This window comes from Phragmites australis, chromosome 11 (genome assembly GCF_958298935.1).
Source record: "Phragmites australis chromosome 11, lpPhrAust1.1, whole genome shotgun sequence".
Classification (NCBI taxonomy): domain Eukaryota; kingdom Viridiplantae; phylum Streptophyta; class Magnoliopsida; order Poales; family Poaceae; genus Phragmites; species Phragmites australis.
This window is the reverse complement of record NC_084931.1, coordinates 19,916,449-19,987,509: the sequence shown is the minus strand read 5'-3', so window position 1 is coordinate 19,987,509 and position 71,061 is coordinate 19,916,449. Positions and strand designations below refer to the sequence as shown.

The following is a 71,061-nucleotide window of genomic DNA, read 5'->3' as shown; positions in this document are numbered from 1 at the left end:
CGACTGGTGACCAACACTTAGGCGCAAACCTAGTGTTGGGGGAAAATAGACCAGCTTGAGAATAATGGTTGAAGATTACTATCCAGGTCCCTCTGGAGCCTTAATCTGTGGACCCTCAGCTAAGGGCTCAACCTCTGAAGTCATTAGGCCCCTTCACGGTACCTCTTTGTACATGCAAAGTCTTTCCTTGGCTTGACCGGCCCGGCCTCCCGAAGACCCAACCTCCCAAAGCTTGGGCTCCCGAAGCCCGGCCTCCTGAGACCTCGGTCTCCCGAAGCCTCGGACCCCCGAAGACTTGTCTCCTGAGGCCCCGGCCTTCCGGAGTCCTACCTCCCGAAGCCTCCACCTCCCAGAGCCATGCCTCCCAAGGCCCTTGTCTTCGGCTGCTCGGGCTGGCTTCCCAGAGGCTACAGGGTGAGTCAGTAGGCCTTAGGAAAGATCTGTCGGAAGGGGAGCACCGGTCATGCTTTGCCTGCAAGGAAGTGATCGCCATTAAATGCCTAGGCTTATGGATGTCGCTCTGACACTCCGGTGTAATGGAGGCTATCCTGACATCCCTGATAGTGCGGTGTCGGGCCGCAATTAGCGACCGGCTCACCGCCTTCATGGGGCAAGCACCACGATAGTTACTACGGTAGATATTTGTCTCCAAGATAGGGTAGAAAGTAGTTATCCAGGATAAGACCCAGTAATTCAGTCAGGTCCCAGATATTTGTACATTATGATAATTTGAACACCAGCTATGCATGACCCTATAAATAGGGGGCTATGGTCGCCTGGGAGAGTAGAAGACAGGCAAGACAGTGAAAAAGACACAGAGATGAAAACACACCAAGTCACACTGTGATACTCCTTCCAGAGCGATCTATTTTTCCTACCATCAATACATTCGTGGTGTTCCTTCCTCTCAAATTTCGTCTCCAAGCTTGAGTCTCCTCCTTAGAAGAAACTCTCATCGTACTTGTTGGGGCAAGACGAACTCTTGCTCCAACAACGCGCCGTCCGTGGGGACTCGAACACAGAAGTGCTAAGAGAGGTAAGAATCCACCAGGAAAACCACCAAAGGGCTAGCTAAAACCACCATACCCACCGTTGCAAGTATGCAACCATATGAGTGGCTATCTTAGCCATACGCACCGTATGCATGCTCTAGCCCGCTGCCGTGTGGGATGGCGTTCCTCCGACCTTGGCCAACCCAGAACCTTGGGTCGGTACAGGAACTCCAGACGGCGTGGACGCCTTCCAGCCTCCACACAACGAAGACCTCACCGCCTCAAGAAAGGATGCGACCGAAGCCACAGCCAAGCAAGCCGCCTTCCAATGGTTCTAGGTGGTCCAACCCGGGAGTGTTCCCACCTGGGCTTGGTCCCCAGGTATCCCCTTCGATCACACCTGGGATACCCCGAGTGAGCCAACATCTTTGGAAATTCTGTCCACCCAACGCCCTCCTTGGGCCCCTCAGACGAAAGAGGGTTCCAAGGAGACAGAGGGCTCTGAGGTGTACGGACCCCGCCAGCGCCTCCGATGCCGCCCTCGCAACGCCAACCACGCGCAGAGAACCCTAAGCCCACCTCATCTGGGGAGGCATACTCAGAACCACTTCGGCTCCAAAAGCCGGTTCACCGGGCAGCCTCGATGGTCTCCCAAAGGGGAAGGAGACCCTAGGGAAACCACAGGCTCCGGGACACACCGCCTTCGGCAGCGACCCCAACAACAACTCCAAGCTCCGATGCCCCCGGAGGCACACGGGCACGGCCACAACACCGACGACTACCAGACCCTCATGACCTTCTGGGAGGAATACCTCAGAAGGCAAGAAGAATACCTGGCCGCAGAAGGAGCCGACGAAGGACGACGTAGGGTTCGGAGGCCCGGTGCAACCTCCCGGGCAAATCCCTGACTCCTCAACCCTGCACCGTCACTACCGACCCTACTACCAACGGTACCATATCCAGCAACAAGAACTGAGTTGAGGACACGTCGTCGCTAGGCTTCGGACGGAGTACCTCCGGAGCCGGGCAGCGGCTAAGGGTCGAGGTGGTCGAGGACCGCCTCTCTCGACTAGTCTTCGACTACGCCTCCAACATGCCTTCGCCAGGCCCCCGACGGATTACGTCCGGGGCTGGGCAACGGCTAAGGGCTGAGGGGTTCAAGCACCACCTCTCCCGGCCTAGCCACATGCTTCGAGGCCTCCAAGCCACACAATAGAAGCCTTATTCCTACAAAGGTACGCCCACTGTTAACTATCAGTAGTTTACCTAGTGATCCATCTTTCATACGGCAAGGTTAGAGTATGTTGGAGGCCTCCAACCTTATTGTTAGAAGTCTTTTGCAATAGATAGCCGCTAGGTAGAAGCAGTAGAACTTAAGTTACATCCTCATTTAGCATGAATAGTTATATAACCTAGTTGTGTTTATACTACAACTAGCTTCTTATTGCCAATAGTAGACTACAAAACTTAGCTAGTATAACCATGCAAAATCCCTACACTCCCGGAGACGCATCGTGCCTAGGTCGCTTGGGGGGTGGGTCTGCCCAGGTTTCCTGGAAGATATTGTGTGGCCTCGGAAGTATAGTTGCCACGTATCAAGGGATTTCCTTGATAGACCGTGTTGCGACGCCACCCGTAGGACATCTTCTGGTGGCGTGACAAGCCCAAGAACCGCAGACGTAGCATGCCTACGTCACCTAGAAGGCAAGACTGCCTAAATTTCCTGGAAGGCATTGCATAGTCTCGGTAGACAGTGAGGCCCACACACCGCGGGTGCCACTTATGCCTAGGTCACATGGAAGGAAGATTATGCCTAGGGTGCCCTGGAAGGCATTTGCATAGCCTCGGGTGTCGAAGCCACGCCCTGGAGGATGTCCTCGATGGCAGAGTTGTGGTGCTCCGAGGAATACTGTCGCAAGGAATCCTCGTTGCACGACATGCCTACACACCACGGGCGTAGCATGCCTAGGTCACCTAGAAGGCAAGACTGCCTAGGTTTCCTGGAAGGTATTGTGTAGTCTCGATAGTGTGTAGATCCCGGTTATCAAGGGACTTCCTCGTTAATGTAGTTGCGGTGCCCCCAGGGAATTTCTTGGAGGCGTGACAAGCCACGCACCAATAAGCATTGCTTGCCTAAACCCAAGGTCACCTGAAAAGGTTTCCTGGAGGATAGGCTTTGCCCTGGTAGGAAGTGGAGCCCACACACCGCTGGCATAGCATGCCTAGGTCACATGGAAGGCAAGACTGCCTAGATTTTCTGGAAGGTATTGTGTAGCCTCGATTGTGTGTGGACGCCGCATATCAGGGGACTGCCCTGATGTGAGGATGCGGTGCTCTGAGGAATGCTGTCGCAAAGAATCCTCTCTACACGACATGCTTATATACCACAGACGCAGCATGCCTAGGTCACCACTAAGGCATCAAGCCTAGGTTTCCTGGAAAGTATTGCATAGCTTCGATCATATAAATGCCACGCGTCAAGGCACACCCTTGGTGGACAGTGTTGCGGTGCACACGGGCGTTTCCTCGGGAGAACGACAAGCCTATACACCGCGGGCGTAGCATACCTAGGTCACCTAGAAGACAAGACTGCCTAGGATTCCTGGAAGGTATTGCGTAGCTTCGATAGTGTGTAGGGCCTTCGGCATTAATACATGCCAAGGGGTCTTACAAAACCTCTGGCAAAAACGGAGAACCTTACAAAACCTCCGACAAAAACGAAGAATCTTAAAAAACCTCCAGCAAAAACGGAAAGTCTTACAAAACCTCCGGTAAAAACGAAAAACCTTACAAAACCTCCAGCAAGAACGGAGAGTCTTACAAAACCTCCGGCAAAAATGGAGAGTCTTACAAAACCTTCGGCAAAAACGGAGACTCTTACAAAACCTCCGGCAAAAATGGAGAGTCTTACAAAACCTTCGGCAAAAACGGAGACTCTTACAAAACCTCCGGCAAAAACGAAGAACCTTACAAAACCTCCAACAAAAACGGAGTCTTACAAAACCTCCGGTAAAAACGGAGAGTCTTACAAAACCTCCGATACAAACGCAGAACCTTACAAAACCTCCGACAAAAACAGAGAGTCTTACAAAACCTCTGGCAAAAATAGAGAGTTTTACCAAATCTCCGCACAACGGAGAGTTTTACCAAACCTCCACACAACAGAGAGCCTTACTAAACCTCCGGTAAAAGCGGAGAGCTTTACCAAACCTCCACCAAAACGGAGAGACTTCCAAAAACCCCCGCAACAGGGATGTTTTCCGAAAACTCCGCCGGGCGGAAAGATTCTAAAAGGACATAATGGGAAGAGTATCCCGACATCTTGAAGGCAAATGCCTCCGTGAAGAAGGGATACAAAACCCGTTGGCCTCCAAACGGCACAGCACACAGATCAAAGGGGTATAAAATCCCCCTCCGTACAGGGAAGGGTTTGACCCGCGTGACTCAAACACGTATGATAAAAGGTAAAATCATTACCCTACCATCTCCTTTAAAAACACATTTCATACATCATTTTATGAGTGTTATACTAACATTTAATAAAAGCCCACGCTGCGTGGCACGAGAAACATAGTGGAACCCTCGACTGTCCATTGCAGAGGTCGCAAATTCATTACAACGAGCCGGGCAATGGCTAAGGGCCGAGGGGGTCGCAGACCACCTCTCCCGCCTAGCCTTCGGCTTCACCTCCGACACACCGTCACCAGGCTCCGAACGGAGTACCTCCGGAGCTGGGCAGTGGCTAAGTGCTGAGGGGGTCGCAGACCACCTCTCCCGCCTATCCTTCGGCTTCACCTCTGATACACCGTCGCTAGGCTCCGGACGGAGTATGAGCCGGGCAGCGGCTAAGGGTCGAGGGGGGTCGTGTACCACCTCTACCGCCTAGCCTTCGGCTTAGCCTCCGACACGCCGTCGCCAGGCTCCGGACGGAGTACCTCCGGAGCTGGGCAGTGGCTAAGGGCCGAGGGGGTCGCGGACCACCTCTCCTGCCTTGCCTTTGGCTTCGCCTCTGACATGCCATCGCCAGGATCCGAATGGAATATCTTCGGAGCCGGGCCCCATCGCCAGGATCTAGACAGAGTACCTCCGGAGCCGGGCAGCAACTAAGGGCTGAAGGGGTCACGAACCACCTCTCCCGTCTAGGCTTGGCTTCGCCTTCGACACGCCGTTGCCAGGCTCTTGACGAAGTACCTCTAGAGCCGAGCAGCGGCTAAGGGTCGAGGGGGTTGCGGACTACCTCTCCCGCCTAGCTTTCAGCTTCGCCTCCGACATGACGTCACCAGGCTCCGGACGGAGTACCTCCGAAGCCGGGCAGCGGTTAATGGCCGAGGGGGTCGCGGACCACCTCTCCCGCCTAGCCTTCGGCTTTGCCTTTGACACACCATCGCCTTCGACCCGGGTAGTCGCTAAGGAACCCGAAGGGTCAAGGACCACCTCCGGAGCTTGTCTCCAAAGGTTCCAGATGGACTTCGCTGAGTCGGAAATCTGGAACAAATTGGGAAGAAGGCCCTACCAGTGCCAAGCCCGAGGAGTATGCAATAACCAGGAACAATGAGGTCGCCACTGGTTCACCCGGCTCTCCTTATTTACCCTACGTATCTACCATCACCAGATTCCCAAGGCCATCTATCCCCTAGAAGGAATGAAACCGGTGATGATCTATGTGAAGGCTCGATACCTCGATCATCAGAAAAAACTAGCCAGCCATCGCCTACAAAGGGGACAAAGAAGCTTGGCTTGAAGGCACGAAGGCACACACACACATACAGAAGCGACAGTACAGAAATTGCCATGAAGAAGATAGACCCCGACGGAGCAAAACAGGGTGAGAAAGAGTACAAGGTGACTAAGTCATGCCATGAGCCCACAGCAAGGCCATGGTCGACCGTGAGACATGGATGCCTCACGACTTCACCAAGTACTCCATCCCGAAGACCGCCTTCACCTCCTACAGGTCCCGGCAGGGGCCACGCATGGGACGGTGTATGCGCCTCATCTGCGGCCTGTCGCTGGGGAAGCTGATACAGTAGCCGGCTCCCGAGCTGTTGGAGGACAAAGAAGAGTCCAAGGAGGTCACGGGCGGGGCCTTCTCCCTCGCCTTCCCGGCCTCCTCCTTCACTGTCGCCTCCGCAGACGCCTACTCGCTCTCCCCCCGCAGGAGATCCCAGTCAATCTCCTCATCGTCATCGGAGATATCGATGATCTCAACAAGCAGGGCCTCCCCAGCCAAAGGTCAGGCCGGAGAGGCAGGCAGCCGCCTCCCCTGCAGATGTGGAAGCGGCGTGGCCACCGGCGCCTTTGCCGACGACTGAAACAGTCTGGCTCCCAAAGAAGCCGTCGAGATCATCGACATCTCCGAAGAGGATAAGGAGGAAGATGACGCCATACTCAAGTCAAGGTTAACTACTCGCTCGTAGGGCTGTGGAGAATCCAGCCAGAGGACCCCAGCTTTATTCCTGGGCGAAGCAGCCACGTAAGCCCGGAAGATGAAGCGGAACCAACACCGTGGCATCCCACATTGAATGCTTGAGGGGACTGTGGCCATGCCCCGGTCGTTCCGCCAGCACGTGGCAGCGTTCCACGACGACAGCCTCGTTTTCTCGCACGGACGTCCCGTCACATTAATAACCCAGACTCCTTTCGGTGCATGACAGGGGTGTGGGCACAAGACCCTACACGACACCCCGCATTGTCCAGTCAGAATGCGGCAGTGGTACGTCTCATCCTGCCAGGCAAACGCGTAGGGTCCTCCAATCCTACACGTAACCTCCACTCTAGCGACCTCAAAAGGCAGGAAGAACCATACCGAAGGAATCTGGATGACCTGTATCGGTCTCGACACGGACCCCAGAGTACACCACATTCATCGACGCCCCTCCGACCCGGGGTCCCGACACCGCGCATACCAGCTCCAACAAGCTCCGGAGAAGATCACCACCACCAATATGCCATCAGCCTTGGGCCTCGACATCGACGCCCATGATTCCCAACGAAATACTTCTTAAAGGACAGGGAATTGCCATTAGACATCCTTGATACTATACTAGACTAGGGTTAGTTTTCCTCTAAATCCTCTCCCCCCTCCAAAACATCGGGGCCTGAGAATGAGGAGGTACTATTGGGGGAAAAATAAACTAGCCTGAGGATAATGATAGAAGATTACTATCCAGGTCCCTCCGTAGCCTTGATCTCCAGACCCTTAGCTAAGGGCTCAACCTCCGAAGTCATCAGGCCCCTTCGCGGTACCTCTTCGTACCTGTGAAGCCTTCCCTTGGCTTGACCGACCTGGCCTCCCAAAGGCCCAGCCTCCCAAAGCCTGGCATCCCGAAGCCCGGCCTCCCGAAGCCTCGAACTCCCAAAACCTTGGTCTCCTGAGGCCCCGGTATTCTGGAGTCTTGCCTCCCAAAGCCTCCACCTCCCGGAGCCATGCCTCCAGAGGCCCCTGTCTTCGGCTTCTCGGGCTGGCTTCCTGGAGGCTACAGGGTGACTCAGTAGGTCTTAGGAAAGATCTGCCGGAAGGGGAGCACCGGTCATGCTTTGCCTGTAAGTAAGTGACCGGCATTAAACGCCTAGGCTGATGGACGTCACTCTGACACTCTAGCGTAATGGAGGCTATCCTGACACCCCTAACAATGCGGCGCTGGGCCGCAATTGGCGGCCGACTCATCGCCTTCAGGGGGCAGGCACCACGATTGTTACTATGGTAGATATTTATCTCCCAAATAGGGTAGAAAGTAGTTATCCAGGAACAGTAATTCGGTCAGGTCCCAGATATTTGTACATTATGATAACTTGTACGCCAAGCTATGCATGACCCTATAAATAGGGGGCCATGGTCGCCTGGGAGAGAAGAAGATAGGCAAGACAGCAAAAAAGACACAAAGGTGAAAACACACCAAGTCACGATGTGATACTCCTCCCAGAGCGATCTATTTTTTCTACCATCAATACATTCGTAGTGTTTCTTCCTCTCAAACTTCGTCTCCAAACTTGAGTCTCCTCCTTAGAAGAAACTATCGCCGTACTTGCTGGGGCAAGATGAACTCTTGCTCCAACACCTAGCCTAGCTAGCAATCAGGGAATTAATACGGATTAGTCGAGTTTAAGCGGCATGCAATACTTAAAAAACTATTTTTAGAGGTGGGTCATAACTCATTTGCATAGCTGTTTAGCCAACCCGCCTGCGATCGAAGGCCAGTGGAAATAGATGATTTCTACATACGCAAAAGAGACCGCCTGTGGAAAACTATTATCACAGGCGGTTTCTTAAGTAAACCGCCTGTGATAATAGGTTTCCACAGGTGGCCTCTTTTGCAACCGCCTGTATATAGGTATATTTCCATAATCGGACGACATAAGGACCCGCCTGTGGTATGTATTTCATTCAAAAAATAATAAAGAGCTTATATTTATTCTCTCCAGATTTCAACATATTTTTAAGATAGATTCCAACATCACAGATTTTAACAGCATTTGAATCAACACAAGTCTAATATTTAACACAAATACAAAATTATTTACAAGTACAATATTTTTACATCACAAGTCAATTTACATCACAAGCCAAATATTCAACACAAGTATTCTTTCATCTCCCACTCACAAAGCCTCGGATGGCTAGCTAATTTGCCTCTGAGATCGAAGAATCTACCACTCTTGTGGATGACTTCATGCATGATGAACCGGCACATATCACGTTGGACATTTTGGATATCTTAGTCTTTGAGAGAGATGTGGGTAGGTTCAATCATCCGTGCCTGAAATAAAAACATAACTCAAAGAGCTAAAACACTACTAACAACGGAAACAGAACCAAATAAGAATATACAAGAACAATAACGACTTACGTCCTCGGGGTTCGTTGTGTACCTCCTGTTACCCTATGAAACTGGCAAACATAATATCCACAAAGAACGGTGTCGAAACCTTGCTTGTGGCACTTCAAATAAAAACGTAACGTATTTGTTAGTTCAATAAAACTCTTCATCATGAATAGTGAGATACAAATATTAGAGGTGTGTAATTACCGAAAAATGTGTACGACCGCCATCGCATTTGACTTGGCCGCATTGTGTATCTCACCTTTCGTTACGTACCACTTGTAGGCCCTATTCGAATGCCAATAAGTAATTATCAATTAATAAATGATTTATAATAATTTTATGTATGGTGATTTTCTTTACCTCTGTATAACATCGATGAGATCTTGGTACGATTTTTTGGGGAAAATCGGCTGAGTCAAGAACTATGAGTCTGCTCGACTTTGGCATCAGCATTATACAAATAAAGTGATCGCTACATGAATCTTTATGTTAGGTTCTTGATCAACCAATTAAATTGAACAATTACGTTAGGTTCTGGACGTATCACACATACTTAAAGTTGTAGGGAGTCATGATGTAGTCCTTGTCTTGCATTTCTAGTATAGCCCTTCCTACGTAGGTTGACATGTCAAGTCTGAATGATTTGGTCATTTCTCTTATGACCCTTGCTTTCTCCTTGTTACTCTTCCCCTTAATCCAGGGGTCATCTGTCCTCAACTTCACGACCAAGTTGGATTGAGAAATTCGTTGCGGATCAATGAATCCGACCGGTACATTCAACTTTTTCGCATCGTTAAATTGCATTCTACAGAACAAGTCACTAGTCATCAGCTTCCATACCATATATTGGTAGATACATGAACATAGGGATAGATTGTATACACTTACAGACACCACACGCTTATGAGATTGATGTCTAGTTTCTCTGGCGGAACAAAGCGTGCATGTCCTTAAAATCCAGCATGAGATATGAGTCTCCGTTTAGAAAAACGTCAGCAGGGACAAAAATAGTGATTACGGAGAACCCCGCGCGACATACCCTCATGTACCATTCGTGGAATCTCCTCATCTCCCATGGACCTTCTTGGAGTTGAAACAATGGCATAAATGGCTTGCCATTCTCATATTTCTTAGGAACATCCAGTGTAGGCAAGAAATCCAACTGACGTGTACTTAATGTTTTGCCGGTCTCTTTCGCGAGATTGCCCTTCACTGGAGATTCCGGAGCGGATGATGCCTTTGCTTTGGAGGACAGAAGCTACCTCTTCACCGGAGATGTTAAAGTCTTTTCATATGGGGTAACCATGATAGGGACTCTCTGATGCTCAGGTGAAGGGTTCAGAGGCGCAGACGCTGGAGGTGGAGATGCCGGAGTCACAGACGCTAGAGGCGGAGGTGCCGGAGTCGCAGACGGTGAAGCAGGATGCAAAGATGACTGAGGTGGAGATAATGGGCGCGAGGGCGAATGTGCATGAGGTGGAGATAATGGGCGCGGAGGCAAAGGTGCCTGAGGCAGAGAGACTTGGCTCTAGGGCAGAGGTGCCTGAGGTGGAGAGGCTTGGCTCTAGGGTGGAGGTGCCTGAGGCAGAGATGCTGGGCGCGGAGAGGCTTGGCTCTGGGGTGGAGGTGCCGGAGGCAGAGATTCCGGGCGCAGGGGCGGCAGTGATGTTGGGGATTGTGACTTCTGATGGTTGAAGATGATATCCCGTCTGGGCCACAGAATGAAGTTGCCAACAGCCTCATCGAGAATCTCGATACCCTCAGGTGTGCTGATGTCTAGCTTGTACTTCATGAAAAGTGGTTGTACTGAGTCCACTTGTACCTTGGCGTAACCGATCGGAATATATTGATTGTGAAACGCACGGCCTGGAATGGCCTGGCCTGTGGCAGCCTCAACAGTGAAGTCTCTCTTGCCGACCGAAACATGTAGCATGCAAGGGATAGCCTTTGTGATATCATGCACAGGATATCTCAAGTTATCGGCCTGCGTGGACCCGACGCTGCTCCGAAAACTTGGGATGGTTGGTTGCTCTATCATCAATAATGATGCCCTTTCCTTCTCCTTTTCATTCCATATTTTCATAAACTGGACCTTAATCTATTCTTGTATCTCTTCTTTAGGGTCTTCTAATATCTTTTATAGGTCTTGTACTGGCCCATGGCGTTTGGGAACCCATGCTTACATCCCACTTTTGATCTGATGCCTCGAGTGCGACCCGGGTGTTTCTTGTTCCCCATAGCCTTGGTAAGCATGTTATTCTCCATGTCGGGCTCTAGAGACCCTTCGTTAGCAATCTCTTGAATGGTCTGGGTGACTTCCATGGTCTCAGGGCTTTTGAAGGCTAAGTCCCCAAACTCGGTTCGTTCTGACTGAGCGTAGACCCAGTTCCTGCTTCGCTCATCACAATTTTCCAAAGGGTTGGGTTTCCCAGCCCGGGCAGCCTCTTCTTCTTGCCTCCTCCATTCAGAAATTTTGGGGGTGTACCCGGACGAGCCCAGGTGATGGTGGTATTTGTTCTTCTTCGCAAGGTGCTTAAAAGATTCATCCAGTTTGATGGCCTCAGGTGTGGTCTTCTGCATAACAAACTCCACCCATAGGTCTGGTATAATCTTTCCGTATTTATTAAAGGGTACCAAGTTCTTCTTCATGAAGTCCTTATTCAGCTCACTCTTCCAACCCCGGAAGCTCTTTCCCATAGTTTTCAATTCATTCTGTTTGGCGGCTTCCTCTGTTACCGAGGGGAATCCTATGGTTCTCTGCAATATTTCCCATAGGAACTCCATTGTCTCTTCCGGCAGTAACCACCAATCAGTTATAGTGATTGGGACGTACTCCTTGACAAGAAATCCGTAACTGTTGTAGAATTTAGCACAAGCCTCACAAGGTGCAACAGGCTCCCCTTCAACACCGACATGTGTTATTGTATAAGTGCCGGACGGCAACTTGTTTCTGCTTCGCTCGCCCCGTATTCGTTTCAACATACCCCCAGAGGGACCCGAAGTTTTGGGCATTGAGGGAGAGGAAGGTTGTGGCGCAGATGATCGATGTGACGATCTTTGCACCCTCACTCTCTAGAGAGAAAAAAAAAGGAAAGTTGACATAAACAAAAAATATTCCTCCATTTAAGAAGTATAAAATGTATTGACTCAACTAAATACCTCTTCGACGAGATCGTACTCGTGGTCACTTTCCCGACGTCGGCTCTCCCGATCGCATGGAACATGGCTCAGGCTATGATACAAGCCCGAGCTTTCGCTACTGTCGGAGGAGGATGGCTGGTGAGCGCTTGGACTCCTATCCGACCACCTGCTTGCATCCGCCCCATCTTGTGCTAGGGTGCCCTCTATTACGAGCAGCCTCTGTACCGGGGAGGCCTCTATTGCGAGCATCCTCTGTGCTTCTGGTTTCTTCGGGGGGTTTGAGCTCCTATCCAACATCCTACTTGCTTGTAGTTTCTTAGGGGTTACTGTCATCTTCTGCCATATGATACTTAATTGACCGCTAGATTATTGTTGCCTAGAAAAAAATAACAAATATGCAATGGGCCGTGTGCAGTCGCCCACCTTGCAATCCAGCATAAACCCATTCATTCAAACATCAGATCAGGCAATCCAGCATAAACCCATTCATACATGCATAGCGGACTTCATTCAAGAGATCATACAAATGTCACAAAGTCATTCAACTATCAAAGTCACAAACTCACTAAGTACGATAAAATATGATGGCTGGGATGCACTAAAGCTTGCGTGCGTGTTCCTTACGTGGCATACTGGCACGTGAAAATGAGCTAAGCAGGGAACTTTCAGTTTTTTTTCCTTCGGGTATTTCTTATTTTTTATTAGACGGGAGCAGCGGGAGGGTAGGATGACGCAAGCAAAAACTCCCGCTTTGTATTAGTAGAGATTTGCAATGGATCGAGATGTGCTATAGTCAACCAACTATTGAGTAATTTATTGTACCATACCATGGAATTAGAAACTACAAAACTTTAATTTTATGAATTAATAACAACTGGCAAGTACTTAAACACATATCCTGGTGAAATTTATATTTGTACAGATCTCTGAGAAATAATCCAGCTAAGATTCCTTGTCGGAAAGCAAAATGATCAGTGAAATATATATCATTGCACTTTGGTCAATGGTAATACATACATATATCTGCGATGTTTATGCTCCACCACTTCCCTAGCTAGCCGTCGTATGTTCTGCTAGGCTGCAACATGTGCTGACCGGCTATAGAAGTAGATGTTGAACTAGACTTTTGTCTTGCAACATATAGTTGATCCAGTGAAATGCAAAATATACATTTTGCTAGACAGAAGTTTGGGAACCATTAATTATTGAGATGCATACAACAAACAATTCATCTAGAAGTCTTACGAACATTTTTCTTTGCCACTGCAAAATTGTCCGATCCGGTACCTAACCAGTCATTGCAAAAAGTTGTCTAAACTCCAATATTAATACTGATCCGCCATAGCAAAATGTCATCTAATGTGTATGCCACATTATCCTACCCGTGGAAGTTGGCAGATCAGGGAGAGGCCATGTGTTGATCATTGGATGAACCTCAACTATCCTGTCTATCCAGCTGTATGTCCCTGTACCTGGGTATACATAAACCTCTCTAGGGTTGACCAAAAGATTTCCTATCTGGAGTTCTGGACTAAGAATGTGCAATGCATCCACATGGTTTGCTGATGCAAGTCAACCCTACAAAGCAACTGGCAGTTTATTTCCAAGCTTCTCATTGGTCTTCCCCCATGGCCCCATCTACACATCAAGCTGATTATCCTTTTTTGAAGAAAAATCTAGATTCTGTTACTTTTATATATGCTGTGCATCATCAGCTCATGCATGTGCTCTCTCCTCGTTGACTATCTCAGATTGTCACTTTCTTCATAGAAAATAACTGCATGACATTTTTTTTCATTGCAACATATAAATTCACAAAGCATTGCAAAGCACATACATGTATGAAACATCACAAATTCGGCCTGAGGGGTATGGCTACTCACCACTGTGGACGGCATCGGGGCGACGGTCGACGGCGTCGAGGCGGCAAGATCCGCGGTCGGCACGACGGTGGATGGTGTCGGGGCGGCGGTGGTTGATGTCTGGGCGACGATTGACGGCGCGGTCCTCCTCGGTGGCTCGGGTGGTGGTGCCTCGGACTCCTTGGCGGCGGCGGTGGCTCGTCCTCAGTAGCGGTGGCTCCTCCTCGGCACGGTCCTCCTCCATGGGGGGATGGGGCGCGGGGTGGCCCCACCTTGTCGGGGGCGGCGGCGTTGTGGGGTGGCACTCCTCGTCGGGGAGGGAGAGCGGGTGGCGGGCGACAGACGGAGGGAGAGGGTGCGGTTAACTTGGGCAGCCTAACGACGCGGGCAAACTTCGTCAATTGGCTAGGGTTTTCGGGGCCTCGCGCGAAAATATATATAGAAATCATTTCCACATGCGGTTTACCTAAGGAACCGCTTGTGAAAATAATTTCCACAGGCGGTTGCTTATGTCAACCGCCTATGGAAATTCTACCTGTGGAAATTCATTTTCAGAGGCGGTTCCATAGGAAAACCGCCTGTGGAAAAGCATTTCCACATGCGGTTTCTTAGGTTAATCACCTGTGGAAACGTATCAATGCCTATTTTTTCCTAAAACCGGCATTGATTATTTTTAAAAAAATATTCTTCTATTATATATTAAGCTTCTTAAATTAAAGCATATACATGCCCTAAATATAAATTAAAGCATATTATTACTCCATACATGCCCTCGATATTTATTAAAGCATATTCTTACATCATGCATACAAATCCTTGATACAATTTGCATAACATGGTACTATTTATCTTGAACTGTTTTCCCTATACCATCAAGACGCATGTAGGTCATCACAGATCTATCGAGGGTTGCTTCTACAAGTTTGATTTTTTCGGAATCTCCGAAAGGCGGCACGTTGTCGAACTGATTGTATTCTTCCTCATCCTCCACATTCTCAACTCCGATAATTCTTTGATTTCTGGCAACAACTACATGCTTCTTTTCATTCGCGGGGTCGATTATATAGTAAACCTGTGCGACATGATCAACGAGTACCCACGGGTCATCTTTATGGCCTACAATGCTGAGGTCGATAGTTGTGAACCCGTAGTTGTCCACCGCCACGCCATTTGGGTGTTTGACCCATTTGCACCAAAAGACAGGGATCTGCAGATTCACTCCATAGTCGAGTTCCCAGATTTCATCTATGAACCTATAGTTGGTGATCTTTTGCCCTGTTGTGTCATAGGCTTCTATCCGAACGCCGTTGTTTTGGGTCGTGCTCTTCTTGTCCTTTGCTTTAGTATAAAATGTGTAGCTATTAATGTCATATGCTTGCCAAAACGTAACTAAACTTGATGGGCCATAAGCCAACATTTTCATATTTTTTTTATCTACAGATTCACCATCTGGAAGGAACCACGTGGTGAAGCGACGCTTGTGCTCTTTCAAGATCTAATCATATGAGTGGCCATGATTTTCTATGTGAAGCTCATTCAGGTGTTGCTCAACGTATGGCCAACCTATCTGGAGCTGCTGCAAGATGGTAAAATGTGCTTCTTCCACTGCTTTGTAATCATGATCGATGAATTTTTGCTTTCCTTTGGTCCCTCTCCCAGACAACCTCCCCTCATGTTGAGAGATAGGTACACCAATCGGTTTAGCATTTTTTATGTAATCGATGAATACACAATGACTTCCTCGGTACTGTAGCCCTCGATCATGAAACCCTCTAGGTGAGTACGATTCCGTACATAGCCCTTGAGAATGCCCATATACCTGAGAATGCCCATATACCGCTCAAACGCATACATCTGATGTAAGAATACAGGGCATAGTGCAATTATCTTATTCACAATGTGAACCAAGAGGTGTATCATGACATCGAAAAAGGATGGAGGGAGGCACATCTCAAGTTGGCACAGAGCCTCTACCAAGTAACTATATAGAGCACCCAGTTTTTCAGCATCGATCACCTTCTGAGCAATTGCGTTAAAGAAGTGACACAACCGTATGATGACCACCTTTATGTATCCTGGCTTGATACCCCTGATTGCAATAGGGAGCATCTGCGTCATCATCACATGACAATCGTGAGACTTCATACCGATTAGCTTTGAATCTTTCATCGAGACTAGTTTCTTGATGTTGGATGAGTAACCAGTCAAGACTCTCACCCCACGTAAGCACTTACACAGTGCCTTTTTCTCCTTAGGTGTCAGAGAGTAGCTAGTCGGGGGAAGATAATGTTTCCCACTTGGTCTGTCTTCAGGGTATAGCTTTGGCCTGATTCCAAAATGCACCAAGTCCTTACGTGACTTGATTCCATCCTTTGCCTTGCTCGTTATGTCTAGTAAGAGGCCAAGGATGCTATCACACATATTCTTCTCAACATGCATGACATCGATGTTGTGACGAACGTCCAAGTCCTTCCAGTAGGGCAAATACTTAAAGAAAATCGGCATCTTCTTCCACAGTATGCCGATCGACTTCTCACTTTTCTTCCTCTTTTTACCCTTCGATGGCTTCCCAAAAACAACCTTGATGCCCCTGACCATTTCAAACACTAGTGCCCCGCTGTGAGGTTTTGGGCTAGTACCTTGCTCAACCATGTTGTCAAAATGTTTCTTCATCTTGCGGCATCTGTGAGTTCTGAGTAAGAATCGTCGGTGTCGTGTGTACACTATCTTCTGTGAGTACGGAAGGTACACAGACGCGGTTTCATTCAAGCACACAATACATCCTTGCTTTCCTTTAACCTGTCCCGATAGGGAAAAGAAGGCGGGATAATCACTGATGGTAACAAAAATTATGGCTTTCAACGTGAAGTACTATCATCAGAACTCATCCCACACCCGGACCTCATCGTTCCACAGTTTCGCCATATCTTCCATCAGTGGTTCCAGAAATACATCTATATCATTGCTAGGTTGTTTCAGTCCTTGGATAAGAATGGACAACATAAGATACTTACGTTTCATGCATAGCCATAGAAGAAGGTTGTAGATGGCCAGAATCAGTGGCCAAGTGCCATTTGAGGTGCTCATGTCACCGAAAGGATTCATTACATCGGTACTCAACGTAAATCTTACATTCCTTGGTTCTTCAGCGAAACCTGGATACATGGCATCAAACTTTCTCCATTGGGTAGAATCGACGGGGTGTCGAAACTTAGTTCCATTCTTCTTACGCTTATCGAAATGCCAACGCATCAGCTCAAAGTCTCTAGGGTTCAAGTACAAACACTGCAAGCGGGAGATCACTGGCAGGTACCACATCACCATGGTAGGACTTTTTCTCTTCTTCTCCGCGTCAGAAGAAGTGTCTTCTTCGTCACGACCAACAGTACTCTTCTTCTTCTTCATGTTGACGGAAGCATCTTCGTCCTCACAATCATCATTCCTCTTGTACCGACTCGCATTGCACACTGAGCATCTATCCAAGGCTTCGTACTCTTTACGGTAAATGATACAGTGGTTCGGACATGCGTATATTTTTTGCACATCCAATGACAACGGACATATAAGCTTCTTCGCCTGATAAGTGGTGGTGAGGAAGGAGTTATGCTTCAGAAGCATGTTTGCCAAGAGGCTCAACAGATCCAAGAAACTCTTGTCGAACCATCCATTGCTACCCTTCAACCTTAGAAGTTCAAGCACCGAATGCAACACCGTAAACTCCTTATCACAGCCCTTCGATTCCTCATACAAAAGTTCCTTCGATGCCTTCTATAACGCCTCGAAATTATCTAAACCTCTCGTGTCCCTTAAAACATATGATTCTGCGTGACGCAATATTTCCTCCAGATCGAAATCGGCATCATCATCCACCATAACATCAGTGTCGCCTTCGACTCCCTCATTATCACCATCCACTTGATCATCATCGATATCATCGTTTGGTTCGCTTGTATGTTGTTCACCGTGATTGTACCAGCATGTGTAATCCTCGATAAAACCTCTCAAGATCAAGTGTGATTTGATTATACTTGATTTGACGCATAATTTCTAGTTCTTGCAGTCAAAACATGGACAATATATTTCTTTTATCTTTTTAGTCAAAGCGTCTTTCTCAACGGCTTCAATAAAAGCAGAAAGTCCTTTGATGTATATTTCTCTATGTCCTTTGATGTATGCTCTGTCCATCTTTAACTTCAACCACATAATTAGATTCATAAATTAATTAATTAATAATAAGATCAATTTTAAAAAAGATTTTTTAAAAAAATATAGAAAAAATTGAGCATGTTATAATTATAATATGTCTACGTATTGAATCTACATTGGCGCAAATTTATGGCTCAAAATAATATGGATTCATTACTTTCTCTCCCTCTACATCTAGATAAAAAAAAAATCCCTATTCATGATGAAACCTCCTCTGGCTTAAAAAACATCAAATTGAAGCTACAATTTTAAAATATGATACTAGAGTCATGTGAATCTACACAAGGGAATCAACATTTTCATAAATTTTAGCTAATTTAAGGATCTAAATGGTTAGAAATATAAGCACTCTATAACATTTTCAAACCCTAAGTAAGCCATAAACCTAAATCTATACTTTAAAAAGATACTACCTAGGGATAGGATACTCTTACCTTAGATGTCTCCTTCAAAAAATTCAAAAACAAAATCTTCCCATTTATTTTCAAAATTCACGTCCGCTACTTGAGCTGCACTGTTCAAACAATAGTGAGCTCGATCTAAATCAAGCTCTCCACGGGCATGTACTATTTATGAAATATTTTCACAAACAATTCCTAATGTGAACCGCCTGTAAAAACTTGTTTCCACATGCGATTCCTTATGTAAACCGTCTATAAAAATAGCTCTATTTCTACCTGCGATTTCTTATGTGAACCGTATGTAAAAATAAAATTATTTTCACAGACAGTTCACATAAGAAACTACCTGTGGAAACAAGTTTTCGCAAACGGTCCACAACCTCACGGGGTTCGAACCGAATACTTAAACGATTTCTCCTATGAACCGTCTGTAAAAATAAACAGTAGATATCTTAAAAAATAATTTTTTAAGTAGTGATGGCTATTACTTTAATCGGGAAGATGGAGTGCCTATATATCGATCTAGTCAACCCAGCAGACGAACCGAACCTTTCGATCATGGACAATGTCAACACGATTGAGCCTCGAGACAATGTCAACACGGGCAGTTCTTGGCACCGAACCGTGTACGATTGAGATGGCATACCAGCTGCGTTCGTGCCAATGAATTACAACATCCGCGTTAACAGTATAGATCTATATTCCCCAGAAAATATGATCAGACGATATTCCTGGCAGCGATGTTGCACCAGCACCTCGATTGGATCGTGGCTCTCTAGGAGACGTAGGAGGGGTTATCCTTCGGTCCATTTAGAGGTGGACGGTCGAGGAAAAATTATAAAGGTAGCTTTGGCTGTAGGACACCTTTTGCTGAAGGCCACTGCCAAAATCATGGTATTGGCTGTAGGACACACTAGCACCTTCACCACATAAAACTGCAGTATCTGCTAGGGTTAGAGGGCACATCCGTTTAGCCAACGCTCACCAAAAAAAAAAGGGGGGGGGGGGGGGGGGGACTTGCTGCACCACGATCTCGTCCCTTCCATTTTCTGTACTTTGTCAACCAAGATAAAATCGAGAAATCAAAACTTTCTACCTTTGTGTTGTGGGGCCGAGCCATCCACAAACGAATACCATGTCGAGAGGCGTCCGTTCATGGGCATACCAACTTAACTGGGCGTGACCGTGGGCTCAGCCCGGGCCTTGACTTCTGTTGAACCTGGCTTGACATTGAGAATTCCTCCCGTCGATGCAGTCAACGAGCCATGTGGGCCTACAAGGGGAAACAGGAATTTTTTATTTTTATTTTTTAATATTTACAAAAATACATACCTATCTTAAAATATTACATATCTAGACTACTCTATCTAACAAGTGACACCTTTAATAAAAATAAAGAAGTCACACTTCCAACAAGCGACAGCTTAAAAATTAAAAATAAACATTGTTTTTTATTATTCTCAAAATTCAAAACACTATAAAAATAATCATAAAAAATTCTAAAAAAAAGTATGTTATAGAGAATGCTATAATCTATCTCTAAAAAAATCAAATCAAACCAATACTTTTACAATGAGAAATAAAAAATAAATTTTTAGAGCTAGATCATCGTTTTTATAAATTTTTATGACTATTTTGATAGTATTTTTAATTTTAAGAGTAATAGAATAGTGTTTTTTATTTTTTATTTTTTAAAAGGTGTCGCCAGTTGAATGAGCGACATTTTGCTATCGCCCAACTAACACGCAACAGTAGTCTAGATATACAATATTTTAAAATAGACATGTACTTTTGCAAATATTGAAAAAAATCCAGGAAATAGCATCACAAAATAGTTGCAGCCTTACAGGTGGGCATTTGCTCTTAAAAAACTGCATACAGTCACCGGCATTAATAACATAAAGAGTAAATTTCATAAATCTACGAGTATTTATGTCTTTGTACAGCAAAACTATAACTTATGATACCTATTTTATAAAATTACAACTATTTGTGTCTTTTGTAACGCAAAATTACAACTTTTTGGCCTAGTCCTATTCGTCAGCCACACATTTTCAGCATAATAGGAAAAACGAGTAATGTGTGGCTAACGGGTAGGATCAGATTAAAAAGTTGTAGTTTTGTGTTACAAATGGCATAATTAGTTTTAGTTTTGTGAAATATGTCTCGGAAATTGTAGTTTTATGTTATAATGGTACAAATAGTTGTAGGTTTGTGAAATTTCCTCTAACAGAAAAGATACCTGGGTCCATTCTTTTCAATTCACCATATCCTCCAAAGGCTGCTGCAGCCAATTCCATGGGTTTAATAATTCAAATAAAGCAAACTGCAGTTACAACCATGAAAGGTGTTTTAGTGAAATTCCATCTGAAATATTTCAAAAAGAAAACTACTCATGACAATATATCCTTGCATGTTAAATAATTTATGCCATTTGAAAAGAAAGTTACACAAGACAGAATATCTTTGCAGGTTAAATGATTTGTTTATGCCATTCGGAGAAATGAATATGCTGAACTGATAAAGTTGCACAAAACCAAAGGTCGTATAACAAACTCAACAATTCTTAAGTAGTCATTAAACCTTGAAGCCATAGAAAACCACAAATTTATGAGTTATCTAGCTTAAACTTTGCATAATGGAAATATATTGTGCACAATATTGCTTTATAAAATTGCCAACTAAAGAATATCTGGCTAGCAAAACTAAGACAGGCTGAGATCAAGGTTTTAGATAAACTTAAATTATAAACTTGTCAACTGAAGACATTACACAGAGCAGTAGTATTTTTTGCTTTGTTGTTGCAGAAGTCCTGATATAGGATTTTTCTTCTTCCTTTTTATAAATGGAAGTGCTCATATTACAGTTTTTAAACAATTACCTCGTGAAAATATCTACTTTAGGTAGAGAGACAAAGTGTGCTCTGCTCCCTTCACCAAGTTGTTCCGCAAATTGTATTGCAGGAAATCACAAGAGAGATCACCAGTAATCCCCACAAGAACATTTTCCATCCCTGAAGTGATGGAACCTGTTGGTATCCCTAACAGATATCTCCCTCTCTTCAAAATAAGATATAAATTTCATTGCCTCATGGCAGTCACCGCAAATACGGAGGTTTTTTATCACCCGAAGGGGTGTTCCTGGGCTCGTGCTTATCAGTCCCAGTGCAACAGCTAGCTTCTCACTATGCACAGCAAGGATGTGATCCTTTTCTTGTTCCTCCACGTCATGTAAGACAAAATCAGTGCTTGGCGCAAAGCCCAGCCTTTTCATCTCAATGGTAAGATGCTTTAGTTTCTCAGTTATCGCTGTCATCATAGGGTGTGAATCATCACCAGCCAACAACATGTGCACCTTGTTCTTGATCTCTATCCAGCTACAGCCCTTTTCCTTCTTCAAACCCACATTCTTCATCATTTCTCTCACCCTATTGACACCATGCCACATTTTCTTAGATGCATAAATGTTGGAGATCAGGACATAATTACCAGCATTTTCTGGTTCTAGACAAAAGAGTTTTTCTGCCGCAACCTCGGCCAGATCCACATTGCCATGAACCCGGCAGGAACCCAACAATGAACCCCAAATACAGCCATCTGGCTCAAATGGCATCTCACTTATGAGATCATACGCCTCATCAAGCTTACCAGCCCGTCCTAGGAGAGTAACCATACATGCATAATGCTCCATCCTCTGGGAAATGCCATGTACTAGCTGCATTTCATTGAAGTAGCGGCGCCCCTCCTCTGTCAGGCCAGCTTGGCTGCAAGCAGCAAGCACACAGGTGAAGGTGACTATGTCAGGCTTCTGTTTGCACTTTTGCATGGAGCAAAATAACTGCACAGCGTTTGCAGCCTCCCCATGCATAGCATAGCCACCAATCATCGCATTCCATGACACCACATTCCGTGATGGCATAGCATCAAAGATTGTCCTCGCATCCCTGACCCTGCCACACTTTGCATACATGTCCACCAAAGCACTGCCCACATAAATGTCGTGAAAAATGCCCTTCCTCAAAGAAAAACAGTGTGCTGAGCGCCCATGCATCAAAGCTGCAACATTAGCAAACGCCGGCAGCACGCAAGGTATCGTGACAGAGTTTGGTTCGATCCCTTGTGCCTGCATCTCCCTGAAAAGCTCCACTGCTTCCAAATCCCTCCCATTCTGAACGCAACAAGCAACAATCGAGGTCCAGGACACCACATTCAACTCGATTCCTCGGTCAGCAAACTCCCTGAACAACCTTAGTGCCTCAGAAACTTGAGTGTTCCGAGAGAGCCCAGCGAGGAGGGCGTTGCAAGAAGCAACATCTATGTGGCTGGACTCGTCGAACACCTGAACAATCTCGTCATCCCGCCCACACTTTCCGTACATGTCAATAAGCGCGGTGACCACACAGGCGTCCAACCTGCACCCGGCCTTCACGGCATACCCGTGCAGCTGCTCGCCGACCGAGACCTCCCTGACATCCCCGACCGCGGAGAGCGCGCACGAGACGCCCGTGGAGTCCGGCGAGAACCCTTCCCCGTGCATCCTCGCGAGCGCCACGACCGCGTCCCGGGCGTGCCCACTCCGGTTCAGCCCGGAAACGAGCCCGTTCCAGGTGATCACGTTGGGCTCTACGCCGGCGCCCCGCATCTGCATGAGAATACGCCACGCGCCCTCGGCGTCCCCGCGGGCAGCGTGCGCCGCCACGAGTGCGCTCCAGCCGACGACTGTCCTCTGCTCTCGCGGCATTCTGTCGAACATGGCGCGGGCGTCGTCGGTGGCGCCGAAGCGGAGGTAGGTGTGGAGGAGCGAGGAGGCGACGAAGGGGTCCCGCGCGAGGCCTGCGGTCACGCTGGCGGCGTGGAGGGCGCGGGCGAGCGGCAGCGCGGGGCATGACTTGAGCGCGGTGGGGAGGAGGTGCGGGTCCGGAGGGAAGGAGACGTGGCGGAGGAAGTGGACGAGGGAGGTGGAACGGGTCATGGCCACATTGGCGTTCGTTTTGGTTGTCTTTGGAAAATTGGAGTAGTTGCGTTTAACACTATGGAAGTCCTAACCCTACCGTGAAATCCCCTTAGAGTTCTAACTTGATGTTATAACAACATATTTGCTGTAATATGATCTGACGTGCTCCACTTAGGCACCAACTTGGAAATGTGAGAATGAGAAAGGGACTAACAATTTACTATAAAGTCTATTGAATCAAACATATTATTGCAATTCCGTACACAAATTAGATCAAACGAGAAGTTCAATGGGTCGTGTTGCGTAGTTAAACCCTCCTCAATCATCTCCTCTTAAATCTATTAGCCTACCTAGAGACCTTGAGAATACAACATGGCAAATATGTTAACTTTATCTCAAGTGAAAACTATGAAAGAGGATTTTGCGATAGAGTCAGACTTGTGAGGTAGTAGATGTAATTATAAAATTTATAGAGGGGTATTTGCAACTTTAAGTGACTTGTGGGGGAATTTGCAATTTCCCTTATATTCTCTTTGATTGTTGTATAGTTGTTTAATAGCTTTCCTTGTATTAGCAACTGACGATGTCGGACATCATATGTCTCTGTCGTGGCCAATATAAACAACGCCCCTGGCCTTCGTGCCATATGCGGTCATTGTCCAACTTTCTCTTTTATTCAATATTTACATGGTATCAGCCTAATAATCCTATCATGTAACCCTAAACACCTCCATTGCCCTACCCTATTGCTAGACTCCCTCGCGCGCGCAAGTCTTCCCTATCGCCCCTTGCTGCCTTGCTCGATCACGCCCATCCTCCATGAAGTCAAATGACACTAGCGCAAACAATGTCACCGACGTGGTGGCCAACATCATACCGAGGAGTATTCATCAACCCTTACTGCATCGTTGTCATGAAGACCCACGTCCTTGTCACCCTCAATCTCAAGAACCCAGACTTCAACATATGGTCCTCCTTCTTCCAATTCATGTGTAGCAAGTTTGGGCTTCTCTCCCACGTCGATAGCTCCTGGATGTATGGGTTATGTCGGTGATGACATCCTTGACACCATGGAGACAAATCAGACGGCTAGTACCCTATGGGTTGCCATCGAAGCCTTGTTCCACCATAACGAGGAGTCACACGCTATCTTCCTTAGCATCCAGTTACACTTTATGGTTCAAGGTGATCTCTCCATCTCGGACTACTGCCAAAGCCTCAAAACATTGGCTGATTCTTTGTGTGATGTCGGCCACTCTCTAAACCACATCCCGTCCTCAACCTGCTTCGCGGTCTCAACCCCCGCTTCTCCAACACCATCGATGACATCGCCAATGTGATGCCCTTCCCCACCATCATCAAGGTGTTTTCTACGCTCGTCCTCAAGGAACAACGCTTGGCGAACGAGGTCAAGATCGTCGCCAACACTTCCCTCGTCACCTTGTAGCCATTTGTCGCTTGCGATCGAGTGGGTGTCATTCCTTGGCACCTAGTCAAGTGCCCGTCAACACAGGCAGCGCTAGCGGTCACTATTCCCATCGCGGTGGGAAGAACCGTCATAGGAAAAATGGTGGCGGCTAGCAATCTTCGCGCTTGTTTGCACCACTTGAAAGATCAATGACCCTAGTATAGGGTGAGTATATTTTGGTGATTAATATCAATATAGTCAATGGGATTAACATGGTCTGCTAGTGTGCAAAGATTTAGTCTCATGGATGCTATGTGATGTACTTAGGATATCAAACACCTCAAAAGATTAAACATGGAAATCAAATAAAAGATTCATGAAGATATAAAGACCTATTGTTTAGACAAGTGATCATAGTGTTGAAAGTATTACTTGTGTAGTTAGGTTTATTTTCTTTGGCCTTACTAAAAAAGAGGTTTGAATTTACTAGCTTGATCTAGTGTATTTATGTTAGTTACCTAGTAGTGATGCATACTAGGCTTAGCTAGTCCTAATAGACCAGAGGAAGATCCAAGACATCAAAAAAGAGAAGCCATCGAAGCCAGGATAAAGTTGGATTAAATTAGACAAAGTCGCTATCTGGACACAATTTTTCAGGTCGTGTTGCTAGAAATGTTCATCACCCTCACCGTGAAGAAGACCACGAAGGTTATGTGAGACTACACTAGAGACTATAGCTATACGTGGTGGCCCCACACGCAGCTTTGTTTAACGATCTTGGGCACAAATACTCCACTTTTCACGCCATTCCTGGCCAGACAAAGTTCCTATTGGTTCTCTACATTTCCGCTCGCTTTCAATCACTACCACTTTAGCTGAGTGATGCAAATTGGATTTGGATAGAAGGGTACATTCTTCTATTTTAGACTCAAGATTATAAGCATGGGTTTTGACCGTGTGTGTCAGGCCAAAGCTTAGACCCTCTGCAAGAAGATCAAGACCTCAAGTTCAAGAATGGAGAAAGCGTCGATGACTTTGCCATGCGCTTGACTGACCTCGTCAACAACTTGTCCACTCATAGAAAAGAAGTCTCAGAGAAGAACATCGTGCTCAAGTTCCTTCGAGTGTTGTTGTGCCTCTACTCTTGGCTGGCAATCTCAATCGAGAGTATGGTTGATCTCAATTCTCTCACCATTGAAGATCTGACAGGGCGAGAGAAGGTAGCCGAGGAGTGGTTTGAACTCAACATGGAGGAAGAAGGCAGCATCAAGCTCTTTCTCATAGAGGAGGAATGGCTCGCAAAAATGGCACGAGCAAAGTGGATCCTTAGGGAGTAGTGGTAGCAATTCTTCCAACAACAAGCGCCACAACAAGAGTCACATAAATGGCAAACCCAACGGCGTGCATGACACCAGGGAAGGCTAATCCTCTGGTAGGAACATAGGCAGAGTCAGTGCCGTTGACAAGGATAAGTGCCACTATTGTGGTAAGGCAGGGCACTGGGCTCGTGAATGTCGCAAGAAGAAGTGTGAGGAGACTCACCTCACACAAGCCATCGATTATGATGAACTAGTCCTTCTAATGGCACAGGTGTTTGCTGGAGTAGCCACACCAAAGCATGTCGATGGTCACATGTTCCTAAACGAGGACTGTGTGAAGGTCAAGCTTGGCGAGCAGAAGGAACAAGGCAACACCAAGTGGTACCTCAACACAGGAGCCTCAAACCATATGACCGAACATCGTGTTGCCTTCACCGAGCTCGATGACACCATGATCGAGATGGTCAAATTCGGTGGTGTGTTGGTGCCATCGAATTGGCTTGGGTAGGAGGGGTCTCTTGTACCTGTAAGGCGCGAGTGCACCGCCGCAGGAGCGGCATGGGTCGCATGAACCTCTTGTACCTGTAAGGCGCGAGTGCGTTGTCACCGGAGCGACATGGGTCACACGGCCTTCATGTACCTGTAATGCCACTAGAGCAGCATAGATCACATGGACCTCTTGTACCTGTAAGGTGTGATGCAAACACGTTAAGAGGAGAACATAACGATTTGTTATTAGTTCGGGGTAGGACAAACACGTTAATAAGGAGCCCTATGATAAACATTTCGCTGTGTTGAGAGACGGTGGACGACGGCGACGACATTCCTGCCAAAGGTTAGACGTTCCGACAATGGAACGATGGTGGCCACATTCCTCCCGTTATCAAGGCCAAAAGGTTTAAATTTTTTATTCAGATTAAATTAAAATAAGAATATCAAATGAAATGATAAAAATACATATAAATAGAGCAATATAAAGAAACTTACTATTTCACCAAATAACATATGATTGAAAATATTTTTATAAATTAGTGCATCACATTAGAAAAATATTAGTGGATTTTTTTAGATTTTTGAAAAATTATTTGAGATATTAAAAATTGATAGAATTCATAAATGTAGGGTTATTTGGAAAATTTTAATTAAATATTAGCTTAAACTTTTTGGTGCTCTAGTTTGCTCATAAAAACGTTTAGAATTTTTAAACTATTTTATACTTCTAAATAAAATCAAGAGTTAAATAAAAATTTAAACGCGCATGTACAAGCTTCTTTTTTTACCACCAGTGTGCCGAATACAACATTGTGTATTGTATTCAGCATCTAAATACAGTGCACAATATCATATTCACCACTTGAAGTGCCGAAAGCATATTTTCAATAAGATATCAAATACACATATCAAATTTATAAATATATCAACTTATTATCTATTTTATTCAAAATAATCCAATATGTTGTTTATTTTTGCATTTTTACCTATTGCAACCCTGCTTTCGCTATAGTGCTACATGTTTCCCTTGCCGTTTCACATGAACGTTTCCGGCGTATGCTGTACTTCTTCCACCACATAAATGTTAAATTACGTTCTGCCTTACACTACTCGGTAAAATAAAAAAGATCATAAAAACGATATGATCAGACTCCGGAGATGGAGAATTGGATCCCGAGCCAAGCTGCGTGAAAACGCCGGTGGCGACCAGGACCATTTCTGCTCCGATGAGGGTGAGTCGACCGTGACCATTTCTGCTTGCGACAAATTCATATATTATTGTTACTAGTTGAATACCCGTGCGTTGCAACGGAAACAAAAATTACACAAGATGACATCAAACATATGCAAAAGCTATAGCATACATCAATGGATCTAAAAGTGACAAAAAAGAAGCTAGAATCGTAACCCAGCTAAATGCAATTACTCAAATGCATCAGGAGTTTGCAGGCAATCTGTTTGTGCTAGCCTGCAGTCCTCTTGTATCAGATGTCAAAGTTGTAACATGTAAGGAGGTAAATTTGTTAGGTTTGGAATCAAAATAAAATACTCGTAACGGATACTATTTCTTAGTATCAGTATTCACTACTAATTCAGGTCGTGGATAGCCCTTTCTAAGGTCCTAGATTGTCCCAGATTGTCAAATATACACCTATATCTGCATCCATCAAGTTGCTCATTTCGCTGTTGAAGTCCTCATCTTCTGCCAAGTCATACGAAGCATCAGTGGAGTTACAGTACACCACAAGATTTGCCAAAAGATGGCACACGCCATACAAAACATTTTCAGTGAGCACATTGGTGCCTTAAATAAGAAAATAAAGAGGGGCAAAAACGTGAACAACAAATGGTTGTGAATGCATTCTACTACTTGTAGCACCTCAAAGGTCATTGAATTGAAGGCAAGTATGCAGCAGCGAAGAAAAACTCCAAGTTGACTATTTGGAGCCAGAAATACGTCCTCCACACTTACACCTTCTGGTGCAGTGAGCACACCTGGCAAAAATAATTTCAGAGCAAGCTGTGACTGTGAGCTGTCTATTTAAAAGCCTCTCTATGAAAGAAAATAAAGAACTCAAAAACATACACACGTGATGTGAACCTCACCTCGTAGCTCATCGAAAAAGTTGAACAAATCATCAGGTGAGTTCAGTGCTGACAGGGTACCTTGTCAGCTGCTCACAGAGCCAACCATTAGCTAAATCGTCTACCGCCTTGTGCCTTCAGCTGCCTTAAAAGTTCTTCCAGTGGAGGCTCCAAAAAATCCTCACATGACTACAAGATTAATAAGTTAAAAAGACATGTTTAACTTCTGAGAGAAATGGAGCGAAATGATGGATCCGATAAACAATGAAGCAGGTTATATTGACAAGGTTGCGGTTGCAAAGTTATAGTGATAATATGGTTGTTTTGATTGTTTTGCTCAACACTAAATGGTTCATTCACTCGCAGAAAGTATAAGCCGGATCTACATTTCAACAGCAGCTGGTAGATCATGCCTCTAATTCCCAATTCCTGATGTAAGCATTAACGGCTGATGATCTATCTACAGCTAGATACAAATCACTACTTTGTTTGTCATGTTGTGACACTAAATTCATTCCCCGCATAAAGTAGTAGCTGGGTCTACATTTCAACACCATTGTTTTTTTTTTTGGAAAAAATCCAACACCATTTTTTTGGGGAAAAAAAATCAACACCATTTAGTAAGTGATACAGGGTTTAGAACAATTTGATGCTGCTAATTCCAAAATGGCTAACACCCAAGTGCCCCGGATTCGAAACACTAACTCCACATCACCAGATACAGGTGGTGAGCACACGACAGCGACAGGAACATGAGCGACAGCATTCCAAGGGGAAGCAAGCAAGCAAGCGCGCGTGTGTGTACCTAGGTGAGCGTGAAGAGGAAGAGCCCAAGGCGGTTGTGGTGCCCAACGGACTCAAACGGGAAGGGCAGCCCCGCCCCGCCACCCACCTGCGCCGGCGGCGCGAAGACCTGCACCAGGTGCCATTTTCAGTGGAGCAGTAGCGAGACGAAGCGACAATGCACGAGTGGGAGTGTGTGCAGTGGTTGTGCTCCTAGTGTGATTGATACTTGTGTTCTTTTGGAAATAAATGAAGGTTTTAACTTATTGCCAAAAGGTACGATGGAGAATACTTGCAGTTTTTTATTTTTGGTAAGTCATTCAATACTATGTATAAAACATGTCCCGCAGATTGTTGATTGTAAGTGGAGTTATGTTATTACTAATTGTTAGTATTTCAAAGAATCAAACATGATAAAACGGGAAGAGCAATTTTTGCCTTTGAGGTTTAAGATCTTGTACCAGTAGACAGGTAGTTTTTTTAAAAAACAAATGTGGACAAAAACGCGCATGAACTGTCACCACTGGTGACTCTATGGGGGAAAAAAATCGCTGCTGATGATTCAAGGCAGCGAATCAGTAGGTGAGAGAGGAATATACACGAGCAGAAATTTATGCACAGAAGTAACTCTAACCTCTCAACCAGACGCATACACAATTGACACAAGCATTAAAACGGTGATGAAACAAGGCGTCTGAGGCAGGCATTTTATCGAACAGTTGAGGGTCAACAGGCGAGAGAAGCTAAAAAAATGCGACGCTTCACGAGATCGTGCCTTGGCATCCCATCCCAGCCGATTCACATGCTCAAGTGATCCATTGCTGCTACGTCTGGTACCCAATCTGCCACTTATTTTAGGCGACTGAACAGAGTTCCCAACAGATTGATTGTGTCAGAGTTCAGCCAAAAAAGGGAAAGGGAAATAACGACGGTGAGTGGATGAGAAAAGCAGACCAGCGATCATCAGCGAAGGCCGGGTTGCAAGAACGGTCCACCGGCGGTGAACGGCGAGGACGCCCCCGGAGGCCGTGGGACGGCGATGCCGGGCTCGAAGGGGGTGACGGGCCGGCCGGGGTCTGCTGGCCTCTCGTTCTCCATCGGCTGCTGCATCGTGTCGAACACCTGCGGAATCGAGCGGCGGCGGAACCGAGGAAAGATCAGAACTTTTTACGCGCATGTGATCCGCGTGTTTTCCGATCGGATCCCGCCGGCACGGCCGGATCTGGCGGGAGCGGTGAGATTCGGGGGGAGGACGTACCGGGATCGGAGCGGCCAGGCGATGCTCTGGCGTCGATCAGGGCGCCGAGGGGGCGCGGAGGCGAGGGGCGATCGGATGCGGAGGAGGCGACGCGAGCGAGCGAGTGAAATGGAGGAGCGTTTCTCACGGGGAGCGGATGACGTGAGACGCGGGCGGGCGGACGAGAAAGAGAGACCACATGTCAGAAATAACAAGGTGGCTGCGGCACATCCATGAAAGGGCCGGCGGGTGGCTGTGGCCTGAGGGGCTCGTTGGAACATCCGCGGGTTGGGTCTGATGGCCCAGTTTCCAAAATTTTGGCCCGAGCGCGTGTGACTTAGGGGGCACGGGATGTAGGCCAGCGACGCACACGACGTATGACGAAAGTCGTGGTTTAAAGGAGTAGAGATTTATCATTATTAGTGTTGCTACTTATCCCTTTGTGGTGACAATTTTCTTCCAATTCATCGTAATCTTTCGAATTAGTTTAGCTGCTGCTTTTCCTGACCGGACATGCAACCAAAAAATCAAATTTCAATGTAAACACGAAAAACTCAAACAATGACTTATGGAAAAGGAGAAAAATGTGGGTCAAATTCAGGCCCGTACGATCAATGCCCGAAGGCGTCACGAAGAGCAGACATGCTCCGCTCTCCGTGCACACTACCACTCTTCCTTCCTTTTCATCATCCAGTGCACCGGCTTATTGTGTACGGATTCAAAAGAATACAAAAGCAGAACCCAGAAGAAATCAAAACCTCTTGATGTTATTTACAAGAATCTAACGTTCGAGCAAGATTTGACAGTTGATCAGATAATTGTAGTCTGATTTTTTGAGTCAACACAACTATGCGTTTCTGTGAAGGTTTATCCTCACATCAACGGGACCAAATCTTGCACTCTGCATTACCCAGCGGGGGAAAGAAAACGAACTCCAAGGAAACAAACAATCAGTTAAATAGATAGCAAGAAGAATGTCAGAAATCATTGGATTGGGCAGGCTCAGAAGGATCCATTGGTTTCTCTCAGTCAGCAGGGCGGAAACAAGGTGGCCTCCGTCCCTCAGAAAATCCCTTATCAGTACGCATCACGGCCTCCAAAACCAAGATCCTGGCCAGAGAGTAGCAACAGAAAGATCAAGAAACCAAAGAGAAAATGCAACGGCGGATTGCAGGGCCAAGCAAGAGGAGAACGCATCCATCTGGACCACGAGGGTGCGCAGCGGCGGGCGGAGGGAGGCGAGACGAGATGGTGGCAAAGCTTGCGAATATATAGTGGACAATGGCGGGCTAGGGTTTTTCAGATCTGGGCTTCTCAGGCCGCTTTGAAGTTTTACGATGGGCCTACTGTTTTGTCCAGCCCAACCGAAGCAAGGACTGCCCCAGTCGAATTCAGACGGGTCAGTTTCTTTCTTTTCGGTTTTTTTTTTTTGAGAGAGAGAGAGACAAATGGGTCTGTTTTCTTTACGGAGCCAAACTTTCTTGCCTTCTCTCTCAAAAAAATCATATTGCCTAACTTGCAACGGCAACGAGTGTCACGGCAAGTGCATGGAAGAACTGGACCAAATTTTGAGTATGGAGCTTGCGAATTTTGAAGTATATACTACACCCCAGTTTCCTTCAAAATCGAGAATGCTGCTGCACGGTGTCGAGTAACGGAGAAAAGGAGAATAACGTGAAAGAGAAAGCACCAATTCGGGTGCGAAAAATAGGAAAAAGCATACAAAGCTGATCCTGGATGTATCAGTATCAATATAATGCATATTTGTATAATAGTCCAATCCTCTCTGACACAGACAAAAAAAAACTATATTCGAAACCTGTGAGTGTGAAAATCCGCGAATCGCCGCTTTCCAGTTTCACTCCACAAGGAAAGAATACGCAAACAAAAGCAACCTGAAGACGACCGTTGCAAACCGGAAAAGAACTGCCTTTTTCTTTTCAGTTGCAAATCTCTTAATAACCTAGATTAGAGTACCTCTAACCAATTTTCTAAATCTTGTTTCCTATATATTCATTCAGAGTCTCTACAAAAAATTCTGTTTATTTTTTTACGTGCTCCAACCGACTTTCTAAATTTCGCTATCTAAATTTCGCTCATCTATATTTTAGTATACTATAAATAGAAATATTTGCAATGGTTAAATTTTGTATATGTTTGAATTCAAATTGAATTAAAAGAAGAATATCACATAAAATGATAAAAATACATATAAATAGAGCATTATAAAGTAACTTACTTTTTCACCATATAAACTGGGTTAGAAAATAATTTTAGAAATTAGTCCATCACATAAAAAGAATATTAATGAATTTTTCCATATTTTTTAGAATTTATTTGAAACTCTAACAATTGCTAGTTATAAAAATAGCATTTTTTTTAGAATTTTACACATGCTCTTTAGGTGAATCTAATTAAAATAGGTTGCATATAAATTATAGAAAACATAAAAAAAAATTCTATGATTTTTTAGCAATGTAAGACCAATGTTTTGAGTAGAGAAGATAGAAAGGAGAAATTGGAGCTACTGAGTACTGTTTATAATGGATTCACAGTCATCGTCGACGTATAGCGAGCCTCTCCCACTCGCTACATCCAGCGATCAAGGCGGAGCAGACAGTGAGTGAGCAAAAATGACGAGGCAGTTGGAGACCTTTTTTTGTGCCAACTCATTATTTTTTGCGATGGTGAGCCGGATAAAAAGCTAGTTGGAGTTGCTCTTAAGGGTCAGGAGTGAGGGATTTAGGTTTGGGGTTTAGAGGGATGACAAGAGAGGCTGGCTGGATCGATAGTGGTGGCGAGCAATGGTTGGATGGTGAGGGTTGATGATAGTGTCGTATGCCGCTATGGTTAGCAAGGTAACAACTGGTATCGACAGATCTAGAAAGAGGGCAGGGCAGAAGAGTTCACCGAAGTTGGAGGAGAACGGAATGTTCATAAATAAAAGGGGGTTGCTATGGGAGGGAGGGGCATAACTGAGGGTCTGTTTGTTTCAACTTCAGATCGTGGCTTTTAGTTTTTACAATATGAAGCTGAAACAAACAGACAACTTTTGGTTATAGCTTTTTAAAATCTGCTGATTGGATTATAGGAATCTGAAAAGTTGATTTTTCTCAGCTTTTGATAAATTGTGAAAGTCCATTTTACTAAACTGTCCATCAAATTTTTTTAAAATCTACAATCTAAAAACTTTTCACAATCTAACTTTTTATAATCCAACTTTTCACAATCCAACATCTATAAACTGCTTTTATAAATTTCCAACTAAAACAAACAGGGTCTGAGCCTCACCGGCAAGTCACGAGAGATAATAATCGTGGCAGGTCAAGAGAGCAGGCACTCGCGGTGGCGTGTCAATGGTGTCGGGGTCGTGTGGGTACGAGGAGGGTGAGGTGTCGAGGATATGATTAAAAAATGGGCGGATGTGGACCAAATCTAAGGCCATCTCCAGCGGCTACCTTAAATTTTCATCCTCAAAAATACTATTACAGCATCCTCTATCACTATTACAGCATCCCTTATTTTTTCATCTCCAGCAGCTACTCCATTTCCTATCTTCTACTCCTCTTTTTCTCTCCCTGGGCCCATCTGTCAGCCTCTGTGAACAGTGTTACTACAGTACTGCTACAGTCCCCGACGCGCCTCCGGGCCCACTGTCAATCCCTGCGAGCAGTGCTGCTACAGTGCTGCTATGCGTCACTGTTTGGCACTATATCACTGGATGAAGTATCTGCTGGAGTGCAATTTTCAGTGCTACAGGTGCTGCTGGAGTTGACCTAATGGTCTAGGTAAGTGACAGAAACAAATGCGATAAGGAGACGGACCTTTTTTCTTTATTCCATCATGAAAATTTACATAGCATTTACTTTACAATAGAAATACTTGGACCCCAACATTAGTCAGGTCAGCAGATAGTGCTAACATCATTTGTTGTTAGGTTGGCCCCAAAAAAATGTGGATGCAGCACTAAAAAATATCATTTATAGTTACAAGGCGCCTAAACGATCAGTTAGTTTTAGGTAAGTACCTTGGCAGCCCAAGAATGAATTTTGCAACATTTCAATAAATATATCATCCAAAATTATATTAAAATCATTTCCCTTTGTCCCATATAGATATATACAGGTATTGGAAAAAGGAGAAGGAATTAGCTTAAGGTTGGTCTATATACACACAAGACTGGAGGCAGACATAGTAGCTGTCAGCTGATGTCCTCACCGGACCTCTGCAAGTCTGTTCACTGGACACTGCTGAGTGCGGTTGCGCCTCCAAAACTGAATGCAAGAACAGGTCTCGTGTCAACAGTCAACAACCATATATAATAATAGCAATAAAGGGCTTCTCTGCAGACAGGAAAGCTAATAAACAAACAAATTTGGTTACACTATTTCAGTCGGACTTCACTGCAGTGGATTCAAGACGGCATTACAAGCGGTGGCTTAAAACAAATTTTCGAATGGGCGTCATTCATCAATTCATTACGGGACAGAATGACATTAGAATTCATGTGCCCTTTTTTCTCGCCTGATCTATTTCATGATAATCTGAAAAAGGAAATTTATCCTCAAACTTTAACTACCATTTTACTTAATAATTTTTTCCATCTAGGAAGCAAATCTACAGCAAAAAATACCAACTACTTAATTGGAACCTTATCAATTCAGAAAGTGCGACTGCAACAAAGTAGCTATAATATAAAGATTGTAGAATAAGCAAATGCCGAAGATTCTTGCCTATTGGAACCTTCATCGAGAGACCAGTAGAAGGTGGGGAGAATTTAGAACCAGATTTCTGGCTTAAGCTTATGTTGGCGCCAAGGAAAAAGAAAAATAAGAGATTGTACACCCTCCAACTGAAATCATAGAATGTATATCTGTTAGAAGAATCCTCTGAGTGTGCATCTGAGAAAGAATTCTTACTTGCACATATACTCGATAAAAATGAAAGATATAGCTCTTCATATCAAGAATACAAAGAAGATTGAGCAAATCACTTGAGCAAGACTAGTTCAGCGGTATGTTTCTAAAGCATGAGTACAATTAGAAGGTTCAGTGGAGCCTAGAGATAGTACAAAAAGCCTTTTTGTCCCAAGCAAGACTGGGTAGGACCAGGGTAAAAAAATAGAACTACACAAATATTACTTACCGATACAACAGATAACGATTAGGTCCATGTCAAAACTTGGATTCGGTTACTCATCAGACATCCAAACTGAGAATGTTGCATGTAGCAATTTACATCCACAGGCTAACTCTTGGTAAAATTTCCATTATGCGGTTTAGCATAGTCGAAATGATCATCCTCAAGAAATACTTCCAGGTGACAAAAATGGCAGTGTGACTTGGTAAAAATCCCATTTTGACAGTTTGGCACTGGTCAAAACGATCACCCATAATTAAAATACTTCCAGGCAACACAAATGCCACTGTGAATTCCCCTTCATTCTCAATAGTTTACTGGCTGACCTCGATTCAACTCTACTCCCATCTTGGGGGTACCGTGTTAGCAGAAATGCCAAAGCAACCTTGCAATCATATATCTTTATTCACAGGAAAATGTTTGATGTTCTATTACTTAACACTTTCATGATTGATATACTCCAACGAGTTACGAATCAATTGCAGCAACCCCTTCACATTATGGAAACTAAAATCAAGTACTTCCCTTAAAAGAGCAACACCATCAACCTGATCCTTTCCAATACCAGAAAGATAAGCAGACAATAAATTTTGTGATTTTCTGGTTCCCTCAAATGCATTATTTATGTCCTCTGCCTGTAAAAAGAATCATTCATGAAACAGAATGCTTGCTTACAAATAGAAGAGCCATTTAACTCATTTTTGATCAAGATATATCATGAACCATCGCATGGAAATATGGAATTATAACACAAGTTCTCTGTTGTGGACTATCAACCAGGAAAAGATAACTACTTAACACCTGAAGTAACAAGAACCAATTCATACATATAAATGAAAAGGTTTGAGGATTTTAATATAATATATTATGGCGGTCAAAGTAGCGTTTGAAGACAGTGTCCAAATATCAATTTTCTTGCGAATCGAGGGAGCAGTTTTAGATCTGAATAACCAGACTGGCATCACAATTCTAAGTAACGTCAATAAAAATTGCTGCCAGATTTAAAGAGAGACTTCACTACACAAACTAGATCCGAAATTTCATGAGCTTCTAAAACATTTGACAAGCATAGCAATAGTGTTGTGAACCTAGTTCACAAAGGGGGTAAAGTAGGTGAAGAGGGGCATCAATTGGGGAGGAATATACCTAAACAGCTGGCCAAAGATCCACCAGGTTCCCAGCTGTGCACCTCTACTTTGGCCGGCTATTTTAGATCTATTCCTCCCCAATCCTTCACCTAACTAGCGCCATTCTACTTCAATGTTTAACCCCGTTGTGAACAAGGTTCACAATAAAAAGCTTCAACAGATGCAATGCCAAACAGCAAATGAAGATGCAAACAAGTGCAAGTGTAGTTTATTAAAAATGACATTGTTGGTCAATATGAGAGTCATTCGGAAGAGTCTGATGTGGAATAGAAATTCGTAATATTATGATTTCAACCATATGAATTCAGTAGGAAGATGATTCTTCAGATAGCACTATCATGCAATTTTTCATATTTAGTCTCCTTGTACCGTTATTTTTTTACTATTACTAGTACCTTTATTATCATTATTGTTTTCTCATCATCTTTTTAGTTGGATCCTGTGGGTTTCATCTCTAGCCTACAAAAAAAAAGCAGTTGGATGGTCTTCATTTTTCTTGTTTCAGCACAGACATGTCTCAGTGAGTAGTGGCAAAAACAAAAAATGTCCCAAACATCAATATTCAATGCCAAAAATAAGGACTTACATAAGCAAGCAATCCCATCAAGTGATGATTGTTACGAGATATGGGATTGCTAGCAATCTGAGAGTATACACCTCTTGCAGAAACAGCCTTAGCAACTGTGCTCTGGTTATTTAAGTTATCAACATCTGAAGCAGAAGATGATGGTGACTCAGCTAGCAAAAAAGAAAAAAGAAATTGAACTATCAGAGTGTTAACCATTTTAACAAAAAGAGTGATGATGAACTCAATTGCATTCATATCACTAGATAAAATGAAGGATGCATCTGTTTCATGCATCTGGGAGACACACTAGACGTCTCCCTTTCTGAATAAAAGATGCATTGAAAATTTGACACGATATTCACCATATCATGCATAAGGTTAAAATGCTAGAATCCTTAGAAACCCTACTTTACTTCATACACAATGCTAAGCTGTTAACTAGTCAAGAATGGAAAATGTAACTCCTCAAGCCATGTTCTTAGAATAAATGCGGATACAACATAATATAGATCAGATGCTGAGATATTGCAGCATCCCCTACTTTATAAGATGTTTGATATGAGGAATATGCAAATCCTAACTCCAGATTGGTTGGAGAAGGGGTCCATCACAATACCGATAAAATGAGTAAAAAGGTTAATCCACAAAAATCATTGGATGACCCCCTGATAGAGCAACTCATCAGAGAGAAGGCTATTCCAAACTAAACAAGCTGTAAATGAACATAGAGGCTTCAGGATATATTAGAATGACTATGCAGCTTCATGAGCTAAAGCACATATAAGGAAAACCTGGAGGGACCATCAAAGATGCTGTCTGCAATGCATGCCTATCTTTAACTGCACCAGGATGTATAAAGAAGGCAGCCTTCATATATGCCACTTCCACACATTTATATGCCAAAGCAGCATTTGCCATTTTCTTAAGTCGCTCAAATTCATGAGCACAAAATCTGTTGAAAACAAGAAGCCAACAGGTTGATATTAGTTAAGTCATGGCACAAAAGCATCATATGAAAATGCACATATGAGTTAAGGGAGCAAGTTAAAGTCTAGATTCTAAGTTCTAACATACTTAAGTCTAGAACTACATACAAAACTATATATTCAGACATTAATCATTTAGAGAACAGTCCCTAACAAACCAACCAAAAAAAAATTCCCTTAAAAGAAATAAAAGTTGTTGCTATCCTGAAAGAATTCAAGAATGTTGAAACTTGGTATAACATCATAAGAATGTTGCTTACCCGCAAAGGTTTCCTGTTTCAGAATATAGTTTCATAGCTTGTATTGTATCCACTTGTTTGGAGCTATCAATATTTGGAGCCTCACAAAGTGAAGCAACATGGAGAAATTTCAGTGCTGCCTCAAAACACATGCTTGTACTCTCAAAGTCATCCCCTTTTTCCTGCAACAATAGATGCGTATGAGGGTCATCGTAATTCGAATGAGAGAAAAACTAAAACTATTTTAAGTAAACTATCAAACACTCAAACCTTCAGACGTTTAGACAAGTGCTTCAAATCCCGAGCTTCCTTCAGTAGAACAGATGCATTTATTGGATTTGAAGCATCACCACTATGAGTTGCTTGCTTCCTAGTTACCAAATTTTCGATAACAGCCTTTTCTAATTGTTTTGCCTTATAGGAGGCATCACCATTTGATGCATTGTTGAATGATGGATGCTGATTGCTTCCTTTGACTGAAGATGGATTTATTTTCAGGTCCTTAGATTGTATATTCCCTTTATCGGACTTAACATTCCCACAAGTCAAGTTTGCATGGTCACTTTGGTTTGAATTGAAATGAGGTGCTGTTTTCACATTTTGATGGGATGATAGATGCTTGTGACCCTGGTTGTCATGTAATGAAAGGGCATCTGAATCAACTTTTTGTTCCGTCACTAGATTCAACTGTCCATTCTTAATGCAGAGTCCAGAATCTTCATTTTTAAGGCATGCATTTGTCAAGTCTTGTTTATCTTTCAGGACGTCCTCATCCTTCAGAACATGATGATTCGTGTCTCCATTAAAGCAACCAGAAACACGAGCCTTGGCTTGCTCAGAATCAGACCCAAAATCATATTTTCTCTTATCTGCAACTGCCCATGAATACCTTCTATGTTGATCCAAAGGATTCTTATCAGATGTTCTCAAGGGCGAAGAAGAAACTGACTCTACAGGAGAAGCCCTTGTTTCCTGAAAATCAGTTTTACTCTTGTGGGAGTTAGATACCTTAGATGAACTGGAAGTGGCAGCCGTAGATGTTTGTGTATGACAGACATTCCTCCTGGTGGAGCTTTCAGAGAGCAATGGATACTGGCAATGGCTATTCTCTTGATGCTGCTCACTTAAACACTCTTTCTCAGCATATATGTGGTCATCAACTCCAGCGACTGTGCCTCTGGCATGCTCAGCTATCCTATCTGTCTTTGACAACTTCAGCTCTGGCCTGGGCTTTTCCTTCACAACATTACTTTCACTTAAAGTTCGTTTTGTAATATACTTTGCGGCAGTATCGCTAGGGTCAGGATCACGCTGGCTTAACTGCCTTTGTTTGAATTTTTTCTTCTTAATGGATAAGTCAGGAAGATCAGATTTTCCTGCATCTGACGTTTTAACGACCCCATCTGAGAAACATATATCTTCACTATGAAAACGCTTACCTGATGAAGGCGAACCATACTTTCCCATGCCAGGTGAAATACTAATATTCTTATGCATGTTGTTGGGAGTTTCATTGGCTGAAGGACTATTTTTGCTTATAACAAATTCAGGGGGACGATGCTTGGCAGGCTCATTGGATTCTTTCTTTATTTTCTTTGATGGTCTCAAGTTATCATGATCAACCCCTACACTGCTCTTCATTGGATGTGTCCGGTCTTTCGCAACATTTTCTCCTGCAGAAGTTGAAACATTTAGAATAAAAACTAGAAAGAAATTAGTAAAATTTAACAAACCGTTAGGTGGTGCACCTTTATCTGAGGATTCTATGTGCTTCCGTCTTTCCTTGAGTTTAGGGAAGCAGTCAACACCATCAGGTCTTCTACTTGAATGAGCATGTAACTTCTTTGAGGGCTTTGACATACCAGCTAAGTCTAAATTATTTGTCGCATTAGCTCCATCATGGGAACCTTTCAGCTTCCCTGATGTACCGGTGGACTGTATATTGCCCTCAAAAGTTGGAGCAGTAGTTGTGCCTATGCCTGATGTAGCATTATCATGAGGACCATCTAGAATGCTATTTTCAGGTGCAGGAACCATATAAAGCGTGCGAAGAGCTCTTGTGGTTTCATCTTCACTTATTTTGCAACTACTCATTCCAGGCCTACAATAAGTTGCAATGCCAATTTGTTAAAGATAAAACAAGCACACTTATAGCACACAATACATTTAACAGTACTTGCAAGTTGCTTGCAAGAATGACAATCTCATGAGTATGATATTGGAATAGAATTTTCCAGACATTCCTGGAGGCAAAACATGAATAAAGAAAATACAAAACAAACAGGTAGAGATCAATTTATAATTTTCAGCAGTTTATTTCTCTTAGGTAATGGAATGATTTGAAAATAAAATAAGTTATATATCAGTTTGCACAGATGATAACTAAGAAAGAAATAATGGAAGGAGAACTTACTCCATCAAATTATTGCAGTAAGAAACACTAACAGATGATAGACAAGGATAACAAATGAAAAGATTAGAGAATGAACAAAGCAGATCTAATGTCTCTTGCAAGAACTTACAGCCAGCTCTGCATGCTACACCGCCATTTTTTGGGAAGTATATCTGGATTCATCCCATAGGGTAAAAGACGCCATTTCTCACACTTATCACAGCACACCCATTGTTCATTTATTACAACAGGTTCTGGAGCAGTCAATTCTGCAGTACCATTCTTGCATGCTGATGGCATAGGATCTGATCTGTCAACAAACAATGGATAGATCTTGTGCTCAACATCATTTCCACCACCTGACTTGTTACCAGTCTCCCCAGATGTAATGGTCTCTTTCTCGTGCTTCATTTTCTTATCCTTGGGATATAAACTAGTCAAATCAATTCTATGATCCAAAGAATAACTCTCATCTTCACCATAAGATTTTCTAGTTATGTCATCATTCAACTGTTTATGTGCTTTGACCTTGACCTTCTTCCTAGACAGGGCAGCTTGCGAAGAGGAAGTTTTCTTCTTGTTGACTTTTATCATTCCAGAAGAATTTCTATCTACATTTTCTGTGATGATATACATGGATTCTGCACTAAGCAGGCTTCCCATTACCTTGCTTTTGTACTCAGATAGTTCATCTTTTACATGCACCACTTGTCCTTTGTCTCTCTCAAGCGATGTAGTTTTATTAGGAATGTTTTGCAGGTGACTTGAGCTGGCACAGGGTTGACTGTTGTACTCATCAGAATCATATTTGGATTTAACCGAAAATCCATGATCAAGTGAAGGTTCTTTCTTAATTTCCTTGTTCTTGTTACTAATGTGTCCTTTCAATGTATCATCCTTTGTTTCCTTCAGTTGATCTGAATTCTCACTCATAAATTTCGCCGACTCCTCAACTGAATGTTCTGTCTTTATGATTCTAGGTAAGAAGATTGAACCTGTATCATCTGAAATATCCTGTAATTGAGGCTTTATTCCCGTATTCACAGCTGATGGATTGCTAAATCTGCATTTTGAACTATTGAAAACAGGAATGTTGCCTTTCTTTTCATCAGACTTAATTTCCTTCGCCATCTGATTTTTGTTATCAAGAGTAGCAGAGGTTGTATAGCCCCATTCTCTGCGCAATTCTGCTTTGTCATCCTGAAGTTCAGGTGCTTCATGTTTTTCTATTATAGCTTTTGGCTTTTCTCTCAGTTCTAAAACATTTCCTGCAAGGGGTGAAAGCAAGAGTCCTCCAGGTACAGAATGGCAGGCCATAATCTGTTCAAACAACACAATGGATTAACTCTTAAAAATCAATCATATAAGGCTTTGCTACAAAATACAAATTGATAGGGCAAAACTTAACCTGGAAAATGGTACTTGGAGATTCATCAGGTAAAACTTCGGCCACTGGAGCCCCAGCGCTCCCATCTAGGCTGCCTTCCATAGATGATGAAGGGGAAATGTCGAGGCCCAGGCCACTGTATATAGCAGCAGTATTTCTTGCCAAACTTCTATTGATATTTACCTTGATACGTATTTTTGGTGCCTTCTGCTTAGGACCATCGACTCCTCTATTCAACATCTGTTGAGAGGGATTACCATTGCTCTCATTGGATATCCGACAGTGATCATTTTTCCTGCTGCTATCTAATGCAGTCTTGACAAAATGATTCTTTTGTGCAGTCTGGAAGCACATTGTAATATTTTAATAGGGTGACATTTAGGCAGTAATCCTAGTAAGTCAACATGGTGTGAACTTTGTAGAAGTGTACCTCCGTTGGCACATATGGTGATCTAGAGGCACTGCCATGGTTCAGTGGAACTGCAGAGCTTCTAGATTGAGATAAGACCAAAGGGGAATGCAGGTATGTTGGCAAGAACGAACCATAGGACCCATACTGTGACCCTATGTAGCGCGAACCATTTTTCACATAAGGCAGACATCATAAGTAACTCTAGAGCAAATAGGGTGGCAACTTGTAAACTTACCCAAGTGCTCAGCAGATATTTCGCCTTCAAATTTCTTCTGGAAACAACCCAACAAATTTTGAAGTCTTACATCCTGTAAAGTACAAGATACTTAATCCTTTTAGTGGATACCCCAAGAGGAGGAAGCAGTTCTCTAAGAGTATATAAAAACATAAAGTGCGTCTGTAAAAAGAGAAAGCAGCTTCTTGAAGTATATATAGGTATAGAGCAATGAATGTTGAATGCGCTATCCACTGTCTCTGGGTATCAATAGAAGCAGTGAAGCATAGCTTAGCAAGATTAATTCAGTAACCAAAAATACTCATTTTCCACTTAAATAATTTGAAGAGGTAAGGACCCCAGAACCATCATATAACAAATAAATTTAGTCCTCTAAATAAAAAAAAAGCTCAAATGAGTTGCCTCCCAACATATGCGAGATGTACAATCAACTCCCTCACTGTTAAGAAGAACTGGATTACTGGAAGCTGGACTCAGAATGCACCCGTGAATGTATGTCTATGTCCTTTTTAACCAAACAAATTTCATGTGGACATAGGCACATCAAGCAGCAGAACAGAGTGAGAAATATCAATGTAGCAATAGATAACCATGATGAATAAAATTCTAGAATAAATCAAACATTCCATGTGATATTGCAATCCTAATGATAAAATATTTTTTTTGAACGGAAAACTGGCAGTAGCTATTGGGGCAAAAACCTAGAAATTCCTACATCAGTCAAAAAAGGAAAATTTAATTAAGAAATAATTATAAATGAACTCTGAAAAATCAGGTAAAGGGAAAAATATTTTTTTGTATATCTATTGCCTATCAGCACAGATCTAGGTAACAGAAACTGATTTGTGTGCATCCTACCAATCCCAGAGTAAAAAGGATGTGCAAAAAGGCCGTGGTCTTTGTTCAGTACATAAACCAGCTCTGTCACTTCATAGATCCACATATGGAATAGGAAACTCATACATGTAGGATTAGAAACAGAAAATGTAGCACACTATTTGAAGTTTTACTCAAATATGGCTCATCAGTTGTACATAATTTTGTATCACCTAAGGCTATTATAGTATTATTAACGTTCAAACAGTTGGGGCTAAAAATATCTTTTGAAACATGAGCTTCACAAGCAAGCTTAATGAAAGAACTAATTAGGCTAGCAAACCAGAATAGATAAGCTATGTCACAATGAAAAATATTTTGCTCTGCCCTCAAACTTTAGGTGCACACTGATTTTGTTGCCCATGAAGGTGGATAATGATCTAAAAATCAAATATCACAAGATCAATTTCAATCTCTTACCAAAAAAGCATGACCTTTGCACAATAATATAGAGGCTTTGGCCTTGGTAACAAATGGCATCAACTACCAAGCCAATGAGTCCATTCTGTTCATACACTATCCGCAAGAACATAGCGGAGGTTTCACCATAGCAACCCAGTAATGAATCATCCAAAAGCAAATGAAACCGAAAAGTGCCCATGGAATCAACCCTCGAAACCATGCTACATGACAATCACCTGCAAATGTCTTGCAAGTATGCATCGCTTCAGAGATACTCATAGAGATCTAGTAAATGTAGCACTGAAATTAAGAAAGCTTTGGAATGTACAGGATTCTAGACGTAACAACGAACTACTTTCGCATTCTCACGACAGCTATCAACCACATTCCCATCGCACCACAGAGGCCAGCAATTAACTGACAAAATCATAAACCCCCGTTTGTACAAGAGCCATGATAAACTATTCAGATTAAACAACCAACCATATTGATCAGTAATCACCACGTCAACCAAAAACGGTAATTTCTCCGCATAGACGCCGCAAAATTAACCTAAAGTTCCGCAACGCTACAGCCAAGCTAATCAGAACTACTGATGCACGAAAAACCCAAAATTCCGCAACGCTACAAAAACCATGGCCATACAAATTATGCAACCACTGCCAGACAAAAATAAAACAAAAACAAGCAGGAAACCACGTACCACCAGCTCATCAGCAATCCAATCCGCACGCAGGAAGAAAAAAAAGGGAAGCGGAGAGGGCCTCTTACGATGTAGGTGAGCGCGTCGGGATCAACGAGCTCGCCGCCGCCGTACCCGTACCCGCTGCCGCAGCCGCCGTACCCGTACTCGCCGCCGCAGCCGCCGTAGGCCGCCTCGCCCTCCTCGAGCTCCAGCTCCCCCTCCTCGTACCCCATCCCCCTGCGCCGCCGCGCCACCTCCTCCTCCCTCCCACTCCGCCTCGCCGCGTCCAGCAGCATCTCACATCGGCCGCCGCGGTGGCGATCCCCGCCGATCGCTGCTCCGCCTAGGGTATTTCGCGTTTTTTTCCCCCTCCCTCCGGTTCAGATTTATTAATTTTTTTCCCTGTTTTTTCGCTCGTCGCCTTCGGTGTCGAAACGAGGAAGACGAGGTAAGGGGAGAAACAGAAATACTGAGTACTACTTGGTACAGGAGAAATAGCACGCGAAATATTAATCGCGGGGCGCCGGGCGAGGAGGAGTATTCCGAGGATTCAGGTGTCGGCGCTTTCACGCACGTGGCAGGGCTGGATGCCGTTGGCTGGTGGTTCAACGGCGCGGACGGGGTGCGGAAGCGGGATCCGGATCCCCTGACTTCAGCGGGATGAAGTCACGAGTGAACAGTAATTCGTGAGTAGATGAACAGTTCTCTGACGTCGATTTACTGTATCATAAGTACTGTAGCAACAGTTCCGTTAATTTACTGTCCATATTTTACTGTTCCGTTATACTGTAGCAGTTCATCTGATCCATCCATCTGTGATCCAACGGTCTACAGACGTTCGAAGTCACCTGACTTCACCAATAGGTGAAGTCAGTGGATCCGATTCCGCGGAAGCAAAAGTAGGTGGAGAAACAGCGCGCGACGTGCCCTCGCTCGATCGTGCGGTGTCGCCGAGCGAGCGTGCCCCGTCCCGAGGAAACGCGCGGCGATGGCGAGAGCGGCAAGCACGTAGGCCGGCCATGGGCGACGCATTGGCTCTCTCCCCTCTCGTCGAGCGTGTCCAAATTGTCCACGGACCATGGATGGATGCTAGACAGGGGTTGCTCCATGCATTGCAAACGTTTCTAGAAGCGACGCTATGCTGCATGCTGTGGCACGGAACGGGCTCCTGTGTCTGGGCCGTGCGCAAGCGATTGAAACACGAATGGTAGGATTTCTTGTTTAATATAGCATAAGATATGCATATAGGTTACAAACATTTAATTTAGAAAATAAATGAAAATCATACGTGTAGAATTGTCTAGAAAAATACTTGCATATCTCATATATTTATTGAATTTTATAAATATATTATAATAAAAAAAATAGTAGTAAAAGATACATATTATGGGGACCGTGCCATGTGCAAAATATCCAATATTTTTAAGTGTAAGGAGTAACGGTTTGTATGTGAATACAGGTATGACTGTCGGTGTTAAGTGTCCTACCTTGTTGGTTTCAAATGGGGAGTAACGGAACTATCTAGCAGGCGTGGTTAGGAGTGTAAATTAATTAATCTAAGTGTCCATTGATTCTTTTCAGTTCAATTAATAAACTAGTTTTTAAAAAATATTCAATTTAAAAAAAATAATATTATTAATTGAACTAAAGAGGATTAATATATATTTTAAATTAATTAATTAGCATCCCTCGACATGATTCTTTCTTAATCTGACTCGTGGGTGGGCATATAGCCGCACCACCACTACAAGTTCTAGAGTTAGACTTAGTTGTTAAAAAAAAAGTTGTTACAGTGGTGTCCATCAATTTTAGATAGGAGGAAAGACCAACTATATTCGTAAGGTAATTGAAATGGAATTGACGTGTAACATGTAAAATGAACATGGTAGTATTTATAAGTGTCACGTACAACGAAATAATGGGTACCTGATGCTGTTCAGACAATATTGTTTCTTATTCAAAGGTGGATTATCGATATCACAAGTGTCTTAGCCTTGTTGTTTATTATTACAATATCCATAAGTTACAAGGGATCCTAAATCTAACATCCCAATGCTCGCTTTAAGAAATCATATAGAGGAAAAGGTGTCCAGTTTTTTTTTTTCTGATCTCTTGCATGTATAGCATCAATCTGTGATATGTCTATTTTGACCATCGTTCAATTGGGAATGAAAAATTCTAATATTAAGAAATATTTGTCTCATACATAGCAGCACGTTCTTAATTGCCAAATCATAAAAATTTGATTCTAAGAAGAAAAAGTGTCAACCATACTTATGAAATCTGTTTACAAAGTACTACATTGCATACAAACTACATTTCCTGACCATATCCCAGATAACTCGAAACAAAAAAACAGAATTTAGAAGTCATATCAAATCCATTATCATAGGCCACTCTGTGTAGGTTTGCTTTGTTTGATTGTAGAAGACAAGCTGGTGTGGCAAGCTTCTCACCTTCCACAACCTCCACCTTTTATCCTGAAAATTGGAAATCAAAAGAGATACAAGGTACTCATAAACAATATCGATCAAAATGGTGTAAAAATGAAAAGGTGTTGCTGCTTCAAAATAATTCAATAAGCAAAATTCTTTCCACTTACCGCCTGAAACCATTCATAGTAAGTCGCAATCAAACCTTGATTGCTCTATTCCTTTAGGTCAAATATGTTCATCCCAAATGCAAATACACAAGCCTTTGCATAAATTTTGTTGAATATACTAGGATTAGGAGAAACAACAAGACTATTCAATCGACGGTAACTATCGCCAAAATTGTATGCCTCAACAGCACCAATTACTTTACCCTTCATATCGATGTCCCATAATCCACTCAGGTCTTTTTGGATTACAACATCATGGTCCAAGAGCAGAACCTTGCTCAAAGAAGGGAACACTTACGACAAATATAAGTGCTAGTGGTTAAGCGCAGAAGTGTATCTTTGATCATGGATGCCGTTCCGCTTAAATCTAGAATTGAAATCACCAGGCAACCATTGCAATTGCATGATTAAACAAGACTACTTTAATAAGAACTGTGAAAAATCTTACCTACCATGAGAACCCCCACTTGAGCGACTTATTGCCCTTCCAATCTCTTTCATCCTTAATTTCAGCTCTCAAACTAAATGTGCACCCCATGCAAAGAAGCATAATGCAAGTAAGCCTTAGCCATAATTAGTTGATCATGAATCATCCATATATTTCATCTTCTTCTACAGCAATTTCATTAGTTTGCACATCTAACTACAGAAAAATGTCCGACATTAGCATATGCTAACTACATTGGTTCAAGGAATGATTCTAAACCTGGTCAACACAATAATATCAAAATATTGAGTCATTTTGCAGAGGGGATCAAACCAAAACTACAATATGCTCATCATGGACTAAGAAAGCATCAAATGTTAACAGTTTAAGCAAGCAAAAATCATAAAAAAGAGAATCTTCCCCTGCTTTAATTTACCTTGTCTTGACAAAATGCTAGCCATTTTCCTATAGTCCGTAACTCCATCTCAAAGTAGATTACATCACAAAATACAGCAACCTGCGACCTTGAAACTATTGTCGCTAAGTATGACTTGAACAAACAACATCTACTAAACATTTGTATTCTACAACCACATCCAACAAAACTACCTACAAGGACCAAAATAAAACAAAAACCAATTTTAAAGAGGGAAAAAACTATACAATCTTCCATACACGGTTCCGAAACCAATCAGACAGACACTGCAAATTTGCAGAGAACTTACCTCTTCGACTATGACATTCAGTCTCCTGACCTCTTGAATCCGCCCCTGTGGAAACAAGCACCAAATTCACATTCGAAAAGGTGAAACCAAACGAAATGGGATTTGCCAAAACATAAGTGAACTAAAATGGAATCAGAATCAGGATCAAGTGCCACACCCATTTTTAAGACCAAATCGAATTTAAACTGTATGTATGTTAGGATCAAGTTTCATACATATAGTGACATCATAAGTGAAAAAAAAATAATATCATTCACTTAAACGTACTTTCAATCTTACAAAAAGGACCAGCGAGGGTCAAATAGCAAAGACACTACAGCGGAACTAAGCATAGCCTCCATCTTCAACTGGTCAACTCCACATGCAATCAATAGAGAACACACCCTAGAACGTGCCATCTTCTGCGAAGTCTTCAAAATCTTTCCCAACTGAGCAATATTGTTTGGTTATAACAAATATGAGTACATAGAATATTTAGCAAGTGTGAAAAAGTATGATATATGGGCCAATATCAAGAATGCCTTAACTTCAAGGTTTATTTGCATAAATATCATTTTATGGTAAAACAAGTATGAAAGAAACCTATTTACTTCGGGAGAGGAAACCCGAGCGCCATAGACCGCTTGCATTGTTTAAGGCTGTCTGTCAGTACCGTTGGCTTTAACACTTACCTTACTCACCACATACCAATCTAATAGTAAGGTGAGCTGAATACCTTCGTAGTTGTGGCTTTGTGGGGCCTAAACAACGACAGTGTGAGCGGGCGGGCTTGTAAGCGGTACTAGTTTGCTTTGGAAGTAGTTCTAGTACTGCCATACCGAGCGTTGCATGTCGCACACGGTTGTGGCTGGTTGGGAAAGGTTGTCACGAGTACCCTCTTGTGTGCACTTTAGCGGGTGGCACAAGCTGTATGGTCCTCGTGTCGTGTGAGTCCAGGAGTATCCCCTGCAGGGTGTATAAACATTTCGAAATGCCGCGCTCACGGTCATAAGCATGCTATTATTTCATCCGTATCGGTCGTAGAGTTCTCGCTTGTGGATTATGGTTGTGGTATGTTGGGAGTGGATGTTGATGGTTGAGATGGTTGGCAAGTTGGGTCGAGGTGGTTGTGATTTCGTTACAGTTATGCTTATTACTTTTTAGATGTATTTATGTTCAGTTGAGTATTGCATGGTAGAAGTACTTATTGTTGGTTAAGTTCGGGTGCTCACATATATATGTCTAGGTGGCTTACCGCATATATGTTTCACTTAACCTTGTGACCTGATCTTGTTACTAGCTCAATGCATAATCCTTGGAGTCGAGATATTATGCTATCTATATTGTGTAAGTCTTGTGAGTATCTTCGTACTCAGGGTGCTGCCCTTAAGTTGATGTAGGTACTACTCAGATTGGAGAGAAAGAGGCGGTGTTCGGCTACTGGGTGTCTGCCGATCAGGGTGGCGGACAGGAATAGCACATTCTACTCTGAACTCGGTGCTTTTGGTGTGGAGCCTAAGGGCATGTGGCTCCATACCCTTTTGTTGTATGATTTTCTTCCACTGCGTAGTTGTTATTTCCTTTTGATGTAAATTGTAGAAACAGCTGCATGTTTAAAGACTTATAATATAAATGTTTAATTACCTGCGCTTTATTAAACTGTGTTGTGATGCATATGTTGGAAGGCACGTGTTCCGATCCTTGGGCATAAAACACATGCCGAGACTACCGGAGCAGTATTTTGATTAATCGTCGAGGTTGTGATTATGTTAATGATCTACTTGATGATTAATTTGAATACTGTTTGGTCGGGTCTTCACACTTCTAGTCTAGCTACCGGTGCAAAGGTCTCCCCAAAGTCTATCCCCTCGACCTGAGTGAAACCCTAAGTCACTGGTCTAGCCTTATTTCTCACTACAGACACATCCTCCCTCAGTTTGTTTTTGAAAACCTATTTTATGCCTATGGTGTGAATGTTAGGGGGTGACTCTATAAGAACTCAAACTTGGTTTCTCTCAAAAAAATTAAGCTCTTCATGCATGATATTGGCATAACTCGAAGGTAATATGATAAGTCGATTGGTAGAGTTTCGACATTAATGATTTAAAGGCTTTGACCAAGATAGATCGAGAACCCTCGCAACCACTACACCGTGGTTATCAACCGTGTCAAGACACGGTTGACCTCTCTAAGAAGGCTTTTTCTGCAAGAAAATCTAGAACACAAGCAAGAATAGCTAGATACAGTCTGAATAATGCTAATTACCAATGAAGTGCTCAAGTTGAGGTTTCACAAATCGAACAAGCGGCAAAACTGTATAAAATAGAATAATCTAAGCAAAACCCAAACCTAAACTATGACGGCTATTATGTTTATATAAGGGGACGTGAGGAGGTGAACCTAGGGTTGTGCAACCTTGTAAAGAGGCGTGCACAACTTGGACTCCGACCAGATATGATTACAAGATCCAACTAGGCTCAAAACGGTAGCGCAACATCTTATTTCTTTAACTCTGACTCTGACTAAACTATAAGAAATATTTGGTCGAACTCATATCCATTGGAAATGGCTCATAATAAGCTTTCCAGAATATCCAAGATTGCCTAAAACGGACTTCATATAAGAGAGTTATATCTGTTTTACTGACGTGCCGTCCTACAACTCTACCACAACCACGACTTCGACCATGACCACGACTAGAGCTCAGCCTCGAGTCCATGTAGACCTTCGAGGGGTAACGCCTGGGTAAGGTTGTAGTGTTTCTCTCACGTTCCTAAACAATAAAACATCACAAGAATTTAGTAGGGATCCATCCAAGGAAGCATGAACAACGAGAAACGAGTTCACCTGGTGATCTAATTATCGTGCACGTGCTCTTGTAATTAGACCTTGTATGATTTGAGAATTATTGATATTATTAATCGTATCTGAAGGAGTCATGGGCTCATCAATCATTGGGCTTAAAAGAGACAATGAATGCAGAATCAGTAAAGTGAGCATGAGAAGCAAATTTAAACATCGTTACCCTCTTATTGATGTCACCGATCATCGTCTGTAGAATGAAACTACGGTATTGCTCATAACGTATTCATCCGATGGTATTCTCGTGACACATTCACATCTCCATATTTTAAATTTGTATTTAATATTACTGTGTCTAATATTTCTATTTTTATTATAATACATGAGTACTTAGCTAGTGCATATGAAGAAGCACATATTCTGCTCTTTTAAGTTTGATCAGGTGTTTATGGATTTTTTAGCTGATCATGTAGCTGAGTTTCGGTTGAGAATGCAGTCATCACGGAGGCATGAAATCTATGTTGAAGCCCATGTAGCTCAAGCGCGAGGCCACATACTTCGGAAAGTCGCCATAATTCACAATTAGTCGTCTCACACAATGTTCCGGAACAGCGCCATCTTCCGGATCAGCGCCGGTCGCTGGGCTCAGCAAAGTCACCGGCAAACCGGTCGCGGCCCTGGCAGCGCCTCTGCTTTCTTACTACTACCTCTGAAGATTTGGCAGATGATTTGATGATTTAGTTCATGAACTACTACTGCTTCCGTGTGTTCTTAGCGGCAGCTCTTGTACAGGATGCTTGATGAGACCAACAGAACAGAAAAAAAAAAGAGAGAACAGAAAAAAAAAACCATATCTAAAACCTTGCCCGTAACTTGGCTGCGAAAGAATTACCACCAGATTGTCTGGAGGCTACAAATTCATACAAATCACCATTTTGCGTTGCCATGGAATTAACATTTGGATTTCAGCTCTGCTCTCTCTTTACAATAGTTGTTTAGATGTCCACATACATTTTCCTCAGCAGGTCATCTCGTAAACGATTCTTGCAGTCAACCGCTCAATGCTAACTTCTGCTCAAAACTAAATTGGGAAGGGAAAATGCCTTGACCAAACGGCTTCACCATGATCATGAATGATTAATCGGCCTACTCCGCTGACCAGCGATGCGCAGATGACCACCGAGATGGTTTTCTTCGGATGGAGAGCTTGGAGCGGAGGTAACCGGCGCCGCAGAAGTCAAGGAAATCGGCCGCGCGGAGCGGCATTGAGTGGCCGACGTCGCCGCAATGTGCCGCCGTTTCCTGCGCCGAACGCCGCCTGCACGCACAAGCCCATCGACGAAATCGGCCGTCGGCCCCCGATGCCAGCAAAACGAGCACAAATCCAGGCGAAAGGAGGCAATGCGAGCACAAATCCAGCCCAACGCCGCCTACCCACGCGGATGCCGCCGTTCCCACGCCAGCGACAAGGGGCGGCGGTGATGCAGCGAGGCACCGCCCCCGCGGCTAGGTGTGCGATGCCCTCCGTCGCTGCTCAGCTCAGTTGCGGCGGGAAGGAGCACGAACGAACCCAGGCGAGCAGCAATGCGCAGCCGGCCGCGCGGAGCTAGATTCAGAGGCTGGCGTCGCCGGAATCTGCGGCCGTTTCACACGCGAATGAGAAACAGGCCAACAGAACAGCTGCATGCGATTGATTTCAGTTGGGCTGGACTGGGCCGCATGGCCGGTACCGATGATTAAAATCGTTAATAGTATGGCTTAATTAATTAATATGCTTTGGGATTCGTGTTGTTTTTAGAAACAGCTCTGCTGGAGCACTTCTCTTTCTTTACATGGTCGATGAATAGGTTGGGAGTTGAGTAAGGGTAGGAATTAGATTCTGTTTGTTAAAATTCTAGCTAAAAGATCTATATAAGATTTAAAGTTTATATGATAAAATAAATATCTATTTTTAATTTAAAATAAAAATAAGATGTCTCAAACCTAGATTCTTTAATTACCTATAACTCTAAAAAATTATAAAGTTATAAATGATTAGCTCTAAAATTCTTAGGGCAGGAGGTATGTCAAACATGCCCAATTCCACCATCAACCTAAATGTTGATGGCGAAGTCAAATGATATTTTTCCCAATTTTGTAATCCTGAACTCAATGGACGTTGATGGGGACAATGTACCAAAAAAAAAGAGAGAATTATAGCATCACCTAGTAGAGATATTTTTGTCGAATATTAGTTCCTGATAATAAGTTTGTAATTAAATTAAAGTACTTTTGAGATTAGGGACCTAGCAGTAAATAAGACATGTAATGTATACATGTTCGGATCCTCAAAGATAAGTAATATCCTGCGTCCTGTATGGATGGTATTATATATAGATTGTCTCGAGTACAAGAAATATGTTTAATACCTATTACAATAGAGTAGATCGGATCTAAACTAATTTAAGATTGAAGTTGCCAAGTATTTTTAAAGCTAGGATCTTAATGCTTGCGTCGAGTTGTGTAGACGTTGATCTATCATGAGTTGCCCCTTTGAGGGTCAGAGTCCCTACCTTATAAAGGGGTTTTGGTGTCACCTTAGTCCCAGCTGTAGTTGATAGAGAGTTTTTCATTTTATCGGTCAACATAAAGCAGTCAAATCAAGTTTAGATACTAGTCGTGCTCAAGTAGGTTAACTCGATCGAGATCTTTCTAGTACAAGTATTCATGATCTCCAAATATATCAGATTCCGCAGATTCGAATTTGTAATATCCGAAATTGTCCATTAGATATAAATTCCACCAGTCTGCTAGATGAATATATATAATCTTAGGAGAAAACGTGTTTGATTATCTGTATCTACTGTTCCCGTCTGTATAAGCGGATGCAAATATACGATATCATCCTGGCTAAGGAGTGAAGCTAAAATCTATTTAAGCTTCACTCGTTAGTCTCGTTCAGCGAATACAGGCTCTGCATCCAACCTGCATTCGCTCATTCAAGCGGACCCACTTATTAGTGTTATAAAATTATCTTCATACGAGTAATCAATCATACTTAACTCTTGCATCCACTCATATGACCTCAGATTCAGCCAACCAAATAGAAAATCAGCTTAGCCTGTCTAAATAGATACAACCAACCAAACACTATTCTTTTCAATATATATGATTCTACTCAGCCTAAGTATACGATGCAGCTCTACAAAATCTTATTCGAGCAACCAAAGACACCTTACAAGATTTCAATCGATTTGCTTAGCTCAAAGTAGTCCCCCCCCCCCCCCCCCCGCTAAAGCAACAGAAAACGAAACCATTCAACATTAGCATATATGTTACTGATCCTAGAAACAACCTATATTAGCAGGACATTGACAATTTGACACTTAAAATGTTGGATTTTAACAATTTGTCACTCTAAAAATTGGCTTCGATAATTAGCCACTGTGAAGATGAGCCACTTTGATCCACTGTCATTGTGGGCAATCCTACTCATGGTCTCACCTATCAGTTTCATCGTTTTCTTCCCCTCGCCCCTACTTTGACGACAGCAACCATCCCCACACATAGCCTTCTTCGGCCCCTTCTTCTTGACGATGAAGCTGGCGTCGATGAAAAAGCTAGAGGAGAGCGCAAGCACCAGCCCCTTGATGTTGTCTGCAGGCATCCCCTCCACCCAGCTCCCGTGCCCCATGCCCGCCGACACAGAGGTGGATGCCTCCGCAGCCATATCCTCCATGACCCTTAGAAGCTTTACCCTCCAGCGGGGTAGCATGGCTGTCACTAGATCGTGGGGCGACCGCAGCGGCGCATGCGAGATTTGGACGCAATGCTATTTTTGGTCGCCGCCGCTACCGCTCACTTAACCCGGCCATGCTAAGAGAGGTGAGGGCTTCGAATTCGTAGTGCCACTAACTGTGGGGATAAAGTGCAGGAGACGAGGACGAATGACGGCAATGACGGTGAGGCGGAGGGGGTGAAGAGGAGAGGAGAAGTGGAATGGAAAATGGTGTGCGACTCCATGATGTGCGGATGTAGCCTCGTGTCTGCCGCGGCACCCCCTGCTACCCCGCACGTCGTGGCGCCATGGATGCAGACAGGGTAGGCCGCCGAAGCGGCGCTGCCGGTGGTGCCGGTGCTGGGCGTGGCGGTTGATGGGTAGACTCTGGTGGAGCTCGCCGAATGCTACCGGGAGTCGGAGGAGGGGCAGCGTGCATGGGCGAGATGCGACGTGGTGGCTGAAGCGCGTGGAGCAGTAGTTAGAGATGGAGCATGAGTGCTGGAAAGGTAGGTGGCAATTGAGATCACGGGCAAAATTGTCCACAGTGACGGCGAATCAAGATGGCTTATCTTTAATAGTAAATTGTCAAAAGCCAGATTTTAGAGTAGCAAATTGTCAAAATCCAACGTTTTGAGTGTCAAATTGTCAATTTCTTCTCATATTAGATACACGGACAATCATCCACAACTGTATGACATAGACACCGATTGCATTGTCTATCCCTCGTCTAGAAAACTAGAGTCGCTGAGTCTAATCCAGCTACCCATGCACACAGTAGCGAAGCTTTGCATAGGTCAGTCGGAGCCCCTCCAACACTTTGTGCAAGTGTTAAACATATCAGGAAAATTAGAGTGAAATCATCTACTTCTTTGCATGGCGGCATTGGGCATGGGTGTTTAGTTGAACGTCATTTTTTTTGGGGGAAAATTGGATTTGATTGCTCATAGAAGCTGGTAAAGAGATCCTTCTTCGAGAACAAATAAGTTTTTAAGAAAAAAAATCGTAAGTTGAGTGGAGAGGAGCAAGGGCAGGCGGTGGAGAGGAGCGGGGACAAGCGAGGGTAGGCGGCGGAGAGGCACATGCTCACACCAGGACAAGGGAGGGGAGATAACGGCCGGTCAAGGAGAACAGGCTCGATCCAACCAGTTAGGTTTGACCCAACCATTCTTACTCCAGCCCAAAGGGTAAATGGTCTTCTCACGTGTGATCAGATGATAAAAGAATGAGTAAATTTAACAAAAGTACATACAAGTTGAAAACTAAGCGCAGCTTGGGTGGCTTGGTGCGAGGTTATTCGCCCAGCCCGTCTAGGTTCGATCCCTGAGGTCACAACCTAGACGTTTCATTTCCGAGGAAGGGGTTTCCTTTTCCTTATTCCCTTAAAAAAAGGTACAGATAAGTTGACAAACTATCACAAAAATACAGGTTTAAGGAATTGTGCTGCAAAACTACAAATTTAATGCATCATTATATCATAAAACTACATATTTAAGATTTTCTGCAATGTATCGCAAAACTACAGATTTAGTGTGCAAAATATCATAAAACTATAGATTTTACATTGCTAAAATATGTATTTTTGCATATATTAACATACTAAATTTATAGTTTTGAGAATAATTTGCTCACTAAATCTGTAGTTTTATGATACACTTTCTAAATATATAGTTTTGTGGTACATTAGCACATTAAATATATAGGTTTACAATACAACTTTTTTAAAATCTATAGTTTTGTGATAATTTTTCCAAACTATTTGTAGTTTTGTGAAATTTCTTCGGTAAAAGAAAATAAAATCAAGTTAAAATTGCACAATGGTAAGAAAATCAAAGAGTCAATGTTTTGAGTAACAATTCTGAGAACTAATTTTGAAGTGGCAAAACTGCTAAGCCTTAGGCGTACATTTTAGAGTGGCAAAAAATCCAAATTTCTCATGTGATGCTCTGATTGTGGGCCGACCCCAGCCCTGACGTGGTGAGGTCAGAAGCGCAAAATAAAAAGCATTGAGAAAATGAATAGAGTTAAGTATGAGTATTCAACAGAAAATAATACAATATGAATCTTTTTCGAACGAATACATTATGAACTATGAAATATTGCGTGCTCCTGTGTTATTAAGCCAATCATTAGTGTCCATGTCATAAACTACAAGTAAAATGGACGGCAGGTAGCATAGAGATACACGTTAGAAATATCAACTTAGTACAAGACTCAGTAGCACTTTAAGAGATTGAAACATTAAAGGGCAGTGAACAATCTGAAAATACATCAAAGGACAGTAAACAGTCTGAAAATTACATACAATTCTTCATCCAAACGACTAAAAGAAGAAAAAGAGAGATACATACAGCTCTATCTCTTCTCACCTCTCCTAGCAAACTATACCAACCATGATAAGTTTAAAACAGAACCATACATGGCATTTCACAACAATGCAAAGCCTGTACAGCTTATCAGAAACAGCAGCTGTTAGACTCTGCATGCAATCATGTCATCAAATAGCAGACATGCAATCTATCTTCGTCTTCACGAAGTAAACAATTGGCTCCCGAGTGTGACGATGGCAGTTCCGTCACCCATGATCGTTGTCATAGACATTTCCGTCTCGAGAATCTGGTCTAGTTCGGTCACGACCAGCCTCATCTTTGGCCGCCTTCTTGATGATGGGTTCAGGCACTGGAAGGTGAGGCCAATAAGCTCTTTCATACTTTCTGAAGTGAAGCTTCCACCTAACCTTGGGTCAATCAGCTCATCTGAACTGAAATGTGCTTCCATCTTTCGATGTGACAAGAAAAAGTATGTCAGTGGGAAGTTAGTAAATGAAATCTTCTAAGCACAAAAAATTGCAACTCGTTTTTTGAAATTGTTGTTTTTCTATGAAAATTTAATTCTCTACTGAATAAGGAAAATAACATATCAACTATCAAGTGTCAAGGAGGACTTTCAGTATTCAAGTACAAATATCAAAATGAATTTAAGTGATACTGCAAAAATGACTTGCACTTTTCTTATTACAAATAAGTATGAATATGCTTTTGGAGCTATATGTTCTGGCTGTATCAAGCTTGAGAAATCTGTGGTCCACCTTAACAGTTAGATTTACTAAACAACCACAGTTACCATTTTGTCAATGCGCCCATAGATAAGCTAATCATAGCCTAATATTGGACCGCAGAATAGAAGTTTCATTTCTTTTCCAAACAAAAAATGCAGTAGGAACTTTGCATGATCCCTTGACATATTAGAGACTGAGACTGAGAGCTTACTGGAGAATTTACAAAACAAACAGCAGAAGATCATAGCTTCCTTTCTAGGCAACTTACAGCTACATGTCAGTGGAAATTACCCAGTGGGCCAGAGGTTCTCTGGATTCTGGAGGTATCAAGCAAGCAGCTTCCTTGCCGGTAATTAGCTCCAAAAGGAAAACTCCAAAGCTGTACACATCGCTGCTTTCAGAAAACTGCTCCACCGAGTGTACCCTATGAATATACATGCATAATGGGTTGCAAATGGTTGTTTTAGAATGAGTAAACAAAATCATTCCATGATTGCAAGACTCAGTAACGATACAAACTGATGCTACTAAAAGCATGACTTTCGTAGAGAACTTGTGGCAAACCGACTCTACATGCTATTTGAGGATTTAAATACTCAAATCCAGCAAAATGGCCTACATATTTGCTGTCTGGCACAAAAATTGAAGATAAATAGATGTGGTGATTGGACTTACTCAGGATCCTGGTAGACGCTGCTGCTAAACCCATGTGATGGGCCAACATCTTCAGATCCTCTAAGTAACCTAACAAGTCCAGCATCAGCCACCTTTGCAATGAAATTTTCATCTACCAAAACATTGTTCGTCTTGAAGTCTTTGTGAATCAAAGGAGGCACAAAACTGTGCAGATGATTCAGACCTGCAACAGCATTTGCACTCGCACTAAGTTCTGTTCAAGCCAGTAAGCCACAAAAAGGCAATCTCATAGTTTCACTACCTTTAGCTGCTCCGATGGATATTGAGAGCCTTTGTTTGAACTCAAGTCGTGTCATGGAGCCTTTCCCAGTATCTGCTAAACAGAGTGAAGCTTCAGAGATAGTAAGGCAAGAAATGCTACCAATCCTTTTCCAAACAAGAAGTAAACATTACCATACAGATGGCCGCAGACACTGCCATTGGACAAGTACTCATACACCAGCATTTGTAGACCCCCTTCTTGACAGTAACCAATGAGAGTTACAATGTTTCGGTGACGTATCTCTGAAAGCCACCTAGCCTGCATTTTGGAAGGGACGCCAGAATTAATAAGAATCAATTTATTAGGCAACAACAAATGCATTTATTTACTTGTCCCTGTCTAATTGATGAAACTTATTGGACTAGAAACAGCAATGGTTAACAGAGAAAGATCTTCCTAAAATCGCAATTAGTCAGTTGGCTAAAGTTATCCCTGTCTGACCATAAGTAAGACACAATTTGTCACATTTAAGTGCTGAATACAAATAAAGCAATGCATCAGAGAACTTCCAAGTCAGATCATAAAAAAAACAAGGAAATTGATAACACTTAACACAGATGACCAAACAGTTATGACAAATGCACTTCAGAAACTCATTCTGCTTAACCCAGCTCCTAAGCATGATGGAGTCCAGGTAAACAATTTATTCTTGTTTAGGACAATGCAGGTAAACTATACCATGAACCCTATGTAAAAAATTCCAACCTAATACAATGTCGCTTCATAATTGAATCCACATTTTACCTCTTCAGCAAATTCCTGCCTTGGTGCAGCCACACGCCTCTTGATCACGACAACCGTGCCATCAAGAAGCAACCCCATGTACACCAACCCGAAGCTCCCCGCTCCGACCACATTCGCCTCGCTGAAGTTCTTGGTGGCCTGCACCAGCTCCTCCAACGAGAATTGCCTCACGCCCTGATCCTCCGGCGGCACGGATGAAATCCGGCCCCCCTTGCCCCACTCCACTGATGCCGACACATTCCATTAGCATAAAGCACACTTAAAATTGTTTTTTTACACAGCACTGGCATCCAAGAAAAGAGCAGTAAGTGCAATTCACCGAGCATTGAAGGATCGGACGAGCCGGTGTCGGAGTTGCGGTTACGGCGCGCCCTGAACCGCGCCGCGCACCAGAGCGAGACCACCACGACCGCCACGAGCAAGATGGCGCCACCGGCGGCAATGCCAGCTATGACGGCGATCGGCAATGACATCCGGGTGCCCGTGACATCGAATCTGCAAAGGCAAAACGGTTTCTTTCTTTCAGAATAGCAGCACTCGAACACCCCCAAACGTATCACATCAAAACCCCAAATGTAATCCACGCATCCGTCTGCCCCTTGACCTACCCCCAAATCAGTGAGTGCTATAGCTCCGGCATTCATCAATGCAGCAGCAATCTTCCTCCAAATCGGTGCCTCGATTTGGCAATGCAGCTACAAAGGTAGGATTGGACCAAGAAACCGAGATCCCAAGAAACCAAACGGTGCAAGAAGCGGCGGAGGGGAGTGGTGATGGTGATCAATCAAGAAGAAGAGGAGCAACAGCAGACAAGAAGGGGATAGATGAGGGTTGTGATGTGCTGGTGCTGGTGTAGGGGCAGCCCACCCTCCGTCGGCTCCCCCACATGGCTGGCAAATGGAATGGCAAATTGTTGGATCCTTTTGTTGCGCCATGCCATTGCCATGGCCCTGCGCCCCATCCATCACCCATGTGTGTGCGCGTGTCGGGGGGCGTGTGAGCCCCTCTGGGAGCGTAGGGCCGTGCGGGTTGGAGGGGTTGGTGGGGGGACTGGGGTACTGCCGGTACCGGTGGAACCTGGATTTTCCGACTTTACTTTAGGAGTTATTTCATTTATAAAGCCTCTCTAGTAACTATTTTAAATTTTTTATCTTCAAAAATACTATTACAGTATCTCTTATCACTATTATAGTATTCTTTTTTTTTATCTCCAACAACTACCCCTATTTACTACCTTTTACTACTCTTATCCTCCCTTCGAATCCACTGTCAGCTCTATAAACAGTACTGTCACAGTGTTCCATCTGCTACAGTAACCCCGGCAAATCTAGAGCATCAAGTTCCCTCCGTAACACTGTAGCAGCCCTGTAGTACTAATAGGAAATCTGATGGAGATGAATTTCTAGTGCTACAGTACTTTACGAGTACTGTATCACTGATACCTCAACTGCTGGAGACGCTCTAATCGAGATTTAAAATTGAATTTAAATTTAATATTCAATTAGCTATGTACTATTTTTTGGTTTGGAGTGAAGTTACGTTGATTTTAACGGAGTAAAGTCCCATGATCCTGATTTCTAGGGTGAGGTGGGGTGCGATGCAGGGAGGGAGGGCACCTCTCTGCAGTGGAATATTTCATCGCGCTCCAGGGTATGTTTGGAATGTTATCCGTATATATTGTATATGTAAGTTGATAGAAAGTAAATTGAATAGAATCATATTTTTTTAAAAGAATAATGTTTAGTTAGTTGTATCTATTTAGACAGGCAGAGTTAGGTTTCTGTTTAACTGATCGAATATGAGGTTATATGAGTGGATATAAAAATTAAGATTATGATCGATTGCTCGTATAAATATGATTTTGTGAAACTAACAAGTGAATCCACGTATTTGAGTGGATGCATAAGACTGTATCGGCCGGGCTAGGTTGCGATGGGCTAGACTAAAGGTGTATATTTGAATTCATCGAGTCAGATTAAAACAGCAAATACAGATAACTAAATATACTTCTGCCTAAAATTATATTTATATATATATATATATCAAACTAAGACAAAGACGAATAACCAAACACATCCTAATGGCTAAAATCCTCAGCATCTTCTTGTTCGTCTACGTTCCGGTGCACTTCGTCTACGTTTTAATGCATCGACGAAGCTAAGAAGAAAGGGTCTCGGTTCTCAAGAACGGTGGAAAAAGGAGCGAGGAAAAGGTAAAAAGGGTGAAGGAGATCTTGATGGCGCGTTTGATGATGGGGAATGGTTCCTGCTTTCTGGTACAAGCTCTGAGGACACACGCAAACATGTACCATCGTCAGGGCTCCGGAGAGGACTTGGACGTTGCCTTCCGTTCCTCCCTGACGGTACACCGAATCCATGCTCATATTTTATTCTGCTAGGTACTGATGATCTTCTGTGTTCGGCATGCTGTTGTATGCTCCATCAATGAATGCTTCAATGTTTTAGGTTAGTAGTGAGAAGCCACGTAAATAATCCACCCGAACTGTGGTTGGAGTCTAATTCCGGTCTTTAGCTAGAGATAATGTATACTATTGTAAAAATATGTACGGTCGGTAGTTTACAAATTCATGTACTTTGTAAAGAAAAGCATTGTATTAGTGTCTAGCTTTCTTATGATGCAATTTTACGATAGATCTAAACTGTATTTACCTTATGACCATCAATCAGATGTGCTATTACAATATCTTTCTTTTTAGGCCATCTCCTGTAGAGAGGAATCGACTGCTACAGGGATGGATATAGTGAGCGAGCACATATAAAACGCCTCCAGCACACCTTTTCTACTGCTACAGGGAATCGGGAGCAGGCAAACATACGGGAGAAGGCCGCAAAAATGTGGAAGGCGGGAGGAGGCTGTATTACTGTGCGGCTGTGTGAATAGAAGATGACTGTGGGTCCGATGAGAGATAAAAAATAATAAAAGGTAGGAAAAGGTACTGCTAGATATGAGAAAAATAGAGAATGCTCTAATAGTATTAGAGGATGCTGTAATAATATTATAGGAGACGAATTTTTAAGTATCTACTAGAGATAACCTTAGAACTACATCATTGTTTCCTCGTCCATAACACAATAACATGCCTCTATCCGGCGAAAAAAAGAGCCTCCATACTCTTCCCTGCTACATTAGTCAGTGGACAAAAAAAGGGCGATTTCAGTCGCGTTCCATCCGAAGGCTTCGTTGCCTGTTCCCCACCTCCTCCGATAGCACCGGAGGAGGAGAACCAGGATCGGCTACCGATGTACATACCCTTCCCAATCTGCGTAGACCTAGGTAGGTTAGGGGTTAGTTTATTCTCGATAATATCGTCGTCTGAGAGCTTTTGCTCCCTTTGATTCCCCTCCGTGATGACATCGGTTGCGATGCCTTTCTTCGGCGGGGTTCTTGGCTAGGGTTAGTCTTCCCCAGGTTGCTGGTTGTGCTTGGGGACTGTTGTTCCTTCTATTTCTTAGTCGACTTCATGGGTAGCCGTGCGGAATCTGGCGAGGAAAGGGGAAGGTATGTACTCCTCGATCTTGCTGCGATAACGAACAGGAGCGGTGGAGTTTTGTTACCCTGGATTGGATTCTGCTTCCAGGTTGCCGATGCAATTGGTGGTGCCAACTCTAAGTTCTGGGTCGTCGTTCTCCTCGACAACGCTGGCCTGTGTACCTACCTTTGAAATGGAGAAGCTGTCCGATGGGCGTTCATAGGCCTTTGCACGTGTCGGAGTTGGTCAGCTTCGTTGTCGCACTCGTCTGTATGCATCTCGTGCAGTGTACCAATGTTTGGAGCTTCTCTGTTTGCTTGGGTAGTTCATGTGTTCTTTGATCTAGGTCGCCTTCGATTCCCTGCTCTGGCAGTGGTCCAGCAGAGGTTGGAGGACGCTGAAATCCTTGTCGGCCTTGAGCACGGTTTAAAAAAGTGACGGTAACCGAGAAAAAATCGCAATTACCGGCCTTCTCGCTCCGGCTTAGTTTCAAAAGTCGAGCGGTAACCGAATTTGAATTCAAAAAATTCAAACCGATTTTTAAAAAACTCAAAAAATAAAATAAAAATTGATAAAAAAAAACTAGAGCTAATTTAAGAGTATCTATGCAAACAAAATTTGAAACAAATCTCGTTTACAGCTCCAAATTGGCAAGCAAAGTTTGGAACTCATTTAAATGGGTTGATTTGTTAATTGGGCTGAATGAACAGTACTGTGCGACCCATTTCGGCCCATGTTGAATGGATAAGGTTGCGTCGGTGTGGAGGGCGTTGTGCACTGCAGAAAATCCCCACCCCATTTCCCGTAGCTGAAGACGCAGGGCCGGTGACCACTCGACCGAATCTGGCGCTCTCCAGCGGGAATCCGGCGTCGCAGGCGTGGTCATCGAGCGGTGGAGCTTGGTTACCGTCCGCATCTCAGCGGTAACCGACCGTGTCCATCGAGCTGGTCGACCCTCACTGCCGCAATTTGATAACCGATGAAGCAACCTTGGTAACCGCTAAAACTCTTCGATTTTGCGTGTTTCTCAGTCGGTAATCATGGATATGTGGTCGGTAGGGGTAGTCTGTATGGTATTTTGACGATGCAGTGCGTGATGCATTCAGTTGTCGACCGTTTAGTAGTGTTTTTTCATGTATTATGGTCGGTAAGCGGTGTTAGAAGGGCAGCAATTCGTCGTGTAGTCGATTAGGAACATGTAGCAGTTGATTCGCTCGGTTATGAACCTTATTACATCGGTTACCGTATACATGCGAATGTTGGTAATATTCATGCAAGATAATTGGCCATTTACTAGCGATTTTAGGTGCAAATGTTGCTAATATTCATTCAATTAAGTTTATTAGTAGGCTAACCATTGATAACTTTCGTTCAATTGAGTTTACTAGCGATTTGAACATGTATGGAGATATTTATTAGTAGGCTAACATTGAGTTTTCTTCTTCCAACAGAGAAATCGTAAATTTATCGATGACAAATAAAGATGTAGTGTGGCAGCACAGGGACAATTTGGCACTGGGGTTTAGGTGCAATTACTGCAATAAGGAAAAGAGAAGCGGTGGTGCCACAAGGTTGAAAGAATATTTGGCAGGGCGCGGATCGAATGTTATACATTGTGATAGGGTGCCTCCAGATGTGCGTGATTATTTCAGACGTGAGTTGGATAGGGCAAGAGATAAGAGGAAGAGAAAGGCTGAGGAGAGGGTTCGGAGGCAAGAATCAGCAAGAGTTCAGGTAGATTTGACAAACGACAATGAGGACACGGAAGAGGAATAGGTGCAGCGTGCTATGGCTCAGTCGAGGGACAAGGAAGAGTTCAGGAGGAGGGCAGGCGAGTCCTACGAGCATGGAGGTGGTAGTGGTAGTGACAGAGGGGGCTCTGTGTTAAAGAGGATGATTAGGAGAGCATCTTCAACAAGGGAGCCACCACCAAGTGTCAGAGATTATAATATTGCTTTAGCAAAAGCCCCTGTGCAGCCAAGGATTGACATCGGGTCATGGGGTGCGAAGGGAAAGAAAGCGAAGGAAGCTATTGGTTTGGTATGATCCAAATTTTTCCACACTTTAAGCATTCCTGGTAGAAGGGCGGACGATGCATTCTTTGTCATTGCAGTGAAAGAAACATAGAAATGGGGTGAGTGATTAAGTTTGTAATGAATTTATTGTTGTCATATTTCTTTCTTTTTGACGTCTGACCATTTGTTCCGTAACAAGCGAGGGTGTACCATCTCCAACTGGCCGGGATATAGATAGTAAGTATCTGGACGAGAATGAAAGTGCATTGAAGAAAATATTTGACAAGTGGAAGCTAGAATGGCCAGAGTATGGTGTTACCATAATGTGCGATTCGTGGACGGGACTGACGCACATGAGTATTATTAATTTTCTCCTATATTGCAATGGTCGTATGTTTTTTCACAAGTCTATAGATGCGACTAGCTACAGTTAAGAAACAAAGTATTTGAACACGGTACATTATTTTCCTAAGTTGCTGACATAGTATTTCAATTGTTGCATATTTATTTGGTTCATTCTTTTATGCAGGAGATAAGAGCAGTGGTCAATGATTTGGAGCCATAAAATATTGTGCAGATTGTGATTGATAACGGGTCCAACTACAAGAAGGTCTGTTAGGTTCTCAAAAGGGAATATCCTGCTATCTTGTGGTAGTCTTATGTGGCACACATGATAAATTTAATGTTAAAATCAGTTGGTGATTTTAGAGAACACGACATGGTCATCCAAAGTGCAAGGTTCATATCGCAATGGCTGTACAATCATTCAAAACTACATGAAATGATGAAGGCCGCGATTGGTGGAGAGTTGGTGAGGTGGAATGCCACAAGATTTGGCACAAACTACCTATTTCTTGATAGCTTTCTACGCCGAAAGGATAGGTTCATGCAATGGATGGCATCTAGTGAGCTCCAGAAGTCTTGATACATTAGCTCTGATATTGGGAGATATGCACATAGTTTTCTATCCAGCTTACCATGGTGGGACAATCTTAAAATGGTTGTCGATTCTGTCCAGCCATTGTATGCATTCCTCCGCTTTGCTGATCAGGACAAGGTGCCAACATTGAGTGAGGTGCCCCTGAGATACACCGTTGTGAAGCAGGAGTATGAGGCGTTGTATTGTAATGATAGGGATTCTTTTGAAAAGTACATGGTAATTATCGATCGCAGAATGCATGATCTAGCCAATAGGACCTACATGAATGCCGGTAATACACTCCTACCAGTAATACCCAAAGAGCCCAACTTACCAAGAATCAAATGACAGCAGCTCAAAAGACAGACAGCGATGATGATGATGGTCAAGGCGGCGATGTTCCTCCATGCCATTCCTCTGTCGTTCCTCCTGTGCAATTCACTGGTGAGAGTCAGTTTTTGCATGCCACACAGAATCAGGACCACGGTACCCCATCCTCACCAAGGAATATAATACAGGGTGGCCACGATGGACCACAAGATAGTGGGAGCTATTGCAGCAGCTATGGCATGGAGAGTAGTTCTGGATCGTATCCGTACCACTATCCTGTCCCCGATGCTCAGTCAAAACCTCCTATTCAGTGGGTCTATGAGTGGCAAGACCCTGAGTTCTATGCCATTTTGTAAGGACAATGATCAACCACTTCTGCATGAACAGGGCAAACATGGGCTGAGTTTAAGGCAGAGTTGCTATCGACATGACGGATAATGCTAATGTCCATCGAGAAGTACAATATGGCCGAATTTAATAGCCCCCCCAAGCTGGTGCTTCTAAAGGTGATGAAAATTTACTTTTTGCAACTACTTTATTTCCATACCATGTTATTATACTATTTTTTCCATCTCGTAGGTTGCACGTGGCGTGAATACCATGGTAAGTACTGATGGATGGGATGTAATTGCGTTTTTAGCTTTACAACGGACAATTTGATATATATTTATTAATTTCAGGCGCTGCATATGTAATGTATGCATATATTCGAAGCAACAATTATATGTTCGTGCTCGCATTGCTATTACTATCTGTTTATTGCCTTGGAAACTTCCAAAATATAGCAAAGGTCATGCCAAATTTTTTCTGATGTTACAAAACATACCATGGCATTATACTATTTTTTCTCTGATTTATTGGTGATTTTTTTTTTGTTTTTTATGATTTTCCTACACAGTTATTGATAACACATCCATACTGCTCGGTAATCACTCAAAATCGTTTGGTTTTCACAGCAAATCAGTCGGTTTTTGGGCTCTCGGTTATCGTAGAAATCGCACGATTTACCACAAAAACTGCTCGGTAACCGGTCCAATTCGACCGGTTACTGATCGGCTAAAATTGCAATTTTCCCCCAAATTTCATTATTCAAATGAATTTTGTCCAATTTTTTTTTTGAAAATTCGAGCGATTACTGCGGTTACTGCGCTTTTTCGGTTACCGCCGGAGCTCGGTAACCGAGCTCCGGTCGATAACGTAAACCTTAGCTTGGAGATGGAGTTTGCTTCCTGTATGTCTACAATTGAGCTAATTGCCAAGTGCTTTCATGTAAAAGTAGGGTTGTAATCACTGTTATTATCTGTTAGGGGTCGTTATTAAGGACCCCCGACAGCCCCTTGGCTTAATTAGCTCAGCCTCCCAAAGGTTGAGCCTGTTCCTTCCTTCCGAAGCCCTGGCCTTCTGGAGCTCAACCTCCCGAAGGTTCGGTCTCCGAGGCTTCGGCCTCCTGAAGCCTCCCCCTTTCGAAGCCTCGGCCTTCCGAAGCTCCGCCTCCCGAAGGCCCGGTCCCCGAGGCTTCGTCCTCCCGCTGCCCGGGTAGGCTTCCCGGAGGTTACTGGATGAGTCATCAGTCCTCATAAAAGATCTACCAAAAAGAAAGAACCAGTCGTACTTTGCTGCGAGGAAGTGACCGGTATTAAATGCCTAGGCTAGTGAACGTCGCTCTGACACCCCAGCACGATGGTACCTATCCTTACACCCCTGGCGGTGTGGCACCAGGCCGCAATTGGCGACCGGCTTGCCCCCTTCAGGGGGCAGGCTCCATGAAAATTACCACGGTGGACATTTATCTCCCGACAGGATAGAAGGTAGTCTATAGGGATAAGGCTCTGTAATTTGGCCAGATCCCGCATATTTGTACATTACGATAACTTGTACGCCAAGCTACGCATGGCCCTATAAATATGAGGTCTTGGTCCTCTGGGCAAGGGACGGACACAGAACACGCATCACAACAAACCTGTGATTCTCCGCTCAAATAGATTCATTTTTCCTACCATCAATATACTCGTGGTGCTCCTTCCTCTCAAACTTCATCTCCAAGCTTGAGTCTCCTCCTTAGAAGAAACTCTTACCGTATTTGCTGGGGCAAGACAAACTCTTGCTCCAACAGCACGCCGTTCATGGGGATTCGAACACGAAAGTTCTAAGAGAGGTAGGATGCCACCCAAGAAAAAAACCACCAAGGCCGCATCGGCAGCGGCTGTCCCCCTAGTCACACCTTCACGGTAGTCCGGCTGACTATACGCGGCCATCACCAACGACGGCCCCCCAGTCGGGGGGGGGGGGGGAACAGGAACCTAACGGCCACCACCGACCCAACCACAACTACAGCTACGGGTGACACCGAAGGGTTCTCTACCTTAGGGACCCAGCAGCAGCAAGGCGAGGCCCCCGCTGCACCCCTAGGGGCTGTGGTCGGCGCTACCACCGGAAACACCGCTCCACCCGAGCAGCACTCACGCTTGGCGGCACTTCTGGCACAGATGGAGGAACTTGGGATGGCCCAACGGGCCGAGCAGGAAGCTGCCCACACCTTTGTCGCTGCTCCCGGGACGACCGACGCGTTTTCGACCCAAGCTCTACGAACAGGCGAGCCCCTCAGCGCGAGGACATGACCTGTTCGATCCCTAGAGCCCCAGGGCTGGCATCGTGAGGACCCCCTGCAGGACCATGACTCTCCCCTGTGGGCCGACCTGCAGGCCATACCCTTCCTAGAGGGTTTTCGGACCCCGAAGTTGCCCAAGTTTAAAGGCAGTTCAGACCCCGATGAGTTCACCCGATCCTACGCCCTAACCATAGAGGCTAGCGGGGGCGGACTGACCACCATGGCTAAATGCTTCCCCCTCACCCTAGAAGGGGTGGCCATATGCTGGTTCTGGGCGCTGAACCCCGGCACCATTCACACCTGGTCCCAACTCCGAGACCTCTTCCGCAGCAACTTCCAGGGAACCTTCATCGAACTAGTAACCTTCGGCAGCCTGTTCACTATCAGGCAGGGACCAGATGAAACCCTCTGGGACTACTACCAAAGGTTGTCCCAGACCAAAATCCAGATTAAGGGCATATCGGACTCTTTGGTCATCGATGCTGCAACCCAGGGCCTGGCCAAAGGCCCCTTGTATGATCGACTAAACCGGCGCCCAATACGCACGGTAGAAATCCTCATGAGCAAGTTTGAGGAATATGCGCGGGCAGAGGAGGAAAAGCTCCGCCTTAGGCGCTCCCAAGCTGGCGAAGCTTCTCATGCCAACATCGAGAGACCACAGTCGCAGGCTGGATCGTCACACGCCCCGGCTCCCCCGACAAAAAGAAGCTTCGAGGAGGCCCTTACCGACGGGTCCCAAAGGGGGCGGCAGTGGCAACACCGAAACATCAGCAATATCAGCCCAAGCCGTGGGGCTTCGAACAAAAGCCACCCTTGGGGACGCGACCGAGGATGCTCCAGAGGCCTTCCAGAGCGAATCCACGCCCCAAACCCACGTTCTGAGGAAGATCCTGGTGCACTCTACACTGCACAGGATGAGGGCACTATACCGATAACTGTCGAACCCTCACCACCTTCCGAGAGGAGTACCTCAGGAGGTAGGCGACCCTCAATAGTGGGGCCCCCAAGGAGCAGGCCGAAGATCGCAGGCCATCGACCAACCGACGGGTAGACCACCTAGCCCTACAAAATCCTCCACAGTTGGCCCTACCTTCACCACCCTAGTCATCCCTAGAGCCGCACGGTGACGAAGGAGCACGGGGCAAACGGATCGTCCTCGCCATTACCGGTGGAGGGAGCTCCAGATGCACTTCAAAATGACAGCGGCGAGACTATGCCTGTGGGGTGCACCACATCGGAGCAACTAGCATCCACCGACAGGCTCCCGATTGGGCTGACGCCCCCGTAACATTCACCATCAACAACTCCGAAGGGGTAAAATTTCCCCACTCCGATGCCCTAGTCCTCTCAGCCAATATCGCCGAACTCGAGGTCCGAAGAATATTGGTCGATAGAGGCATCTCGGCGGACCTCCTGTTCATGCATGCCTTCGACTAGCTCTAAATTCTGTGGAGCTGGCTCTCACCAAGTAGCAGA

The 71,061-nt window shown here is 43.9% G+C and overlaps 3 protein-coding genes, 1 long non-coding RNA gene and 3 other non-coding genes across 14 annotated transcripts; all 7 read right to left on the bottom strand.

Annotated features, from left to right (window-relative positions):
- Positions 1-19,446: 19,446 nt before the first annotated feature.
- Positions 19,447-23,457, bottom strand: LOC133885665 (pentatricopeptide repeat-containing protein At1g20230). Of its 2 annotated transcripts, none has more exons than XM_062325404.1 (3): positions 21,307-23,457; positions 20,668-20,792; positions 19,447-19,698 (listed from the first exon to the last, which is right to left on the bottom strand). In XM_062325404.1, the coding sequence occupies exon 1, from the start codon at positions 23,394-23,396 to the stop codon at positions 21,405-21,407; it is 1,992 nt and encodes a 663-aa protein (XP_062181388.1). In that variant the 5' UTR covers positions 23,397-23,457; the 3' UTR covers positions 19,447-19,698; positions 20,668-20,792; positions 21,307-21,404. The 2 variants fall into 2 exon arrangements, with proteins under 2 accessions (XP_062181388.1, XP_062181387.1); XM_062325403.1 differs by having other exon boundaries at positions 20,668-20,751.
- Positions 23,458-27,858: 4,401 nt separating this feature from the next.
- On the bottom strand, positions 27,859-30,908 carry LOC133885667 (uncharacterized). 3 transcript variants are annotated; one of them, XR_009903248.1, is made up of 6 exons: positions 30,724-30,902; positions 30,420-30,587; positions 30,100-30,327; positions 29,488-29,595; positions 28,704-28,871; positions 27,859-28,592 (listed from the first exon to the last, which is right to left on the bottom strand). It is a non-coding gene; the product is annotated as an uncharacterized LOC133885667 (long non-coding RNA). The 3 variants fall into 3 exon arrangements; XR_009903247.1 differs by having other exon boundaries at positions 29,488-30,327; positions 30,724-30,908; XR_009903249.1 differs by lacking the exon at positions 30,100-30,327 and having other exon boundaries at positions 30,724-30,901.
- A 376-nt stretch (positions 30,909-31,284) lies between these two features.
- Positions 31,285-31,385, bottom strand: LOC133885974 (small nucleolar RNA snoR100). Its single transcript, XR_009903304.1, has one exon. It is a non-coding gene; the product is annotated as a small nucleolar RNA snoR100 (small nucleolar RNA).
- Positions 31,386-31,506: 121 nt separating this feature from the next.
- LOC133885967 (small nucleolar RNA Z155) lies at positions 31,507-31,586 on the bottom strand. The gene has a single exon (XR_009903297.1). It is a non-coding gene; the product is annotated as a small nucleolar RNA Z155 (small nucleolar RNA).
- Positions 31,587-31,696: 110 nt separating this feature from the next.
- Positions 31,697-31,802, bottom strand: LOC133885985 (small nucleolar RNA R41). Its single transcript, XR_009903314.1, has one exon. It is a non-coding gene; the product is annotated as a small nucleolar RNA R41 (small nucleolar RNA).
- Positions 31,803-35,434: 3,632 nt separating this feature from the next.
- Positions 35,435-45,659, bottom strand: LOC133883846 (cysteine-tryptophan domain-containing zinc finger protein 5-like). Of its 2 annotated transcripts, none has more exons than XM_062323230.1 (12): positions 45,258-45,659; positions 43,209-43,281; positions 42,992-43,125; positions 42,583-42,903; positions 41,305-42,494; positions 40,531-40,883; positions 39,053-40,455; positions 38,804-38,964; positions 38,349-38,509; positions 37,576-37,727; positions 35,848-36,476; positions 35,435-35,554 (listed from the first exon to the last, which is right to left on the bottom strand). In XM_062323230.1, exons 1-11 carry the CDS (start codon positions 45,465-45,467, stop codon positions 36,273-36,275), a joined length of 4,362 nt encoding a protein of 1,453 aa, XP_062179214.1. In that variant the 5' UTR covers positions 45,468-45,659; the 3' UTR covers positions 35,435-35,554; positions 35,848-36,272. The 2 variants fall into 2 exon arrangements, with proteins under 2 accessions (XP_062179214.1, XP_062179215.1); XM_062323231.1 differs by having other exon boundaries at positions 37,576-37,700.
- Positions 45,660-57,687: 12,028 nt separating this feature from the next.
- On the bottom strand, positions 57,688-61,208 carry LOC133883893 (leucine-rich repeat receptor protein kinase HPCA1-like). Of its 4 annotated transcripts, none has more exons than XM_062323284.1 (8): positions 60,832-61,208; positions 60,543-60,718; positions 60,224-60,447; positions 59,611-59,737; positions 59,459-59,533; positions 59,197-59,380; positions 58,813-58,945; positions 57,688-58,241 (listed from the first exon to the last, which is right to left on the bottom strand). In XM_062323284.1, the coding sequence occupies exons 2-8, from the start codon at positions 60,694-60,696 to the stop codon at positions 57,993-57,995; spliced, it is 1,146 nt and encodes a 381-aa protein (XP_062179268.1). In that variant the 5' UTR covers positions 60,697-60,718; positions 60,832-61,208; the 3' UTR covers positions 57,688-57,992. The 4 variants fall into 4 exon arrangements, with proteins under 4 accessions (XP_062179268.1, XP_062179270.1, XP_062179269.1 ...); XM_062323286.1 differs by having other exon boundaries at positions 58,813-58,900; XM_062323285.1 differs by having other exon boundaries at positions 59,459-59,530.
- Between the last annotated feature and the right edge of the window lie 9,853 nt (positions 61,209-71,061).

Bases quoted from the DNA above. Each gene is read 5' to 3' on its own strand.
- LOC133883846 (XM_062323230.1), bottom strand. From the start codon at position 45,467: ATGCTGCTGGACGCGGCGAGGCGGAGTGGGAGGGAGGAGGAGGTGGCG. The intron at 38,965-39,052 runs GTTTGAGTGTTT...CTATTGTTGCAG, and splicing joins ACTTGTCTAAACGTCTGAAG to GAAAAAGGGGATGACTTTGA. The intron at 38,510-38,803 runs GTAAGCAACATT...TGTTTTCAACAG, and splicing joins GAAACAGGAAACCTTTGCGG to ATTTTGTGCTCATGAATTTG.
- LOC133885665 (XM_062325404.1), bottom strand. From the start codon at position 23,396: ATGACCCGTTCCACCTCCCTCGTCCACTTCCTCCGCCACGTCTCCTTC.
- LOC133883893 (XM_062323284.1), bottom strand. From the start codon at position 60,696: ATGTCATTGCCGATCGCCGTCATAGCTGGCATTGCCGCCGGTGGCGCC. The intron at 59,381-59,458 runs GTAGTGAAACTA...ATGCTGTTGCAG, and splicing joins ATCCATCGGAGCAGCTAAAG to GTCTGAATCATCTGCACAGT. The intron at 58,946-59,196 runs GTAAGTCCAATC...GTATATTCATAG, and splicing joins AGCGTCTACCAGGATCCTGA to GGTACACTCGGTGGAGCAGT.